The sequence below is a fragment of the Micrasema longulum genome, unplaced genomic scaffold (assembly GCF_059751315.1).
Source record: "Micrasema longulum isolate JH-2025_06_02 unplaced genomic scaffold, ASM5975131v1 h1tg000381l, whole genome shotgun sequence".
NCBI lineage: Eukaryota > Metazoa > Arthropoda > Insecta > Trichoptera > Brachycentridae > Micrasema > Micrasema longulum.
This window is the reverse complement of record NW_028277582.1, coordinates 232,203-293,150: the sequence shown is the minus strand read 5'-3', so window position 1 is coordinate 293,150 and position 60,948 is coordinate 232,203. Positions and strand designations below refer to the sequence as shown.

The 60,948-nt window shown below is 32.1% G+C and overlaps 3 protein-coding genes across 4 annotated transcripts; 2 read left to right on the top strand and 1 right to left on the bottom strand.

Moving 5' to 3' along the window:
* The first annotated feature begins 1,016 nt into the window (after positions 1-1,016).
* On the top strand, positions 1,017-7,946 carry LOC148282066 (uncharacterized). 2 transcript variants are annotated; one of them, XM_088225693.1, is made up of 3 exons: positions 1,017-1,202; positions 4,624-4,845; positions 5,550-7,946. In XM_088225693.1, exons 2-3 carry the CDS (start codon positions 4,626-4,628, stop codon positions 6,716-6,718), a joined length of 1,389 nt encoding a protein of 462 aa, XP_088081819.1. In that variant the 5' UTR covers positions 1,017-1,202; positions 4,624-4,625; the 3' UTR covers positions 6,719-7,946. The 2 variants fall into 2 exon arrangements, with proteins under 2 accessions (XP_088081819.1, XP_088081820.1); XM_088225694.1 differs by lacking the exon at positions 1,017-1,202 and adding an exon at positions 3,543-3,675.
* A 9,567-nt stretch (positions 7,947-17,513) lies between these two features.
* Positions 17,514-27,043, top strand: emb (exportin-1 emb). Its single transcript, XM_088225691.1, has 4 exons — positions 17,514-17,599; positions 18,033-21,032; positions 23,670-23,813; positions 26,469-27,043. The coding sequence occupies exons 2-4, from the start codon at positions 18,138-18,140 to the stop codon at positions 26,613-26,615; spliced, it is 3,186 nt and encodes a 1,061-aa protein (XP_088081817.1). The 5' UTR covers positions 17,514-17,599; positions 18,033-18,137; the 3' UTR covers positions 26,616-27,043.
* A 4,551-nt stretch (positions 27,044-31,594) lies between these two features.
* On the bottom strand, positions 31,595-46,543 carry LOC148282064 (acylphosphatase-2). Its single transcript, XM_088225695.1, has 3 exons — positions 46,418-46,543; positions 42,979-43,105; positions 31,595-31,794 (listed from the first exon to the last, which is right to left on the bottom strand). The coding sequence occupies exons 1-3, from the start codon at positions 46,479-46,481 to the stop codon at positions 31,680-31,682; spliced, it is 306 nt and encodes a 101-aa protein (XP_088081821.1). The 5' UTR covers positions 46,482-46,543; the 3' UTR covers positions 31,595-31,679.
* Positions 46,544-60,948: the final 14,405 nt, after the last annotated feature.

Here is a 60,948-nt window from a genome sequence, read left to right as displayed (position 1 = left end):
ATATATTCGTCCAGTGTTGCATTATTTTTTTAAAATAAAATTTTAAAAAAGCTTCACTGCAATTTGCTACCGAATAAAAAAACTATTTTTACTCTCCTCTGAACAAAAGAAAGTTTGGAGCCACGAGTTTTACTAGTTGGGCCGATGATGTGTATTTTAATTGATCCCCACCTTGATAAATTCCCTGAATTTTTAAACACTTTTATAAACATAATTTTTAAAACATTCTTTTAAATTTATCAAAGGATAACACTCGTGGAGGCGTATAAAAAAAAAAAAAAAAACGATAACACTCAAGCCATGAAACCGGGTATTGGTATATCAAGATAAATTAGTTAAAGTGTCACCCTGATAATATTAATTATTGAAAAAACACGTTGGTAAATTAAAAATATTTTTCTCCAGATCGTTTCACTAAGAACTAATGAAAATATTTTATAATATTTCAAAAAAAAGAAAAATATTTATGATTTCGATTTTCGATCAAAACTCAAAGGTTTTATTTTCATCGAGGGTTTTAAATTATAAATCGTTATTTTTTGGATTGTTTTATTTTACATGTCATTGTTATATTGATATTCAGTAATTTATTTAAATGTTTCACCTTAATACGGGTCTTCATAAATTAATTGAATTCTATGAGTCAAAATGTACACAAAAGAAACAACCATGTAAAATAAACATTTTTAATAAAAGATAATAAATTTGGTACATTAATAAACACTGAGAACATTATTTAGAAAAGGAACATAGAATTTTAGGCATTTACATTGCTTATGAGCTGTAATTGATGATCGTGTGTAGGTTTAAATTTTCATATTTACTTCTGTGTAAACATGTCTCCAAATATTTGGACGCAATGTTATTTAAGAATAATAATTACCTACATCAGTTAACAATGACGATTCTTTAATTCCATTATTTTTACTCAATTGTGAAAGTCAAATGAGAAAATGTAAATTATTATTATAGCACGCAATTTGTGGCACGTTAAATACTCGAACACACATCAACATACATAACCAATAGAGTATGGGGATACAGTGGGGATACGTGTATAATCTCTGGTATGGGGCAAGTTATCCAACTAAATAAATATAATTTTGTGATTGTAAAAATGTCAAAAAAATACAGCAAATATGTTGTGATGTATTTCAAATATCCTCATGACATCTATTTTGTGGAGGACAAAAGCTAATGAGGTAAATTATGCTATAATATATAAAACGTAAAATTAAAAAATATATAAGTTGTTTTGGCTCTTCTAGAACAATAAATTGCAGCTAGGTCTTCCATTAGCGATATAGCGATAACAATGTTCCACTGATATGACACAAAGAATGTCATTATCTTGACTTCTTCTGGATAAATCCTGTGAATTGTGCGAATTCCGTTTTCTGCAATGTTGTATGTTTTATTTGCTATTTGAGGTATATTGTCGATGCTCCCTCTCATTATCCCCACAATCATTTCGATTCAATGTACGATCACTTATTTCCTTACTAAGTCGTAGAACATTGAAAAATAAAAATGGTCACAGTAATTATTGCAGATATTGACGAAATACTGATTATTTCTTGTCAGTTATAAAATTACACCTACACCCGTTTCTAAAACATTTAGGAAACCTATTCAAATTTTGACATCTCAGATGTTAGTAAAGATGTTTTTTTTTTATTTCGAATAACAGTTTCGTCAATGTAAAAGTATTCTGAATAGCTACATGATAATGCAATGATTTTTTGTTTAAACATTCAAGTATCAAGGTTATTCTAGTAAAATTGGAATCAGAATTATGAATTACCATCGCTAAGATATTTAGTTAGTTTTTGTAACTTCTAGAAATTACCTTAATAAAAACTGTAGTATTATTTAATTAGAATGCTGTTATTACACCTGCAAATATTCTTAGTAAATATTTCAACCATGCCATAAATTTAGTTTCAATTGTCTTTTAGTTTCAATCTAGCATTTATTTAACTATGTATTTTTCTTGATTATTAAATTACTGTATGTTATGTAGAAGTCTCAATTATACCTGCGTTTATACAAAAATATATTATATATTTCAATATTTTAATTGGGTTGTAGTCCGGTGGTCAGTGTTGCGGACTCACAGATCAGAGGTTCGAGATTTGAACCCCACTCTACCCCAACTTGATTCCATATTCTAATAGTGAGTTATTTACAACTCGTTTAAAATGGCCCCAAAAATCTAAATATTTGGGTAAATAATAAGACGCAAATGTTTCCTTAAAAAAAAAACAATGATAAAACACTGTATTCACCAATCGTCCTAGGCGAGCATCTTCAGACTAGTAAGTGTATATAGGTATACATAATTTGAATTTATAGTGTAAAACTAACAAAAATGTTAGTGTTTATATAATTTAGTAAATAAAAAAATCCAAACTAATAAATATATCCACAATTTATAGTGTATTAATGAGAAAAGATAAGAAAGAAAATGATATTATTAACCCTTCCCTTACTGTGCTAAAAACATCCCCGCGTTCCGGTGCTGGGTAGTCAATACACGTGCTAAAATTAGATCAGAAAAATGGAATATTCATAGGCAATTGCTTCAATTATTTATAGAAGTCAAAAGTGATAATATTTTTAATCTAATTACTAAAAACATGAAAAAACCATTAGCTCATGCTCCCAGTGTGGGCGAAAGAACCGTCCGTGACAAAAGTCGGATAGCTACTAACTGGCGTCTGGGAGTTGTACTACAAACTTCGCCGTTCGCGCATGTCACGTGTGAAATTGTCTCTTTCCGAATATACGTGTATTATCAAGAGTGAGACGTGAGTGTGTGTGGCAATTATATTACGATTACTCTTTTACTACGTACTCCGCAACATGCGGTACATTAGTAAACTTTATATTGTATTTGTGATTTATCTCAGATTTTTCATAAAACGCTTTTTCTGTTCCCAATAATCATGAATTATTTCATAACCAAATATTTTAACTGATTCGCAAATGTATAATGGAGGAATACTGAAAATCTTAACCCACAATTTATTATATTTATGGAGATATTAAAGTTGTTAGATGCTATGTGTACTAGCTACACATCACCAGGAAGGGAGAGTCAATAATAACGTTTCTACCTCTAATAGAGTAGAAACTCTTGCTTAGAGAGGGAGCTTGTTTTACAGTCATTTTTATTATCTAAAACAGGTTCCTTAAAAATGAAATATTATACTCTAAAAGATACACCATTTTCTACTGTTTGGAGTTCAGGATAGGGTGGGGTCTCGTATGTTTTTTTAAATTTAGACTTAAATGCTATAATATTTGATATTGATTTTAAGGTTTCTGGAAGATTATTAAAGCTTTTTTTCTCAACAAATGAATAATGATTTAAAGCTGCAATTGTATTGCATCTATTTAAAATTAAATTATTTGGAAATTTAGGGTTTCGATACATAATGTGGTTACAAATAAAGAATCAGTAATTACTAAGTACTTAATTGTAAAATATTGATAAAAAAAGCATTCTGTTTATATGCAGTAATAACAGTTAGTACTTATTGAGAACATAATTAAAGGGTTGCTTCTGTTGTGTAACACTCACTATATCCGAGCGGATGAAGAATACAGTTGTGTGTGAGAAATAGATCCAGAATCCTGGAGGAGTGCTTTCGGCTCGATGGCTGCTCTCAGGTAAAAATCCTTAATAAGGAAATCAAATAGTGATAAGCCCCCTCATTGTGTTATGGTTAGCTCATTTGCCTTCCATCTTGAGGTCCCGAGGTTGATTCCTGGGAAGGTCGACACGAAATACCTTCTTTTGACCAGTCTGTTTTTTCAAAGACAGCCGAAGTACTTATTCTTTGTATTGGAAGTTTAAAAAGAAATTAATTTTAATTAAAAAGGTGGCTGTACTGGCGTCTGAAGCGTAAGGTTGATCACCTTACCTTCAAGTAACAGATGATCAATATACAGTGCATTTAGTGTACTAATGCGTGCTATATGCACCATCGGGCATGGGCAGCGGGGTATGATGATGATGATGAACATTCATATTTTATTATTTTTTAAAATTTAGTCTTAAAATAGTCCAAACATAATACATGAATGTCCTCATATTAACTTATATCTAATTATCATAAAAATATATACTAATTATTAACATTTCTAAACAATATATGTACACTTGAAAGCTATCACAAAAAATATTGCAGAGATCATAACATTTCAAACAAATTCACCATATTACAAAAAATACCTCCAAGAATAATTCTGAGAAAAAAAAATCAGATGCACAAGGGTAAAGTAAATGCTAAATTACTCAATTAAAGTAATTACTCATTGTAAACAAAGAAAACCCTTTCAATACAATGATTTTCGTTCAAAAAATCGTTTAATCATTATTTTCAAAAACCCACAAAAAAAAAACATCTTTGAAGCCAACCGGAATACGATTACATTTTAAGAGCTAATTTATTTGCTACACATATATTTTTTTAACTTAAATTTAAATGAAATAAAAAAAAAAGTTTTCTTATTTCTAATGGTATTTCCTTATAATATATAACTGTACAGCTCGGTGCATCAACGAGTTCTGTGTCTTTTTTGCCTGAGTTTTAACACTGTTTTTCTTGTCTGCAGCTATGGGTTGTGTCCAGAGTCGTAAGGACATCAACGACGTCCACCCGAACGTGTTCCGCGTCATCATGATGGACGAGTTCGGGAACGGACTGTGGTCCGGGCAACTGGAGGTCACGGAAGCCGAACTTGTGCTATATCGAACTGCCAAGGAACCAACTCGCTGGCCGCTCCGCACTCTCAGACGCTACGGTTACGATGCTGAAATGTTCAGCTTTGAATCGGGTAAGCCATTGCTATTTACTACTCTGCTTACTACTCTGCCTAAAGCTGGGTTTACACAAGGACAATGCAATAGATAGAACAATATTGTCCTATTCCAGCTCCCTAAACAGCTTTGACCGCTTAGGGCAGGACGATGAGACAATACAACAATTTGACAATAAAAATAAATGAACTAATGAAACCTGTCATTTTTATAGCAGCTACGATAAGTGCCTCCACCGCGTTTTCTCTCCACTGTTTGACCCAGTAAGTTGGGCAATCAATGAGTAATTAGCAGTAGTATTCGCTGTACGTACATATTACCTTTGTAATTTCTTCCGAGTGCTATCTGCGTGACATTTTCGGCAGATAAAGCTCTCGCTGGTTGCAATTGGCTATTGTTCTACTGTCCTGTCTTGCGTGTGGTGGGTGGGTGGTAATCCATTGTTTTGCGGAAATAGCCTGCCCGTCTTTCTCTAGGACTAAGTTTTGGTCCAATGTTTTGTCCTCCAAATTTCTGTTCACACGAGGACAATAGGTCCTATGCTGGACAATATTATCCTCTCCTCCTGTCAACCCTACTTTAAAGTAAGAAAAATAGATCAACATTTTAAAATAAATTTTATGTTTGATTTTTGTAGAGAATTATGCTACAATGCCAAAAAATTATCATTAGATGTTATGATAATTTTTTTAAAGACTTATCGTATTAAATTTGTTTTTAGGTCGACGTTGTTTAACTGGTCAGGGTATATATGCCTTTAAATGTCAAAGGGCTGAGCAACTGTTCACGACTCTCCAGCAATGTATTCAGGTGAGGAACTACAATCCTGATGGGAGTATTCTTGAAGGGCCGCGTCTCCCTGGCACTCTGCCGCGCCCCCCGCCGCCCCTCATCCCGCACCCTGATTACCTGGAGCCGGCCCCCTCGACGTCGCACTTCCCCCCATCTCTCCGCCTGGGCTCCGTAGGCAGCGGTCCCCTCAGTCCCGAGGTCCACTCTCCGGGCTCCCCTTCCAGCACCAATATTCTGGAGGTTATGCCCCTCGGGCCGCTCCCTGCGGCGGGCTCGCAGGTGACCAACATCTATCAGGTTCGAGATTTCCCCGGTCAGAGAGAGCGCAACAACAATCGGAGATTTAAGACAGAACTACCCAGTCACTCCTACTCTAACACCGGTGATATCAACGCAGATTTGGCCACTCTGAGGCACTCCTTGCTGAATAGGCAGTATGCGCATGGGGACGACGACAGCTTGATAGATTTGGAGGAACTGATAATGCAGTCGGAGCACGGGGCTGCCCTGTCCCCTACTCGCAGCACCGCCAGCGAGCATTACGCCACCCTGACTGTAGAGCGAGAGCCTGACGACCGCCACTACATGAACCTGGCTCTAGGGATGAATCATGTCAATCCGAACGAGATGGCCGCTTCCTTCCGTAGTTATGTCTCTCCTCAGACTCCCGCTTGTGCTACTCCCTCCTGCTCCTCTAGAGTGACAGACTTCCCCGACGTATTGGACGATAATTCTAAACATAACTATGCCAATTTAGAGTTGTCAGAAGTAAACTACGACCCGAGATTGCTAACTAGTCAGCGTAGTAAACCGAATCGGGGTCTTTCCCTGGAGATTCCTGTAATTCCCGAAGAAAACAACATTAAATTTAAGTACGCTATTTTAGATTTGCAAAGTTCATCAACTGACCAGGACGGGGAAAATGCAACTTCGTTACCGCCCTGTAGTCCCAAAAAACCGGCTATTGGTTACACGATGATCGATTTTAACAAGACCGTTGCATTAAAATCAGTTGCTCTAGGAACGCAAGTGGACACAGAAGGGTCTAGAAAGACCCGCCATAACTCCACTGCCTTACCTTCCACCTCTGGTACATAGCGATGGGGGAAAGGGCCCAAGCGCTAGAGGCTCTCCTAGCACTAAACAACGAATACTTCATGCTGTCCACTCCGGGCATGATGACTTCCAATTTTTGTTTTTCCAATTGATGAATTTAGTTTTGTAAGTTGAATTTATGTACTATTATGAAACCTTAATCGTAATCAGTTATACCAAATATTGGTAATGTTTATAATCATAAATTTACCTCCCGGATGATTTGTACATACGTACAATAATATTTATCTATAGTTCTGGATTGATCGATATACCATTGTATATAATATGTATGTCACAATGTATGTTTTAGTCAAATATTGCGAAGGAATTGCCAAGTCACTCATGTTCTAGAAATATTTTATATGAGTATGTATTTGTTATAAATAAAGTATAATGTCAGGATTGTTAAATGTTAATATTTTTATGAAAAGTATTGTGGATGCAAATATATACATTCTTTAGGCCAGTTTTAGTTGCACAGCGAAAGACTACCATATATACATCACATGTTCACATTATTTATTGTATAAGAATAAAAATGTAGAATTGTTTCATTTTACAGTTTGTGTATCTGTGTAATATTTCATTTAGTTGTTCAAATCCATTTGCAGCTACGTCTTGTGTCATATTTTATTTATTTCGGCAGCTGTTACGCCAAAGATCATGTACTATTATACCAAAAACTATGCATAAAAACTATTATTACATCAATGAAGATGTACTATTACACCGATGACAATATACTATTACACCAACGACAATGTACTATTGCACTAAAGACGATGTACTATTACACCAAAAACTATGTTCTGTTACACCAAAGACGATGTACTATTAGAACAAAGACAATGTACAATCACACTAAAGACGATGTACTATTACACCAAAAACGATGTTCTGTTACACCAAAGACGATGTACTATTAGAACAAAGACCATGTACCATTACACTAAAGTTGATGTACTATTACACCAAAAACGATGTTATGTTACACCAAAGACGATGTACTATTAGAACACAGACAATGTACAATTACACTAAAGACAATGTACTGTTTCACCAAAAACGATATTATGAAAGACGATGTACTATTAGAACTCAGACAATGTACAATTACACTAAAGACAATGTACTGTTTCACCAAAAACGATATTATGAAAGACGATGTACTATTAGAACTCAGACAATGTACAATTACACTAAAGACAATGTACTGTTTCACCAAAAACGATATTATGAAAGACGATGTACTATTAGAACTCAGACAATGTACAATTACACTAAAGACAATGTACTGTTACACCAAAGACGATGTACTATTAGAACAAAGACAGTGTACCATTACACTAAAGAGGATGTACTTTACACCAAAGATAATGTACTATTTTAGTAGACTAAACATTGTGTTTAAATATACATTGTATGTATGTAATATGCCATTATGTTAGTGATTAAGAATATTATAATTATTGAACTCTGGGAGTTTATTATTTATTTTCATGTTTGCATGCAATTTTATTTTTACTATTTCCTTCATAAGAGATGTGTTTTTTTAATGTAACACAAATTGACATTTTAGTTGATTTAAATGAAAAAGTACGTACAAAGAGAATATGTTAACTGTTGACATTATTTTCCATAGTGACTGTTAGTTAGAAGTTGATAATCCCGCACTAGTACATGATAAACAGTGTGTAACTGTGTGTGTTTATAAAAACAAAATATATAATATTTTCTTACAATGGAATCACTTTTCCGCACATGTGTATAGGCTGCTCGTCTGTAATTGTTTTTAAAATAGCGAAGGCCAATGATATTTTCATATTGTAAAATTGCTTACAATTGTAATTATTTTAATTAGTGTTACACATACTATAAATTAAATATACACACATAATATAAATTATATAATTGTTTGTGTCTAAGATATGAAATCTTAAATGTTTAAAGACAAAATATTTACGTACAATTAAATGACAATAGGATATGGATTAATATAGTTGGCACTTAATTTATTTCTGAATATCATTAACATACAGATGGCTAAAAACTTATATATGTGGAATTTATAAAATAGGGTATGTTAAGAAATTACAGGGTGGGTGGGTAGTATTCATAATGCCAGTAGATTTTCAATTGATTTAAATGTGAAAAGATCATTTTTTGTCAAATGATTACAATTATTGGAGAAAACAAATGCATTTATGTAATATAATAATTATTATCGTGTTCGGCTTCTTAGAGCTTTAACAGGGAGTTGTTACTGATCAAGGCCCGACCCGAGTTGATTTTGTTTAAAAAATCTCTTAAATTTTTCGTAAGATTATCATTCCTAGCACATTTTATTAAAGAGCTTGCCTTTGTATTTAACGTGTAATAGAAATTAATTGTTCAGTGTGCTGCACTCATCACTTGTTCGGAGCTAACACACTAAATCTCGGCACATATTCTTAAATGGTTCCCTGAAATCCTCAGTCGTTCGTCTTTAAAAGTATGCTCATAGTATGAACTTTTACATTTAAAGTGCGTATTTATTCTGTTTCTTGTATTTACCTTTTTATGAGTAGCATTGGGCAAGAATGCTCTTCCTATGTGTACATTAACACATTCAAAAAATGCGTATAGTAAAATCATATTGATAACATAATCGGCAGCCTCTGTGTTGCAGTGGCTAAGACGCTTGGCTCGGAAGGTTCGGGGTTCAATTCCCAGTGAGAACGCAAAAATTAAATGTGAACTTTCCCAAGCCTGAGTGTTCTGTGCTGTAATAAACCACTGCAATAGGTCTGTTGTGATGCAAAAAATACAATAATAATTATATTGTTCACAGATTGTGACAATGTATTCTTTGAAAAACTATTGAATTTGCCTAAACCAATGTGTAGTAAGACTGATTTAAGTAACTTTTTTTAAATACCAAAAATCTACATGTTTTTTTTTAAAGACTGTCATTTAATTTAATTTAATTACCTTTTTTTTTGGTTTCCTTAACCTCATAATCCTATTTTAGTTGTTATGTGAACAGAGAAGATTGCCATTGTAAATGTCACAAATTTAATTTATAAACTTGTACAAAACATAATTTATAACAGTTTTTTGGCCTGTCATGTCCCACCCAGGCGATATTTATACAAACAGCAATTTTATAAAAGAAGAGTTTCCCATTTCTCTATTTGAAATTATGCATTATTATTGTTTGATTAAATGCTGCAACCAAGATTTGCAGTGTGTAGAACACTTTTCATATTGTATCGAGTATTCACATCAAACTCAATATCACATCGAACATAGCTTTACATGAATATTTGTACGATCCATTTTTCAACCTAGAATGCAATGTTTAAGCTAGAAAATAAAACTAGTATCTGTTATTTTGTAAGGTAATTCATTATAAATGAAATCTGTATTAAAATCATAAACCATTAATTAATTTGTTGTGCCCATAACTTGGCATCACACTTGTATGTACATTAGTGGCCTCCAGTAGAGCTTTCATAATATATGTCTAATCACAGCTCAATGAATAATTTAACTTTTATATGTCAATATTTTCTAAACATCTAAAGCTAAGTTAAATGTATCTACGTAAATGGATAGTCGTAAGAAAGGCATAATGTAAACCTTTTATTTGTTGCTATAAAAGGTGATGTTGCTTTCAATGTTTACTATGTCTTAGATATGTTTATAGAATTTATCAAAATGTACATTAGGTAAATAATTTTTATATGTAAAATTACTATACACTTGTCATGTTTTGACTGCCACCGCTTGTCATTATTTTGCATTGACATTTTGTGACAATAATTTTTTATGATAGTTGAAGGATATATTTGATAAATATTTTCATAATTTTTTCCTGCACCGAATTTTGGGACAGGAGTAAAAATACCAAATGATTTTTCTCGCTAAATTTCAAAGACACACAAATATATTTGATATCCTGGTCTTCACAATTTTTTTGTGCTCATTATAATTTATTCCGAAAGTATTTAGAGCTTTAAAAAGATCTCTTTTACTTGTTATCAACGAGTTATTTATAATAATCATTTACTGCATATTCCAGTATAGAAAATTTCGATTAATAATATGTGTATAAATTTTTTAATAATGAGGAAGGTCAGTGATTTTTTTTTTAAACATGCCCAGCCAAATTTTTAAGTACTTATTGTATTATCATTGCTTTGCCGCCTGTGACGTCACGAGTTGTCATCGGTGAGTTGTACTGACATTTAAAAGTCAAACCCCATAGCTAACAAAGCACACTAAATGTTGAAAAAAATGGCTACACGGAAACCACAAATCACAACACATAACAACGCTTCAATTGAATTTGAGAAACTTCGCTGAACTACTAAATGCTCTAATTTTCATATCCAATTTTCCATAGCACTGAACTTCCTCATCGTGCAAGTGTGTTTACCAAAAACTTTATTTATTGTTATTTCAGACTAAGCTCACACATTCAATTAGTGAATGTTATTTTTTATTATAATTTATTCTAGAAATAATATGTGGGTATTACTTTTTCTCATCAATTTTCGATAACCAGTGACCTTGTTTGACTATTTCTGTGACATATTCAAGATCATAATACAAAATAGTCTAAATTAGTCGAATGTAAAAGCTTAACCCTTATTATCTAAATATATAAAATGATAAAAATAATAATTGTTGCAAAATAAAAAAAAACATCAAATGTAATGTGTTATGTATGTACGGTGTTTAAAACTATGTTGTATATTTAAATCAATATCTGAAAGCTAACCCAATATTGTGTTACAACTCAATGCAAAAATTACTGTAAAATGTATCTCCGTATTAAAATTGTTTCAAAGACATTAAAAATCAGGCTCTCTTAATTTCCTTAAAATACGGACTACTATTTATAATTATATATTGCTTTTCATAAATAACTTAGGTCTCAACATTTACAAATATAACATTAATCATATTATAACAGCGAGGAGTTAATATTATTAATAAATATTTTGGTTACCCATAGAAAGGTATAATTTGTAATATTGCTTCTCTCGTACTTCGACTATTTAATTTTTAATAATTGCTCACATTATCATGTAAAACAAAATAAGTACAATTTTTTTATGTTTATATTCTAAAGAATATTTTAAAACATTCTAAAGAATATTTTAAAACTTATTCTCAATGAGGAAGTTCATTGTTTTTAAAAAAAAAAAAATTGTTAGTAGCCTATTAAACTAAGCCAATTTTTTTTAAAGTTTTGTATTTCAGAAATAACTCCGCGTGTAACGTCAGAGGTTCTTCTCTGTCAGTTCTACCGATTGGTTCATTTACGATAAGCAAACTGGATATCCTTTAAATCTCTCATATCATTGGTTGGTTCATATGACCAATGACGTCGTTCAAAGTGGTGCGTTTAAAAAATATATATATATTTTTTGTACATATTCAAGAAACTTTGCGCTCCAATTTTTATTTATTTATTTTATTTTTAATTTATTTATTTTTTAATGCACAAAATACACAAATTTACATAGACACAATTAAATGTTTTTTATGTCCTGACTTGTTAGAAAATTCCGTGTTAAGTCGGGACTCTTATTTAATATTATTTAATTTAATGCTCTAATTTTTACCGCGCGCAAGAAAACATTTTTTGTATCCAATTTCTCCTAAGGCTGAAGTTCCTCATTATGAAGAAACAGTAAAAGATTTATTAAATTATAATTCTCCATGTGAAAATTGTTCAATTAATTGAACATTTAAAATTTAACATTTTAGTCATTCTTTCGCTATCCATTTGTCTGTTTGCTCTACATGTTCGCTCCCTTTTCATAATTTTGTCAATAATGCTTGCCGGCACATTCCGAGAGGTTGCATTTTAACCGCCTTCAGCTTACTTTACTCCACTTCCATATAAGGATATATAATATGTCATTAAAGCTAAAGGAATAACAATGTGGGACTCACCCGGTAACCAATGCCTACTGTTGCTTAACCTACTATAATCTTAAGGGCAGTGCAGAAAGTGAATCATACATTTCCACCTCGAAACATCCAAAACACTGGTTGCGTATGGATGTCAAATTGCTGACAGTCAGGGAAATAAAACATGACCTCAATTCCCCACTCAAAGAAGATAATGACGATTTCTATAATAGCCGTGAAGCCCTTACAAGTAGTTCAGTCAGTAACTGCTCCATTGCTGTTTCTGTATATATCCAGCATATAATAAATACACATCAAAGAATAATGTCATTTCATTCTGTCATCTCCAACTGGAGTAGGAACTCCCTACATCCAAGCATAAATCCTACAACAAATGTACCGCAGAGGCCTCTTCCTCTGTCCGACCAATCAAATAATTGTTTTATATTTTAGTCAATTTCTAAATGTGTTTTCACTAAATTATTAATTAAATGTTTCCATGTCCCATGAAATCATATAAAAATTTCATATTTACTTTTTTTTTAAAAATTATTTCTAAATGATTATAGTCGAAATTAATTCAAATTCATCAATATATCTGTGGGCGAAAGGAACAACGGAATGAGTAAAAAAATGCAAGTCAAGCAAGTACACTGATTTTTTTGGTCCTTGCCAAATGTTTCAAATAATGAATCATGCCACTTGTCCTTTTTCAAAAAATAATCAGTTATATTTTTGAACTCAGCTTTTCTTGCTAGTTATGTACCTAAAGAACAACTCTGCATAATAAACTCGAAACTCGGTTTTTTTTCTCATTCCGTTGTTCCTTACGCGCACAGATATATTATATTTTAAAATTAATTGAAAATAAGTCCATAATTATATTAATTACATCACCACTCACATACGGAATGTTTCCATGATGGAGCTACAAACTGATCAATAAAGTTATGGTAAAATGTATAAAGCTATATAATTTTACTGTTTTGTATGCAAAAAGATGGCAAAAAGCTCATCCGATTGAAATGTCATATCCAAGCTGTGCAAATGTCTTACTATCTTTTTATAATTGCAGCCCAGCTACCAAATAGTGATTTATTTCCATGTTTTTATAGTGTATTAATTTGTGTACAAAATATATTTAACCATGAATATAATTAGGTGAAAGCTGTTTGAGCCAAATAAATCAAATATATTACAAACATTGTTTTTCTTAATTATTTTCTCTAAAGACATAAAAAAATAAATGAATTAGGCGTTCATTTGTTTTTGGTCAAAAAAGTTTTAGATATATGCATGTAATATTTTTACATTACATACTAAAAGTTTCTACTTCTCTAATGGAGCAAGATGGTTGTGTTTAGAGGTGGAATTTGTTTTACATTTTTAGTAATACTTATAATTGAAAAAAATTCAAAAACACATTTTTAAAAAATATTTATTACATATACGGCCTAAGCCGATTACAACAGTTATAAAAAGAAACATGTATAAGAAAAAAAACATAAAACTATGTATCATAAACAAACAAGCTTATTATTATAAACATATTTTAAAACGATGAACATATAAGACTTCGAGCTAACCCATGCTATCCATATCCATTCACTAACCCATAATCCATCTTCACCCCAAACTGTTTTAGTGGCAAAGAGTTCTACGAAAAGCCGGAAGACCTATCCCAAAGAATTCCAAATTGACAATTCTACTTTTGGTTTTTGAAGATTTGATAAATAGCAGATTTTGACTTCTGGTGACACGGTTGGGAACATAAAAATAAATTGATTGCGACATAGATGGGACATCACTATAAATATGGCATTGAATATTTTGAAAATGCATATTTATGTGTAGTGTGGTGTTCACAATAGGGGAGTTTATTAAAGTAATGCCAAGATCCTCTATTGACAAAACCAACAACAACAAAAAATGTATTGTATAGGTTTTTTTGGTGCTAGAAAGATATTATTTTACTTTTGTCAATGTTAAAATGAAGAAAATTGGTTTCAAACCATTCATTAAAACAATCAATATCCTTACAATATTTTGAGTTTGTCCAAATTCTTGTAGACAAAAGACTGGATTTCATCCCCTAGGGAGTCAACAAATTACAACAGAGATCCAGAACATTTTAGAGAAGGGAATATGGAAGTCTAGGGATTTACAGGGCTTATGACTCAAAATATTGTAATAAAACCAACTGGTCCAAGAAGTTAAAAAATTGGAGAATTGTTTTCAGGCGTTGCCTAGTATGTGAAATTATTCGATCAGATGAATCTCTTCACAACAATAATGGTTTCAGCTCTTCAACATCACTAAAATCAACAGATGGAAGAGAAATATGAGTTCAAACATAGACAAAATGGTGAATGTTACATAGTGTGTTAAGTGGCCACTTAAACCAGCCAACGACAGGTCATAAGCCCTGTAAATACCTAGAATTCTATATTCCCTTCCCTAAAATGTTCTCTATCTCTGTTGTAATTTGTTGATTGTTTGTAATTAAATCCTCTTGGAAAAGAAAACAATCACTAGGAATTCGAAGAGAGTAGCGGAGTTTTTTTTATTTAACAACAAATAAATTATAGATTGGAACACTCTACAAATATTCATTTGTAAAGAACTTGTTTCTTCTTCTTCGTTTTTTCATGGCCTTTTCACTTCTCAATTCGGGTGTTCTGACCATAAAGAACTTGTTTAAAAATGTATCTATTTATTTAGGGCATTATCCCAAAACATAAAATTAAGTTAGTCAAAACATGAGTCCCAGAATGAATATAGTCTGCCGAAAAGAGTGAAAGTTGGAATTGTTACATCTAACTCATTTTTACACTGGCAACATGAAATAATTTTTATTTGGTGTTTATTTCTCGTCATCAAATCAAATGCAATCTTCCACTCTTAATTCATCCTCTACCACTCCTTATCAATTTCCTTTCCTCTATCTCCTAGTTTTGTCCATATTTATTTTACTATTTTCTTTTATTTTAATTTAAAGTATATTTTTTTTTTTTATAGTTTCAATCGTCGTCGCTTTATTTTAGTATAATTAAGTAAATACATGTTATTGGATGGCACGCCCTACAATTTGTAAATATACATACGTTATTTTATTGTTTCCATTCAAAAGCATTTAACCTGTACATCTGTTTGTATTCTAAATAAATAAATATGTCTCTTGGTTTGTGATTGGCTATAGACATTCAATTTTAGTTTTGAAATGTTGGGAGAAAATACCATATGAAAAAAGCCATAAGAACATGAGCACTAGATTATTTGTTATGTACTTAAATAATAATAAAAAATAAAAAAAATATTTTATAAAATTGGTAAATCGAATGGCAGCCCGCAGTTAATAAAAATTGGTTTATGTAGACTTTACAAAACAACCAAACACTTTTAGTACCTAATGGATGAAGAAAAATGGCAATAATGACCATGTTTTCAAAAATGAACTCACCAAATATCGACGATTTAAAAATGATGAAATAGAAAACGCATACTTACTTTTAAAAAAAAAAACGTATTTATTGATTTGGCATTAAGTTTATGGAGGCATGTAAATATTTCATAAAAGATGTTATTATTTTTTAGACCACACACGAGTTTGCATAAAACATTTACACACGAATAGTTTCAAATATACTTACTAAAGATGTTTTAAAAATCATAATATTTTGGGACAAAAATTGCTTTTTAATATTTTATACTATGGCGGAAAAGGCGGTGTTGTTATTTTGTTATTAATTCGCCTGCTTCAACTATGCTAAGTTGACCTCATCAGTTCTTCACAGCATATGAAAATAGTAAAATAATAAATAATACCATTTCGTCTGCAGTCTGACAAAAAAATATTGTAGAAAATAATAATTGAGGGCGTTGGAGTTCTATTTGCTTTCTTCTTATGGTAATACTTTCAAAACAGAAGTACAGAAATAGAACGCTTTGACCTTGGCATAACCAATCACAAAACAAGATACTTGTAAATAATTTATATTGGTGTTACCAGCTTAAATATCAGTTGAACTTGCAATTTTTCTAATTTCAACTCTTTGTTGGCACATTGTAAATTTCTAAACATGAAATCTGTAAAAACATAAAAGTTATAATCTATTGATGTAGGGTTAAAAAAAACAAATAACTTAGAAAATGTATGTCCTGATTGTAAACCTTAAACCGGTCGACGTTTAATTGAAAATAAAAAGGGTTTATACAAAATTATAAACGATAAGCGTGTTTTTTTTTCATATAAAACACAAACATATTTTGTTATTATTGGCTTGATTTCTTATTTGTGATTCAGCTCATTAGTTGATATGTTAACACCAAGATTGTTGAAAGCTTTTTGCTTGGCTTAGAAGATAAATTTATGGGTCTATCAATTTAATTTTAATCAGCATTGAATTCTCAACTTTGTCGGGATTAGAACTTAAAATTTCAATCACGTTAATCACAAGTCAGATGTAAATGAATAAACACTTTTATCAGTGAACACAAAAAACAACAAAATTTGGCTGCTATTAATATTATTTTGTCGAATACGCGCACTTCAATAATTATAAATTTCTATAATAATGTGCTTACTTTAATAATTATCGTGTTATGATTTTTCACAAAAAATACATACTTCATAATTAAATATTAATTATAAATCATTCGCGCCTCTATTTGTTTTTTTTTATAACGCAGGTTACTTGACCATAAAAAAAATCAACTGGAAGTTTTTTTTAGCCAATCAAAAATGTCTATCTTTCCTGTGATTGGTGAAATTTAGCCATCTTGGAAATCCTAGTGAAAACATGTGAAGAATAAATCGGATTTGTGTGCTTACGTCATTTTATTGTCTATGATTCAAGCGTAGGTATTTTCTTCTACCTCTTGATTATGCCTGTATTTGCTGAAGTTTAGGAAAACAACGGTTGCCTTGTATGTATGAGAGTTCGAGTGACTGCGCCGCAGATGAAAAATACCAAAGTAAGCCTTAAAATATTGTTTTGACTACTTGTTTTTATAAGCGCAATAGTCTTGAGTTTTCTAATCTTCTAATAGAGACTCAAATTATTTGTTTGAAATCAGGGGTGCTTGCAAAATGTTGTTTTATCTTGACCAGAGTACTCGGGGTGTGGATATTGCGTTTGACATGTTTTTCTATAAAATTCAAATGTTTTCTTCTTGCAATAGTGTCTAACATCATTTAGGGATGTCTGCAATCCGTAGTTACTCAAAAATAATATCTGCAACTTCGATATTTGCCGCTGATAATCTGATTGTAGGTTAGGTCGTCCATTGCGACAAACGCTTTTGTTACGACTTCAAATAGTTAACTTGTGTTTTGTCAGATATTTGATTAAATGTCAACGTGTTATTCCGGATTCCATCTTATTAACGATGTTTTCTTCTATTTCAGTGTTGCATTAGAAGAGGAATGATCGCGTTTAGAACGAAAGTGCCGTGTTGTGTATCCATAGAAAAATTGATAATCCCGTAAAAGGAATCACATCGGATCGTGAATATGGCAGCTATGCTGGATCAGGCGTCCAAGTTATTGGACTTCAATCAGAAACTCGATATAGGGTTGTTGGACAACATTGTGGATTGCCTGTATACCACGGTCGGCGAGCAACAGAGGGTGGCGCAGGATATCCTCACCACCCTCAAGGAGCACCCCGACGCCTGGACGCGCGTGGATACTATTCTGGAGTTTTCGCATAACCAGGAGACCAAGTATTACGCCTTGCAAATCCTCGAACAAGTAATTCAGACACGATGGAAGGTACTGCCCCGCAATCAGTGCGAGGGCATCAAGAAATACATCGTAGGGCTCATTATCAAAACTTCCTCCGACCCTGTAACTATGGACAGCAATAAGGTTTACCTCAAGAAGTTGAACATGATACTCGTGCAAGTGCTGAAGAGAGAGTGGCCCAAGAATTGGGAGTCCTTCATCAGCGATATCGTGGGCGCTTCCAAGACCAACGAGAGTCTCTGTCAGAACAACATGGTGATCCTGAAGCTGCTCAGCGAAGAAGTGTTCGTGTTCAGTGCGGGGCAGGTTACGCAGACCAAAGCCAAACACCTCAAGGACACCATGTGCGCGCAGTTCAGCGAGATCTACACCCTGTGCCAGTTTGTGCTGGAAAACTCGCAGAATGCTTCTTTAGTGGAGGCCACGCTGAGTACCCTGTTGCGCTTCCTCAATTGGGTGCCGCTCGGATACATCTTCGAAACCAAGTTAATAAGTACGCTAATATTTAAGTTCCTGAATGTCCCCATGTTTAGAAATGTGACTTTAAACTGCCTAATGGAGATAGCGGGAGTGGAAGTCAGCAACTACGATGATATGTTCGTAGCACTGCTGGTACAGAGCATGGAACAGCTGGAGATCATGCTGCCGCTGACCACCAACATTCGCGACGCCTACGCCGCGGGCCGAGACCAGGAGCAGCAGTTTATACAGAACCTCGCCATGTTCCTGTGCACCTACCTGAAGGCGCACGGAGACCTCATCGAGCGCAAGGGACTCACCAACACGCTCCTCAACGCCCTCAACTACCTCGTGCTCATCTCCAAGGTGGAGGAGGTGGAGGTGTTCAAGATCTGCCTCGAATATTGGAATATCCTGGCCATCAATCTGTACAAGGAGGGCTCCTACAGCGTCACCACTCCCCTACAAAACGCCAAGGGAGGCATGGCGCGCCGGCAGCTTTATTCCGATGTGCTCAGTAAGGTGCGCTACATTATGATCTCTCGCATGGCTAAACCCGAAGAGGTTCTCGTTGTGGAAAATGAAAATGGAGAGGTCGTCAGAGAGTTCATGAAAGACACAGATTCTATTAACTTATATAAAAATATGCGAGAAACTTTGGTGTACTTGACTCATCTGGATTACACCGATACTGAAAGAATTATGACGGAAAAATTACAAAACCAAGTGAACGGATCTGAATGGTCGTGGAAAAATCTCAACACATTGTGTTGGGCAATAGGATCCATATCCGGAGCTATGATGGAGGAGGATGAGAAAAGATTCCTGGTAACTGTAATCAAAGACCTTTTAGGACTCTGCGAACAGAAGAAGGGAAAAGATAACAAAGCTATTATTGCCAGTGACATTATGTATGTGGTCGGGCAGTACCCGCGCTTTCTCCGTTGTCACTGGAGGTTTCTGAAAACTGTAGTCAACAAGCTGTTTGAGTTCATGCACGAAACACACGACGGTGTACAGGATATGGCCTGCGATACATTTATTAAAATATCGCTAAAATGCAGAAGATTTTTTGTCACGTTGCAGCCCGGCGAAGTGTGTCCCTTTATTGAAGAAATCCTTTCCACCATTAGTTCGATAATCTGCGACTTGCAGACGCAGCAAGTTCACACTTTCTACGAGGCGGTTGGCTACATGATCAGCGCTCAGATGGACCAAGTGGCGCAGGAACGCCTCATAGAGAAGTACATGATGCTCCCCAATCAAGTGTGGGATGATATTATCTCGCAAGCCTCCAGGAACGTTCACATACTCATGGATCCCGATGCGGTCAAGCAGCTGGTGAGTATCTTGAAGACCAACGTTCGTGCCTGTAACGCTCTGGGGCACCCCTACGTAGTGCAACTGGGCCGTATATATCTCGACATGCTTAACGTTTACAAAGTCATGTCAGAGAACATCAGTCATGCTATTGCTCTAAATGGGGAGGTGGTCGCCAAGCAGCCACTAATAAAGAATATGCGTATCGTGAAGAAAGAAACCCTAAAGCTTATATCGGGTTGGGTTGCGCGTTCTAACGACAACACCATGGTGATGGAGAGTTTCATTCCTCCTCTTTTGGATGCCGTTTTGCTGGACTACCAGCGAACGGCTGTACCTGTGGCGCGGGAGCCCGAGGTTCTAGCGGCCATGACCACCATAGTGGACAAGCTGGAGGGAGACATCACGTCGGAGATTCCTAAGATATTTGACGCGGTGTTCGAGTGCACGCTGGAGATGATCAACAAAGACTTTGAAGAGTATCCGGAGCACCGAACTAACTTCTACCTGTTGCTGCAGGCAGTGACCACGCATTGCTTCGAGGCATTCTTAAGCATCCCACCCGCGCAGTTTAAGCTCGTGTTGGATTCCATTATTTGGGCCTTCAAGCACACCATGCGAAACGTGGCCGATACCGGTCTGGACATCTTGTATCGTCTCCTGCAGAATGTAGAAAACCACCCCATGGCCGCCCAGAGCTTCTACCAGACGTACCTGTGCGACATCTTGCAGCACATCTTCAGTGTGGTAACAGACACGTCCCACTCGGCGGGCATCACTATGCACGCCACTATCCTGGCATACCTCTTCTCTCTGGTTGAGTTAGGTCGCATAACCGTGCCACTCGGCCCACATCACCCCAACAACACCCTGTACATTCAGGTATTAATCTAAATATTATCCTTATTCCATTCATATTAATATTTCTGTTTGAGTGATGTTAATTATAACTGCATATTTGAAACAAAATAATTTGATTAAACATCATTAGATCATTGCCAAGTGGTATCTCTACTCTGTCACAGCTTAATTTCTGTTTTCTAACGCAAGTCGCTCGGATATTCTTCAAAATATTTGCAAATATCATTGGATTGCTTAGATTAATATTTCAAAAATTACTGAAGTTGTTTCGAGTAATTATGCCTTGTGATGTTTGTTTGCACTTCTCGTTGTCATTTCAAATAGCATCATTTTGGCTGATGTAAGGATACCATCAGCAACTGAAAGTCTGTGAAAATCTAAGTTTATTTAATATGTTAAAAATGCATATTTGTCTATCAACATTTTATGTAAATAATGAATTAGTAACACAATTTATCTACATTGAAAAGTAAATGAGTCACTAGAAGCTCCAACTACTATGTGTGTACATACTCCGCTAAACAGTCTGACATTTGAAAATGAGCTTTGGAAGGTTTTAATCAATGAATAGGTCTGTTTTCTTGCTTAATTTGTGCTTTTCTGTTATGTATTGGTAAATAGTCAAAAGATTATGACTAAAATATGGCATTTACAAAAGACAAAATTGCTAAAAATAACTTGGGAAAATAAGTCATTCTATACGAAGTTTTACAGTGATATATGTGATTGTTATTATTGAATTTATTTACGGACATTGTCCATTTCTTCAATTCATAGGGTGTTAATATTACAATGTAAGAATAGTTAAAAACATTTAAAAAAATGAAAAGAAGCATAGACAAACATAAGGAACATGGAGACAAGATCTGGACTATTTATTTAGTGCTTGTTTAAATCGTTGTAAACTCAAACCAAAAAAGTCCAGATCTTGTCTTGAGTTAACAATACGACAAAGACGGGTCATTGGAGAATTAAGGCCATAGTTTGTTTTATGCTGATCGATGAACAGTACTTCATTGTTCCTCAACCTACGAGTCGGAATATGGAATTTTACTTGTCCCAGTAATAATAGCAATGAATTGATTAAAACAATCTTGCAATAATGCAGTACCAATTTTTTTATTGATTTATAAAAAAATATGCATAAAATAAAAAATATGTAAATTATAAATTATATAAGATAATCTAAATTTGTTGCAACAGAGGGAAAACACTTCTGAGAAGGGAACCAGCCAACTACAGATCATAAGCCCTGTAAATGCCTAGACTTCCATTTCCCATCTAAGAAGTGTTTTCCCTCTGTTTCAACAATTTAGATCTGAATGACTCCCTAGGGAGAAAATCCAACCTGTCTGCAAACATTTAGACATACTTAAAACATTGTTGAATATAAAATAAGTTCACATATTATTTAAATCGTTACTACCTCTCTAAGTAAGCACACTGCTCGTGTTTAGAAAGGGAGTTTGTTTCACAGGACACATAACACGTTCGCGGATACATAACACGTTCATCCGCTCATATCACCAGCGACCACAGCGGTTTATTGAAAAAGATATGTAAAATGTTGTATCACTATTTAGTGATTTAAATTACAGTCTTTATTAGCTTTTTCTTTAACCCCTTCCCAACTTGGAGAATGTACTCGGGGGTTAAGGGTCATAAGGGCGAAACTACAAAAACACAGTTTTGAGATAAATGATAAAACAGTTTTCAAAAAATAATACTGTCTTCTAAGGGTAACAAATAAAGAAAATAAAAAATACAGTTAATAGAGCATAAAATGTTTTAGAGTTAAAAATATGAAACTACGCTTTCGTCTATATGACCCTAACTTGCGCTTACATTAGTAAATTAACAAAATGATGTAAAAGGTGTTTTATTCTTCTGACTTTAAACAAAACGCTTCATTTGTAGTTTCACACAAATTAATCTAGGTAACTACTTATCGGATGAGTTTCATCTTTTTGTCACTAACAGGATATTTTGTTTGGATATCAGATTAGTACTTAACACAAAACAGCATTTTTTGTAGTTTCGCCCTTATGACCCTAAGCCCCCGTACTAATAGGACAGTATCATCAGCATATGATATAAATGTTCTACTTAAATTTTATTAACATAAATAATAATGGACCTAAAATGGTTCCTTCGGGTATGCCAATCTTTACTTTCTGAATATTATAAATAACGTTTTAATTTTTCTACTACTTTTTTTTTTATCAGAGATTAATAAAAATACCAATCGTTTTTTTAACAATTTTTTTCATCTAGTGCGTGTTATTTATGATTGTTATGATTCATTTTTATGAATAATTTAAAATTAGTTTATTTAATCTATCAGTCATTTTTTCCCAACATTTTTATATTTATGAACTACGAGTATATTGAATATGAAGGCGATAGGACGGTAATTATTAATATCCTCCAGGTCACCTGTCTCATAGATTGGTGTTACAAGAGTTCGTATTTATGTATTGTTTAATTATTTTGTAGAATTAATTTATGTATTGTTATATGTGTGACAAAAAAACTCCTTTAAACTGTTGTCTAGTATTAAAATTCTCTTTTAGACAATCATTGTTTTCACTGTCGCCGATGATTGATGATTCTGATTGTGCCGCTCTCCTGATACTAATGCAATTGCAATATTTCCAGGAATATGTAGCTACCTTACTAAAGAATGCCTTCCCTCACCTCAGTGACGGGCAGATAAAGATCACAGTTCAAGGACTATTTAACCTCAACCAAGATATCACATCATTCAAAGATCACCTCAGAGACTTCCTTGTACAAATTAGAGTGAGTGTTTACTTTTATTTACTTCAACTATCTGTAACCGATAAACTGAAAGACATATTATATTGATTAGGGTAGGTAACCTAGATATTTTACAATTCTAATTATTTTCTTCTGCACCTTATTTTAGTGTTGAAACAGATCATCATCTCCCTATTCACTCCAATTGCAGTGTATCTTAAACATTTTATTTATTAACGCAAGATGATCAGTCCTGTTAAATATTACGTTCAAAATCACTGTTTTAACTTTGTATTTCATGTCGATCTTGCCGGGGAACTCATATGGGACCTCGAGCATTGTGATCAAAATCTCTAACCAATTTCCTTTTTCAGGATTTTTACCTGAAATTAGCCACTGAGTTAAAATACTTCCTGGATTCTGGTTTTATTTAGAACGCAGAACTATTTTCTTCGTTCCTTACATCGTATAACACTTTTACTCTTATTTGCATACTTCTGGTCAATTTTTACCTTGTTAAAAGTGTATTTTTACCTCATTCAAAATCCGATTACATATTTTAAGCTTTGTAAAATTTTAAAATTAAGTAGAAATGATAACAGGAATTGCATAAATAAATAAAATCAAAATAGACATCGCACCAATGTGCATATTTTATTAGTGAATTTACAATGTTTTTAAAACTTTGTTTTGTCAAATAAAAAAATTCTCGAATAAATATAAAAATAGGATTTCAGTCAATAATATAATGCTTCACACAAATTGATGTGATGTTAAAGTAATATTCAATTCAACTCATCTATTAAATCTTACTTAGAACTACATTCTTCATCCGCCCGGACATAAGATTTTCTCCGGAGATGGAGAATGATAATGTCGGGTAAAATGAAACCAAGCGAAGATAAGTGCACCTCATCCCCTACCACACTCGAGGTCAATATTGCTATGCCTACCGATCCCATCAATCCATGTGCCCAGTGGGAGCAGAAATGATGATTAACCCTTTATAGGACACATATTTTGCATTGATTTAGGTCTTGCAAACGGAATAAAATCTGTACCTTAAAGGATAAACCACGAGAGTCAAAATGAACTAAATGTTCAGGAAACAAGATTTTGTGATTGTGCGATTTCCAAAACGTAAATGTTGAACCAAATGAGATAATTTCAATCCTATAAAGAAGTTTCAATGTAAAATAATAATTATTTTGATGATAATAGTACTAATTAAAATATCGTATGTGGGACTACTGATGTTTTTGCATTAAAACAAATTGGACTTCAGATTTTTATTTCAACTTAAAAAAACATTTTTAGGTATTTTATTCACATTTAAAATAGCTTAGTGCGATAATTTCTTCATTTTAAACTTCAAAACAGCAAAAAGCAGACTCCCCCTTTGATCGTCTAAGGTTCAGATATATTTATTTATTTATTTATTTTTACATAAACGGCATAAATTGCCTTTAACATATATTGAACATAAATATGAAAAAAAAAAATACATATTTAAAAATATAACAAAAAATTATAAAATTGCATAACTATAACAATAGTAACAAGTAGGTAAATACACATAAGCAACCAAAAATATTAACGAAATAAATACATAAATATGAAAAAACAAAAAAAGCAAAAACATTTTTAAATATAAAGAAAAGTTTAAGAATAATATTGCGAGAGAAAAAAAGAAATCAGACTCGTTTTATAACTATCAAGTCCAGAAACAAATATATCAGCCTTGTCCTCATACTGATTGCCATATCTATGGAGCCTAGGGATAGGCGAGTGCATGTGATAGTTGGTTCAAGAACTTTCAGAACAAAAAGGAGATCTGTGGCGGGTATTTCGACCAGGTACACGGAAACACACCAACTCCAGCAAATCTGGACAGTCAATTAATGAATTGATCACCTTAAAAAGTAATATTAGGTCAGTTAGGATTCTTCTATCAGAAATTCTTAAAAGATTTGCTGAAGACAACAATTGATTATAATTAAATAAAGCAGCTGAAATATGAAGTTTAAAATTAATATATTTTAGAAATTTCTTCTGGACGCGCTCGAGTGAATCAGAATGTACACGATAATGGGGCGACCAGACTGGAGAAATATATTCTAAACGACTTCTAACCAGGGAGAAAAAAATGTTATTTTTAAAGATATTAAACCCATTGCAATTGAAAAACCTTAGTGAAATACTGATATATCAGTGTATGTTATTACGATACTCTTGTGGCATAAGACTTAGTGTTAATATGAATTATTAGAAATTAATTACCTCAATTCTGGTGGTATATTTATGTACCGCTTTGTTCTAGGTGTCCTATAAAGGATTAAAGCTTAAATTTGATGTCGCGTAATATGTTATGAGCCTATTGTTGGTAAAGTGAGCAAGTGACAAAAAGGTTAAACTTTTGCATCCAATGTTTTTATGAGCTATTATTTGTCTAATTTTTTTTAATAAACTGTTTTGATATTTCTAATTAACATGGATGTTTCGTACATAGGAACCGGGAAAAAAGGTTTTTGGTTTATACTGATTACAGAAACGTAATATGAGCAATGAGTTTAATTAACTTTTAAAATGTCAGTTCACTTCACCTGCAATGGGCTCGTATTATAAATTGCAATATCGCGTAGTGAAAACAAGCTCTCGTAGCAAACTGTTACATTACAATGGCTTTTCATTCCCCAGGAGTACACGGGCTCTGACGACAGTGATCTGTTCCTAGAGGAGCGAGAAGCCGCGCTACGAAAGGCGCAGGAAGAAAAGCGACGCGTCCAGCTATCGGTACCCGGAGTACTCAACCCTCACGAGCTCCCCGAGGACATGCAGGACTAAACCTCAGCTACTCCTCTCCGCCCTCCTTCCCGCCCTCCTCCCCGCCACCTCGCCCCGTAACCTCGTCTCTGCATCTAGAGTGCATACGGTACTCGCTATTTCAAACCTGACACTGACTGCAAACTATTTGTAAACTTCAACCATGTCAACAGTTCTGAGGGGTAAAGGAAAATAGAGATGACTACTAAATTTACACATCATGGGAAGTTTATTCAACTTCCATTTTTCTGTCCAATTTAAAAAATATATAATTATCTCATTATTTCATGTCGCAAATCCGGTAAATTAGTTATAACTCAAAAAAGTAGAATTTCCAGGACAATTTTTCATAGAGTTTTTTTTGCTTTTTTTCACAAGAACCGGTTAAGTGCCAAAAGTGCGTTGACACGCTCTCCGTTTCCGTGCTCGGAGGGCTGGCCATACAAAAATAGTACAAGATGCATGCCTTTGTACACACTTTGCACACCGAGATCTAGTATTCCGAAAGATTTAAGATTTCGTACACTCGGAAACATCTATTAGAAGCTTGATGAAACACTAGGACACTAGGAATTATTAAAATTATTGACAGCAGTAGCAGTTTAAATGAATTAAAAAAATTGCAGCCTGCTGGGAACTTACATAGCAAAACTTATTGTTACAGGAAAGGTTAAAGACTTGATTTGTTTTAAAAACAGTTTTTAAAGAAAATCTCAAATCGTTAAATATGTGTCGGTGTAAGTGTGTTATACAGCCATCAAGCATTATTCTGTATACTCGACTAAAAATGAGATTTTGAGTTATGACTCTGTTTTATTGAATGTGTGATATGTTAATGTATATCTGCTTTAACCCTAACCCCTATTATATTGAGCGTCCTTAAGCAACACCCTGTAATCTCTATTTTTCCTTTCCCTCGCAGAATTATACTCTTGTATTTTTACATGTTAAAATATGATTGTTGGTGTAATTTTGCAAATAGTAAATTATTAGAATATTTATTTTATGATCTACTCTCTTTTGTGAATCTTCGACAGATTAAATTAATGTACATGTACCTAATCATTAAATTAAGAGTGGTACCATTATTAAAAAGAATATTTGACCTTTATCAATATTAAAAATTATGATTATGCGACATTTTTATGAAATTAAATTAATTTTAGAAAATAAATTCTGTCTATTGATAGATATTTCAGCAGAAGTGGAGAATGTAAATGTTTGAATATCTACTAATTTTGACGAAACTCCCAACCCTTGTCTATAGGGATTTGGACATAAATGAAATAATATATAATCGAAGATTATTTCAATTTTATTTGAGTTAAATACTATAACTGCTTAATATGATGAATCAAAATAACACTGTGTGTGTGTGTTAAGGATTTAATGCATATCAACATTTTGTTAGTCATACATTCATGTTGTTTTTCATTTACCTCTTCAAACAAATCTTATAATCAACAAGTTAACTAAGCATCAAACTGTCAATACACGCATGTCATAATATACTCTGAGCTTCTTTCTGTACAAAGTTGTCCCAAATATTATTTGTAAAATATGTAAACTTTCCCTTCATTCATCGATTACTTGGACATGTGGATGTCCCACCTGTCTCCTGTTTTGTACCTGTATTAAAATCTTGTACATAATGCTAGTATCATGTTTTCTAGGAGTATTGTGAATGTCAAAAGCTTGTACACACACTGATACTTTCAACCAGTATTACAAGTTGTGCCTATTTAAAGATTCAGTTATTGGACACATTTGCAATAATTTCATTTTATACTTACAGTAATAATTTGTGATTGATGTAAACTATTTAAATGGTATAAACAATATCCGCTATTGTTGACAATTGATAAATTATTTTTATTAAATAAAATAATCGGTTAGATTCTTAAAACAATTTTACAATTTTATATGGAAACTGAGAAACATGTCTTTAGTACTGGTAATCTTCCAATTGATTTATTGTTAAGAATGAATTTTTCCTTTATACTGACTATCTGTAGCATCAGGGATTAGAATTAATAAATTCCAAGTAAAAAATGGAAAACTCTTTCAATTTGAATTGGAACTGTTATCTTCTGCGAGGAAGGGATGTGTCGGCTCGAGGAAGGTATGATGACTGAAAGTGTGAGTATGCGGAAAGTGGAATGGTTTCCAACAATCTAACTATCATGGGACCAATATAAAAACACTCTGTGGCAGATCTCTTTTTCCAGTTTTGTACTTTTATTGTAAATTTTCCTTTTCATTTCTCCCTCGTGTATATTTGTCGAGTTGTGGGTGGCGATTGAGGTTTGTTAACTTTTAACTCGTAGTTAGAAAGTATACCCATTGTACGTTTTGTTTAGGAAGGTTTCCAGTGGTTATTGAGTTCTGCGTAGTCTAGCTGATCTGCCGATCCGTCGGTGCTGAAACGTGGAAACCGAGTCGGCGACTGGAAGATAAATACCATTTTCTAATTTGCGTGGAATCTTCTTCAAGTATAATGAGTAGTTCATGTGGAAATATTGTTTGTTATTTGTACATTTTATATTAATTATAATGTCGAGTGTTGTACTTATTCGCTCGGGGCTGTAGGAGAGCTTTATTTGCGCTGATGTCCGAGCTGTATTAACATTGTCAGTTGATTATTGCGCTTATTATTTAGTATTGACCGTGGAATAATGTCGTCTCCCGCAGCAAAGCGACCTGCGCAGCGCACACTATCGGATGAAGTAATAATTGTTATTTTGTGTTACATCGAAGGTGGGCAGCTGCGCCAGTGCCGTATAAATTACAGGTATAATTGGCGAGAACAGAAGCTTTAAGCCTGAACTAAAGTTCAAGTGTGCCTCCGCACGCTCACTTCAGAGTGCGGTAGTTTCTTCTGTGTGCCGAGACTGCAGAGTAAAATTGCATTTAACAGGATGACACGAGGTAGGTTTAGGGAGGGGCAGCCAACTGCACTCCGAAGAAGGATAAACTAGGAGATGGAGAGAGGTTATTATATTAATAATATTATGAAATAGTTTAATTAGGCGATGTCCGATTGCGCGTGTATGGCTGGGTAAAGGAATGGATAGCGGTGTGTGCGACGAATGATTGTACGCACTGTGAATGATTTGTCTGGAAAAATAGAGATTTTTACGAAAAGAATATTTTTTTTTACTAGCCTCTGCAATATTATTGCGGGAGTAAATAATAATAATGGCCCTTTTTTACGCGGGAATCGGTCCCGAGTTACTTCTGTTTCCTGATGGAGTCGCGGTGGATTTTGTGTTTTTATTTACTAAACTTGTATAAAATTATTCATTATCCTTATTTGTACAATGTAGTGTTTCAATTATGTAAGTTAAACAAGTAATTCTTTCTGCGAGGGTAATGGCGCTCGAGTATCTCCGGACCGTTCCTTTACGATATTTTATGTTATATTCATTCTTCCTTTGTAATATTATCGCTATAGGGAATGGAATAGGGACAACCGAGCGCCCGATATATTCATTTCTCTTCCTAAATTATAAATTTCCACAAAACCTCTCAGTCAAAAATAATCATGGGAAGGTCCCCATAAAACTGTTTTCCTCCACACTTATTTTAGGAATAAAACTTTTTAAAACCGCCACCAAACTTTCAATTAACCCTCCCAACAATCTCATTATCGAGGGAGTTCAGTGCAACGGTAAATTGTATATAAAAAAATGTTTTCTTACCTGTGATAAAAATTAGAGAATTTCACTGTATGTCTAAGTTTCTGGAAAATGTATGAAAAAAATTATAGAAATGAACTACTTTTAACGATGTCAGTAATTTTACGAAATCAACCAATGACAGAGAGTCATGATACATTTCCGGTCACCAATTAGGACAACTCACCGTAGAAAACTTGAGATGTCTCAGGCGGGTAATTTCAAAATCATAACGTCGATACATATACATATTTTTTTTAATAAATTTGGCTTTGTTTGATAGTCAACAAATAAAATACCACTGAACTTCCTCATTCCTGAAATACCACCTTGAATATAATGTTGATTAATTGTTACTTTTTCAGTCAATAAAATTAATGGTATAATCAGCAATATGTGTCCAGATTTCCACTAGATATTACTTATGATTTGTTAAGAAAAATATAACTGCAACAAGCATTTTTTTTGTATTTATGCCGAGATAGTATTAAAGTACTTTATTATGTTCTATTTAATTAATTTAAAATTACTCCCAAAAATCAGTTACAACCTTCTAGCTGATATATTCTCTAATGCCTTATAAATATGATAGATTCCCCACCTTTCTCCCTAAACATCCAAGTACTTCCCGGTGCCACTAAATACTAATCCTACTAAAATTTCCAAAACTTCCAATCTTTAATTGGAATTCCTTAAAATTCACCTTATTTGTCTGTGGTCTCTATCTATCATATAACACGACATTGGTAAAACATCAAAATCGTGATTTGTCATTCATTTAAAAATGATTTATTAAATGATTTATTTAGAACTCTTTGAAAATGGCCACTAAAATTTAAATATTTGGGTAAATTATGAGAACGCTAATATTAATAACATCAAAATAGTGATTTGTCACTCACTTAAAAATGATTTATTAAATTAGTTATTTAGAACTCTGAAAATGGCCACCAAAATTTAAATATTTGGGTTAATTATAAGAATGCTAATATTTCTTTCAAAACTATTCTATTTACTGTTGTCATAATGTACCATTTAAAAAAAACCTAAGTTGACATTAGAAAAAAGGACATTTTGTAACCTTGGTGACATTTCTATAATCAGCATTTATGAAACAACAATTTATTACCGTAAAACAATATGAAAATATTCCAGTTTTTTTTTGTATATTTTTAGGAATTTTTAATGTCATCCCGATGTCCAAATAAATAAAATGGTTCACACTCAGATGTTCCATCTACATTTGTTCTTTTTTCGAATTTTTCTTGTATCATTCTTTTATTTGTACTTAAAACTAACAATATTTTGAATGAGAGACATACATTTTACAAATTATTTATTGTACATGATTAAAAAATTAAGTTGTATATTGTAAAAGAATGATCGCGTAAGTAACAAAGAGGTAAGTCTAAAACCTAATGCTAAAGTTTTTGTGTTCCTGTTTTGAGAGCTGTTCCCAGTTGTGCAACTCACAGCGCTCGATCTTACAACCTGGTGATCCTGTGTTAGTCAACCACCCAATCCTAGAAACAAATAAATTATTATTGGCAGACACAAAAAAGTTACTAAATTTTTTTGAGGCTTAGGGTTTGTATTTGTAAAGCTTATGCGAGATTTGAATTTCAATTAAATGATGCGTGGACTTCATATTACCGAAGCAATCTCATGCTTGATCTGAAACGAGTTTTACAGGATTCTGAGTGATGTGATTAATCGTAAGTATTACGAAAGAACCCGCATGTTCAGAGGACCACTGGTTAAACCTGAGGATGTTAGAGCACTCGCACCCTACCCGAATAATCTGATACTTGAAAAGACCTGGGCCCTGATTACAATGGGAAGTTAACAGTTATCTTCGACTGTATAATGAAAAATCGATATTTGTGTACCAAAATAAGTATATTTGCATGAACATTTCAAGTATCTTCGTCGGTAACCTATAATTGAACATGTTATGGAGAAAAAATTGTATCTATATTCTGCTTTTCATACAAAAAACTTAATTTTACTTTGAAGATAAATGTTAACTTCCCATTGTAATCGGGGCCCTAAGCCGCAATTACAAACGCTATCTTCATCGGTACATATCGAGACGGTATACTCAACATTTCTACTATCTATCTCGGTATGGCAAACTTTGATTTACCGACATGTCGATACGTGCTTTCATTATGTCATCTCAGACATCATATATATGAAACTTTGCTTTATTCAATGTTGAATTAAAATGTAAATATTCCTCTTTTTTACATCCATTTATTCAAGAAAAATAATTAAACATAACTAAAATATTATTAAGAAAGATCAGGAGTGTTTACAGGAAATACTTGATGTATATACCTTAATGTGTGATTTTTTTGACTAGTGCATAAAAGTAAAAATTGAATAAATAAACGAGAAAATGTATACATACATATTAAATTTTTAATTCTACGCACTCTTAAGTTTTTTTTAATGGTAGGTATTAAAATGAATAAGAACCATAATATCAAGTAGGTAATGATAATTATGAAGTTATAAAGTTTCAAGTTTTTTTTTACCTTTATTGAGGTCTTCTACCAAAACAAGATATGTTAAGTGAGGTTGTTTTTTATTTACCGGCTAGTAAAAATCCTTTCGCGTTTTAATTAGGTACCTACATTTATTTATAATTTACATTTTGACATGTTTTTTTTGTTTGACCTAATTTGTTTAATTTTCAACGATATTTGTAACTTAACTGTAATATGTCAACATGTGAAATTATTAATAATTTGGATAAACATGATACTTGTGAAAGAAGATTTTTTTATACACAGTGATTTTATTATATTTTTAAAATAAAAATAATATTGACGTAACTCCTTGAACACATAGTAGACTGCTCGGTCAACGTTGAAATAGTGCTATGCTGTTTGCCTAACTTTCTCCCGAGAAGAATGAGAAATAATTATTATGACATTTTTTTTAATGATTGCAAGTGTGCATAGAATTCACAATAACTTTACGTAGCGTCGTAGCAAGGTCATGAGCGTCCATGGCAAGATTTTAATTTTGCGCCCCCCGAGACTTATTTTTTAGGAATAGAAAGCTAAATGGAGGCTGTGGTTCTGCAAAATGGACTGTGGTTCTGCAAGTTGCGCCCCTGACAACCGCCCGTCTGGCCACTTGGTCAGCCCCTAGCTACGGCGCTAACTTTACACATTCGCGTTTAAAACATTATTCAATAGTTTTCTGGACTAACATTTACCGTAAGACTAATAATCTAGCGTTAATGATTTCCAACAGTTCGAAATTAATGTTTTATGCACCATTTGATGGTGTTAGTAAAATATAAGAGGAATAAAATTGTAATACAATACTGCTCTAATACATAAATAATATATATATTTTATGTTAAATTCTATTTTTGTTTTGACACATTCCACAAAAACGGATAAAAATTAGGTAGACTACTAAAAAGCGCGTTATTCAAATCTGTCTTTCAACGATATTATTAGGTTCCTTTTGGTTCATTAAGAAATATTTGGAAAATTGGCACGCAAATTATACCTTGACCATGCTACTCAAGTCAAGGTGTATTATTATAATAATTTAATATCGATGACTTTCACACGCCGCGCCGCGCTATGCTGTCATTTTTGGAAGAGTTCCAAATAAAAATAAAAGTTGCCATTTTTATTTCAATGTACGCTAACGCCACTCAAATCCAAATTGTAAACAACGACCCGTTACGTAAAATAAAATACCAAACTGAAATGTTTTCGTCTTCTAATGTAAAAATAACTTTCGATCGTTATTTTTCAGAAGAAACAAGAAACCTTAAAGTGCAGAGGTGAATTATGAAGCAGGAAAATAAAGATGCATAACCTATTTTCAGCCTGAATTATGTTCTTAAAATATAAACGAAATATGATCTCTCGAAAGTTGTGCAAAATCGTCAATTGAAAAGTCAATTTTTTTGTGTTTATAAAATCAAATTTCAATTTTTAGCATATCTACTTTCAAATGAAAGCGAACACTTTCATTCAAGAAATAAAAGACGAGTGATAGGTTACGAGATACCTACGGGTTATTTACTTTAGCAGTGGGTCAGTGCTTTCATAATTAAAATAAACAGGTACCTACCCATAATAAATCCCAAAGAATAAACTGATAAAGTGTCGGTACTATGAAATTCCCTAAAAAATAGACACAATAGTAGAATAATCGTTAACGTGTAGAAGGACGAAATAATAATCTTAGCATATTACAACAGAGATAAATAACATTTTAAGAACAAGATGAGGGTAAAGACCAGACAATGCCTAAAAATAGTTTTCAATTTTGATACTTCTTCTTGGACCAGGTGGATTTACCAACAATGTTTTATCAAATTGAAAAATATTTTCAGGCGTTGCCTTGCATATTGAATTATTTCAGTTACACATAACTGAAATAATTAATCTGATGAAGCTCACCCGCAGTTTCAGCTCTTTAACTTCACAAACATCAACAGATGGAAGAATTGAAGGAATACGGATATTCTAATATAGCAGAATGGCGATTGTTACACAGCGTGAAAAGTGACCACGCAAATCAGGCACAGGCCATGCCTATGTGGGATTTTTTGTTTTTATAAATAAAGTGAAATATTATGTAATAAATGTAACAAAAAATTGTAAATAAATAAATAATAGGTCATAAGCCATGCAGATTCTTATTATTCTTATTCTTAGAGGCAGAGGTCAGTGCTATTCAAGCTCCTGACGTCACTGCGACCTGTGAAGATCTATTTTGTGACGGGCCCCCGTGAATAGTTCTCGCCCTCCAAGCCCAAGTCTATAAAGAGCTTGGCTACTGTGTGGAAGGCGAGAGCTTACATTTTGCTAAATCTCCCCCTCCAAGCATAGGTCTGTAAAGAGCCTAGCTACTGCCTGGAAGGCGAGAGTCAGATCCGTAAAGTATCGGGCTATTAGGTAGGGGGCGAGCTCTTTAATATCCTCAGGTTTAACCAGTGGTTCCCTGAGGATAAGGCTGCTTTTATGGTGTAAAGCATCACATCACATATAATGTGTATAGGTGTTTCCTCACCTGCACTGCAGAACCTACACCCAGAAGTTTGGGAAAGGTTCATTGTAGCAAGGTGTTAGGCCATGCAGATACCTAGACTTTTATATTCTGTTCTCTAAAATGTTTTTCATCTCTGTTGTAATTGGCTAAGATAATTATTTCGTCCGTCAACACGTTAACGATTATTTTACTATTGTGCCTATTTTTTAGAAAAGTTATTAGCACCTACCTGTAGATACCTAGACTTCTATATTCCGTTTTCTAAAATGTTATTCACCTCTGTATGTATGTTAATATTAACAGCTCCCTAGAGGGTTGATTCCAGTCCTTATCTACGAAAATTTGGACAAACTCAAAACATTGTTGAAATAATAATGGTTTAAAGTGTTAGTAGTAGAGGCGAATGTTACCGGGTGTAGAATCTAAAATCGTAGAAGCCGAATAATGAGGGAAAGTAACGGAGAGATGGCGTTAATCCAATGTAAATGGAATTGGGTAAATACGATAAAATTAACGGTAAAATTTAATTGCGTAATTTCTGTCGACAGCTGTATCCCGAAATCCAAAAAAAGTGTTTGTTTGCAGATAGATTCATAATTGACGACCGTTTTCACAAAATTAAATTTCTACAAAAAAAAAACAAATGCGTTTTTTTTGTATATAAATGGGTTCTTCCGTGTGAGCTTTATCGATTGATGAAATAAAACTTTATCAAAACTATATATATGCGAAGTTGTAGCGGTTCAAATATCGTGATTTTTTTTACAAAACAAAATAACTACACTACATAGAGTTTTAACAAAGCGAAATATCCACATATTTTTTTTGGGGTGTTAAGTTTTTTAAAATTAAAAAAAAAAAAAAACAACCAAAACATGATTTCGGACAAGAAAGAAGAAGTATAATAATAATAATAAAATAATATTATTTGAAATATATTTTGTTATCACTTTATTTGTGCTATGTAAAAAATATAGGATGTAAATACCTAAATGTGTATATTTACATAGGTTCTTAGATATGTAGTAGACATAACATTTTACAAAAAATTAGTTTAAAATGATTTCATGCAAAAGTAAACTTATTTAATTCCCAACATAAATCAATTTTCCATACATTCCTATCACAAAAATATATGTAGATATTTCTTTTTTGTGAAAATTCGTGAATTTAGAGCATTTTAATAAATAACTTTACTGATTGTTGATTTTTAGTAAATGTGTAAGGATTTTATAAATTTGAAGTAAATTGAAAGTCATTTTTATTTTATTTGAAATTGTAATAGTTTTATTTTTAACACGAAAAAACCTTCAATTGAAAAATTTACATTTTGTAGATATTTTGCTTTGTTAAAACGGTCCTCAATTTAGATAAATTCATTGTATTTTGAACAACTCGTAGTTAACTATTGTGTGGCTATGTCGTCACACGAGCTACATAGACTTGATATATCTCTCTTATTTATTTAAAAGATAAAGTTGTTTTTTTTGTAATATTCAAACGGATATTTTCACAACAGATTTGGAAAGTAAAACTTGTATAAATATGCTGGATTTTAATACGAAGAATATGTATCCTTCACTATTCGAATAATACGAATGAAAGTGATGCTAAAATAAATTATTTTAGACAAATTTACAAAAAATAAAAAAAAAGCGGATTTGAGATAAATAAGTCACTCAGATACCAAAATAATACAAAAATTCCCTAATTCCACACAATTCATGAGTAAAATAGTTTTTTTTTCAAAAGAATTAAAAATTATCATAATCTCCCCAATGAACTATAAACAGTTAAAACGAATATATCACTAAATAAATTCAAAGTAAATTTAAATATTTTTTTGAACCCGGGTTAAAACTAGTACTGATTTCAATATGTATAATTACTTTCTGTTTTTCTTATTATTTCATGTATTTTTTTCTCATGTCCCAAGCAAAACAGCTATTCACTTTTTTGGAAAGATACAGTTATAACTAAATATTATATAAAGTAGATTGTAATAGAAAAAAAAACATGTATCATTTGATGTCACTACATTAATTAATAAAAAAATAATTGCACAATAAAAAGGTACAAGAAAGATCACGATAATAGAAATTATAACAAAGAAGACAGATATGTTGTTCTGTTCTTGTTCTTGTCTGAAAGAGACAAAAACAAAATAATAAATTTGTTCAATGTCCAATCGGTCGGTTATTGGCAGTAGGCGAGAGTGCGCGCTAGTTATATGACCGACGTATTTATGATTTTTAATTTGTTTGCTATAACAGGCCTAAATTACATTATAAATTTTATAAATTGTTGAAATAGAATTTTATAACGGTATGTCTCTGTGTTTTTTTTCCAATGTGTGAACTTCAGAACATTCTGTCTTTTGTTTGTGGTAACACAATGTTACATCGTCGCGTGTAAACGAATTTTGTAGCACTTATACAGTAAAACAGATTTATTGTGGCATAGGCATCACTTTCATTCGTATAATTATTCTTGGCATAATAAGGATAATTTTTTTAAATTAAAATCCTGCATATTTACACAAATTTTATTTTCCAAATCCGATGTGAAAATGTCCATTTAAAGAATATAAAAAATACAACCTTATCATTTAAATAAATAAGTAGACTCCTGTTTCATAATGGCCACACAAGAGTTAACATGGAAGGTCTTCAATTGAAAAAAAAATACTGAAAAAATATCTGCTTAATGCATAGTGACTGTAAAAAGGCAATACATACATTTATTATATACATATAATGTGTAAGTGTGTAGAAGAACCCGTCCTAAAAAATTTTCTTTACATTTAGTGGGTAATTAATTATAATAAGTTACTAAAAATACTAAATAAACGCTGTTCTGCAGAAACTGAATCAATATCTGTACCTTAGAGGATAAAACACTAGAGTCCAATTTTTGCTATTTTGAAGTTGAAAATGGAGAAATTATCGTAATAAGGTGAATATAAATGAAATAACTAAGTCCACTTTTGCCCTTTGAAGTTGAAATAAAAATTTGAAGTCCAGTTTTGAGGTATATAACTAGAGTAAACATAAGCGTTCGAAATATGTTCCCTCAACCTGCGGCCAAAATGCCTATATGCACGCTAAGATACTGCATAAATCGATCTGGAAAAGCAACCTTTCACGGCAAGTAATGTTCTTATCTTAATCAATACTTGTTTAAAATAGCCATTTTAATGTCAAAAAACGTCTCATAAGTGTGTTACGATTCGTGAGTTATCCCATATCTCCGTCCTGCTCAGTTAGTCGGGCGTAAATCGAAACGACAAACAAAAGTAGCGCGTATGCGGAAGAGAGCGACATACTGAATAGAACTTACAGTAGACCGATGTAAACAGTCCGTGCTTTTTACTACACTACTTGTTTTGCTTGTCAAAGTCGAAGTGACGATACCTGCTACCTCCGCCGATCAATCCCTGTCCTTTGGATAACTTTTTAGCTCGGATTTGTAAGGAGTGTTATCTCTGCATATTATATCTCAATGAAGTCTCAGTATTCCTCTCAGTAGTCTCAGTAGTCCTAGATATACTATTTTAATACGTACTTTTATTATCAAAATAATAATTATTTTACATTAAAGGTTTTTATAGATTGAAATTCTCTCAACTACGTTTTGAGCATGTCCAAATGTTTTCAGATAGGCTGGATTTTCTCCCTAGAGAGTTCTTACGAATCAACCAATGATAAGATAGTTGTGGAAGATTTCCGGTTTGCTTACCGGCAACGGCAGAACTCACCGAGAAGAAGTGGAAGACAACTTCGTGGCCTCCGTGGTGTAGTGGTCAAGACGCTTGACTCACACACAAAAGGTTCCGGGTTCGATTCCCGGTGAGAACACAAAAATCAAAATGTGATTTTTCTCAAGCCTGGGTGTTCTGTGATGTAATTCACCACTGTAATTGGGCCTCCTGGGCTGTTGTGGTGCAAACATAAATAAATAAACTTGAGACGTCAATAATGCGAAATAATTTCAGAAATACAAAACTTCGAAAAATCATATCGCTGATAATACGAAACATAAAAAAAAAAAAATTTTGTCTTAGTTATTTTTTTATATTTTTATTTGTTTATTTTTCCATACATATATTTACATAAATTGGAAAAAATGCCCACAAAGACTTCAGCGTCTGAACGTGGGCCATACCTTTTTAAATTAATTATAAGTTTATAGCTTATAAATATGGTATGACATGACCACGAAAAGAAATTATTTTTAAATGAAAAGACAGTCTCTTAACAAACATTAGAAAAAAATATTAACTTCCTCATCGGTATATTATCTAGTTAAACCGAAGCAACTAATAATAAAACAAATTAAAAGTATTAGAAAAGATTGTACCCAGTAGTTGAGATAGAATGTGTAAAGCAAATTAATTCCTGGATCATGCCCTTGTGCCAATTTCGCATGTGGCTAATTTAATTTCCTGTTTTCAATTCCTAGAAACAGGCAATTACTATTTGCCTACCCACGAGCATAAATCTTTAGTACTTCAATCGATCAATCGCCAAGTATCTATACATAAAACTGATACAACATACGTTGGCGTTGCTATGCAAACTGACGTTAAAAAACAAAAACTCTATGAATATTTTGAATGAATAATCACAAATAAATGTACGTATTTTATATTATTTAATGGATTTTTTTATATTATGCGGTTAATGGTTGGTGGACAGGTTTTGACTAGGATGATGTCAGTTCTTGGATAGGTTGATGCTAGGGTTTTCTCATGAAAAGGTTGATTTATATTTTGGTGGATGTCTGAATCAGGGTGTCTTTAAAACTTCAAATTATCGCGAAAGGGCTGCTCTGTATGAGGTGATACATAATGGCTGGTAGAGGGGTGGACAGTTCTGGTTTCCTGGGGTGCTATTCTGAACAGCTCCCGCGGCCTTAGAAAACACTTTATCTCGCATATTTTTAATGTAATATGATTTATTATGATTAATATGATTTTTCAACGGCCGCGAGAACGTTTGGAATACCAGCCCTGGTCTACTAACGAGCTAATTAACTAAAATGCCCCATCACCGTCACAATGAAAAAGTTCAGTGTTTAAATAAAAAAGAATTGTTCATTTGTCGAACTTACCCAAAAAGGAAAAATTAAAAAATATTCATCGCTTTGATTTTTAAAGTTTGAGATTTTTAAATTACTCCGCCAGTGACGTTACAAGTTCTCGTCGGTGAGTTCTGATGGTTGGTGAGTTGGCTTCCCGGAAACCGAAAATCTATCATTGGTTGATTCGTTAATTCAAAGTAGTTCGAAGGGAAACAATCACAAAGCTAAATTGGTCGTTTTGATATTTAAAAAAAATAAACAAAAGTTGCCATTTTTATCGGAATAAATTCGACTCAACCGGCTTTCGGTCACTATATATTTGTCTGCGTTGCGTCATTCTCACAGCAATGTAAACATAATCCTAATTGCGTCGCTTTCGCACTGACACGGAACCTAAATCTCTGAGTAACACAGAGACCGATGTAACTATTTTATCCTTTTCCCACCCGAATGTTGCGTTTTTTTAAATGCAGAAAGATGGATAATGTTCATTGAAGTCGTTTTATGATCTTAACTCATTTAAAGCTTTTTTGAATGATGTTTTCGCCCTGAAGGTGCAATATGTACATACCTATATAAGCTCAGAGGGCATTTAGAAAATTGCAAATCACATTAGTATATCTGTGCCATAAAGGATAAAACACAGGTATCCACAAGTTAACAATGCAGAAATTATAGCAATAAGGTATACGTGAATGAAACGGCGAAATCCACTTTCGTCATAAAAATGCCTTTTTAAATTGAAATAAAAATCAAAAGTCCACTTTCTTTTAATGTAAAAACATCCTTGTTTCCTGAACATTTCGTTCAATGTGATTCCCGTGGTTTATGCTTTTAGGTAGATGTATGTAATTAGTCTTTAATGAGGAGTAAATCAATAAGGTTTATAAATAAATAAAATGTGAAGCATCCAAAATTACAGTTGACGGAAATAACAAATAACTGGAAATGTAATAATGCCTGCCAACGTATACTTATGTGCGACTAGTTTGCATATAATATACACATGTATATTATACATGCTTAAACACGCACACTTCTAAAAAAAATACATATTTTTACAAAAGTATTTCCGGATGCGACCCTATTTTTTAGATCGGGGTCATGATTTCATTTATATGTTTCTAGAGAAAGTGTATTTACGTCTCTGAAAATGATGGTTCGAATTTGAAAACCGAAAAATCTGACCCGCTAAAAAATGATTTTTTTAAACCAGTAAAAATAAATACATTAAATAATTATATCTGTTAGTGCGTAGGGTAATGGCAGCATGAATGCTCGTTCCAGATAACAAACAAGCCACGCTGTTTCTCTGTAGGTAACCTTAGTAACAGAAAAGATAAAACAGCTCTATATTTATATACAGACGTCCGCTTCCTCGAAATTCATGCATCTTCTTATGCACGCATGCCGTTTACTCCAACTTTTGACGTGTCTATTTTAGATATCTTTCTCAGTCTTCATTTTCTGCATTAATCAATATTTGCACCGCAAATCATATCCGTCTTTTCACTATGCATTAGTTCTACATATACATGTCCAAACCATCTCTGCATCCTTTTCCTAATGTTGTCGATAATGCTCGTCTTAGGCTTGCCCGCTCCACAGATCTCGAAATCTGTACACATATTGGACCACTTCACACGCATCGTTTAAATCCACACGGTACGATAAAATTATGATGGATTGTTAAATTATATTGAATTTATTTAAATTTTATACAGCGGCTATTCGGGTAAAAATCCCACAAAAAAAATCGAGTGGAGATTTGTGTGCAGGTTATTATGTTTTTCTGGATTTAAATATCGTGGGTATACTGGCAAAAAACATTAGCTCGAAAATATGCAGATTTGACTTACTGATGCAGTTTTGTAAAGTTTTTAATGCTCTACAAACCGGCAAAATACATTACGTCATATTAAATTTTATATATCTTTAGTTTTAAAAATAAATTTGAGGTTAAGTCGTATACCGGGTATTTTATTTAGGCTAAAAGCTTTCAATATCTATATATTTACTTTATATAAAATTAAGTAACGGAAAAATAAAAAACAAGTAAGAACAAGAAAATAAGCACTTATCGTCGTACTAATAAGATATAAAATAGTAAAATTGGAAAAAAACTTAAATGCTTGAATTCTCAAAACAGGGGTTTGAGAGTTAAAGTTTTTTGCCAGTATACCCGCGATATATAAATATAGTAAAACATTACATTACATTACAAAAAATATTAATTAACCCTGTGTTATTCTATCGTTAACTCACCCTGTCATTTTTATCATGGCGTGAAATGGGCCATAGTAGATAGTTGTACCACGCATTTGGCAGAGAGATTGCATTCCGAGATCGTTTAGCCTACTTCATCCTCGTTTTATTTAAAAAATGCTTCTTTTACTTCACCACCATACCTCGGAGTTCTTAACAAAACTCAATTATATTTTTTTAGTAATAAAATGAAATGTGCTTACGAAAGCTAAAACGTGTAGGTTTACCCTAACAAAATATGGTGAATTTGTATTTAAATGTCGAGGTTACCACTTTTGTCCGAGATAGTTTTAATAAAGAAGTATTTACATAAGTGTAAAGAAACTTACATGACATCTATTCTGTCCTTGGGTCCCTGTATTTTTCCTAAAATAGTTCCTCTTTTGGAGTTTTTCACCCAACCTCCCACCTGAAGTTGATCAGCCAACTCCCGACAGTACTTCGTAAAGTAAAGACCTAAAACGAATAATTCACTATTTTACATTACTATCATTTATTATTTTATTCCCACTACAATCGTTTCAAGATATTGGTTGTAGATACAGCAAATCTTCTGTTCGTCTAATAAACATAAACGAGACAGTATTTTGGGTGCCCGAATGTTTGTGGACCAGGCTGGATTCCACTCTCTAAAGAGTTGTCAAGATTGAAATTTATTGGAACAGAAAGGAAAAGTATGTTTAAGAAGGGAGCATGAAAGTCTGTGCATTTCATTTACATGACAAATGACCTGTCGTTGGCTTGTTTAAGTGGCCACTTTACACACTGTGTAACATTCACCGCTCTCCCTATGTTTGAACACCCGTTATTAAATCAACCGGATAAGTAGATGTACAAAAAATGAGAAGTATTTTCAGACGTTGCCTAGTAGGTCAAAGAGGAAGCTCAGTAATAAAAAAATAGACCAAGCCAAAAAACAATTTAATTAAAAAAATATATTTATGACGTTTAGTTTTATAATTTTGAAATTAATTCGCCCGTGGCGTCACAAGTTCTAGTCGGTAAGTTCCGCTGATTGGTAAGTTGGCTTCCCAAAACTGTAAATATATCACAACACTCTATCATTGATTTATCCCAGTAAAATAAAGTAATTCACTTATATTAAAACATATTTTTTTTGTACATTTTATTTATTTATATATTTTATTTTATTTTATAAGGCAGGATTCAACAAAGACATAACAGAAAACATACAGTTTGAAAGTAATCGTCGATACAATTTCATCATCATTATTCCCTTTCCGCACCTGGTGCATAGGGCACTGCATTGGTACACCAATCGCAGCGTATCTTGTTTTTTTTTGTTATGGGTAAGATGATCAGTCTTACGCTTCTGGTACAAGTCCAGGGACTATGAAATATTCTAGAGTGAAAACACCGTTTTAAATAAATATTTCATATCAACCATGTCGGGAATCGAATCCGAGACCTCTTGCATCGTAATCATTTGCGCTGACCACTATGCCACAAGGTTAACGATTATAATTTCACATGCATGTACAAGTATATCTTCAATTATAGAATCACACAAAATAGATAGAATTAAATTTTCAAGAAACTTCGCCATTAAATTACATCGGGTTGTGCTCCTGTGGCTAGTGTCTAGGACTCACGGACCAAAGGTCCGTGGTTCGAAACCCACTCTACCCCAACTCGATTCCATTTTCTAATAGTGAGTTATTTACAACTCGTTGAAAATGGCCCTCAAAATTAAATATTTGGGTAAAGCATAAAAACGCAAATATTTCTTTTTTCTATAAAAAAAAAATAAAATCCTATTTTTGCCGCGTTTAAGAAAACATTTTTCATATCCAATTTCCCATAGCACTGAACTTCCTCTTTCAGCCAGATAAATCTTACCCACAGCAATAAAGGTTTCAACTCTTTAACCTCTCAAAGGTCAACATTGAAAGCTTCCACCACTTACCCGGATCCGGTTTAGAGGTCTTGTGGCCTCTTTTCAGACCCACACGTTATCGCAAAAACAAATTTTAAGCTTTGATGAGCGATTAATTTCATTCAAAATATTTAAAAAAAATCTTTGTAAATAAAATATTTGCGTTATTTAGAATTGATATTTTTTACTTTCATACTGTCGCCGTTAGTGCACCTTGGAATTGGGAAAAATTAAATCTAGGGTAACGGACAAATTGACTATTTATACTAAGATTAACAGATAGATGAGTTGAGGAAAATGTTAAAACATATGTTAAAACAAAAAAAATGTTAAAACATAGGCAAAATAGTGAATGTTACACAGTAATGTGGCCACTTAAACCTGCCACGAATGCCTAAACTTTCGAAAATGTTTTCCCTCTCTGTGGCAATAAATTTCACAATACAGAATTATTTTAATATCTCACCCCTGTAAGGATAAGTTCTGACAGGGATTCTCATAGATATATGAAAATTCTTTATCGTACATGTAAATAATAACGAGCAATATATTATTTATTTTATGTAATTTTTCACCTAATCCCGAAAATAATTCACCCTTACCCCCGAAAAAGAATTGCTAAAGTGCAAGACAGATTACATTTACATTCTTTAACTTCTATAAAATAATATAATGATAGTTAGGGCATTATATTGTGATAGGTGGGACATTTAATTTCAGAATTTGACCAACTTTGAGTTGAAACCACAGATATATATTATCTATTCAGTGGTTGTAATTTGTCATCAGAATTCATACAATTTTAAAATTTTGTTTTAAAACAAGATAAAAAAACTATTTTATTATACTGTTTTCAAGAAAAGACCAATTAGTCAATACGTTTTGTGTAATTATTATTTGAATGAATGTGACTGGTGGGACGCTGGAAAATCCCATCTTCTACTCTTGTACATTTGAAGTAGAATTTATGCCAAACTACGCAATGTAACTGAGAGATTATTTTATGTTACAAAGCATGTATTATTGAACGCCTGTGTTTAAAAAGAAGTCGAATAAAAGTTGTAGAAAAAAAACTAAATTGTGATTGGTAGGACAGAGCTTTGTGGCTATTGGAATTTCTGAATTGTAAACGTGTTTGAAACGTAATAATTCATAAAAAAGACATTTAGCCATGTTATTATTAAATAAGAGGTGATAAATGGAAAGAAGAAATTAACGTCATTTCCAACTTTACATAGAATGGTCTAGTTGTAACTTAACAATAAATATAGCACAATAAAACGACACTTTACACCTTATTTTCTTATATTTATATTCAATTGCTTGTGTAACAGAGGTTGGACACATGTTCTTAATATTGAAAACACACACCTTGAGTAACGAAATTAAAAGTGAACCTGCGAAAATTAACCTTTGTAAATTAATTGGTTTTATGAATAAATCGATTTAGTATAATAAAAAAATTAAACCAAATATGCTTATAACTATGTTGTAATTTTATATTATTCAATCATCTATCAATTTGATGAAAATCATCCAATTAAAAGTTGGAAGTAAAAAAGTTGCCGAAATCTCCGACTACGATTTCCATCAAATAATAACATTTTAAAACGAATATTATAAATTTTGAGAAGGTTCTTATTACATAAACGCACACACACACATTTTTCATCGCAGAATTGTCTACTTTAAACACCAACACGGTTGACCTACAAACACTTTCCACTGAAAACAATCTTCGAGTCGCGCACAATAAAACGCTTGGAAGAAAATTCACGGAAAATTCGTTTTCAATCTTTCTTTGACTCCGCCCTCGGGAGTTCCGGCGGTGGGCGGAGCGCCACACCTGAGGCTGACGGGTATTTATTTACCTTGGACGTTCCCGTACACCTCGTACTCCACGGAGACAATGCCGACGTGATCTTCCGCCCCCATCTCTGTCACTAATCACTGAATCTTCTCTACTCGCCACTCGCGCCCATCTCCAAGTATAAATAGTCCAGCACCCGGCTATTTCCATCCTTTATCCCACCAATGCGCGATGAAGCGTCTTGAGCCGTTTCGTAATGACAGCCGAGGACGCGAACTTCCGATTGATCAATTAGAGATGGCCACAGAATGTGTCAATGCAAATCACCGCGGGTTGGTCACTGATTCTAACAGAGAGGATGCTTCGAATTACAAAGATCTATCCGGATGTAATGCGAGAAGATTATTTAAATTTTTCACATTCCTCACATTTGTGCCAAATAATTATGTCGGTTTGAAGGGTTTCGACATTGATATAAACAATACAAAGTCAACACGTTTACTATTTAGCCAATCAACGAATTAAAACCCTAATATATTTGTGAGTCGTAAATTTTTGTAACACTTTTCTTTCTGAAATCGATATATGTTTCCTACTACAACTGTGTATTTACTTTTAATTTAGACGGTAATAATATTTTATTGTCACATAACCCATTACTGATACTGATACTAATTTTAAACATTTCACATCATACGTTTTTTCCGGGATATGCTTTTTTTGTCGTTTCACTGAAGCGTATATTCTTTGACTTTCTTATTCTTGTTTTAAAGAGCCATTGTCACCACTTGCAAAACGAGTCGAGGCGTATATAAAAAAAAAAAAAATGGTGACTAATGATTATAATTAAATCTAACTTACGAATACAAAAGTTTGTTGATTATATTTAACAAATTTTGTATTATTTCTTTTATAATATACTTTGTTATTACATTTATTTTGTCTTGTTTTAAAATAAACTTATCTGGGGTTGCTACGTGTACATCTGTTAGAGATAAGACTTTTTTAAACTGCAGTGTAAGGAAACTTGTTTTTTTTCATACATTTTATAAAAAATAAAAAAATTGCAAGTAAACATGCAGTAGCCCTTACATAAGTATGCATTTTATAACATTGTATTAAATAAAATGAAGAAAACTATAATTGGTCAATAGTTTTGGCTTATTTGAAAATATTGTATTTTTTTGCAATGCCCGTGGTTTTCATAAAATACATACATAAAAAAAATAATTAAATACAACACATGTAAATTTAATGACCTAGTTAAAAACTGCATTTATTATTTCCAATTCATAACTTTACACGTACCTATTATATGATTTTGGCTAGAAGGATTATAAAAACACTTCTATTTGAATTTTTAAACTGTATTAAGAGCTTTACTTAATTAAAAACACAACCCTTTGGTGATTAAAAAATATCGTTTTTATGGCTTCCTTGTACTGGATAAACACATTACTAATTGATAGTAAATATAATATTAACGTAAAGAAGTAAGAGTAATATTTCGTACAATATACGACAATTGTGCATATGTAATTTCGCGTCTAGATTACTGTACTAAAATGTACGCAAATCTCTCAAAATACCAAACTGATAAACTTCAATCTGTTTTCAATGCAGCAGCAAGGATTATTACGGGAGTAAAAAATATTTTCACATCTCACAACATAGTGGAGATTTGCGCCGATTAAAAAGTCCAGGAGAATAAAATACAAGCTTTGATGGATAGTATTTAAAAATCCCTTCGTGAAATGGCTCCAAGATACTTATTAGACTTATATATTAGGGAAAATGCATGTTAAATAATATTTATTCTTAGGTCAGCAGAGAAAAACTTGTCGAAATTCAGCGGTGCCCAAACACTAGGTTCGGAGATCGGCCCCTCTGCCTGGATTGCCAACCAATAGTCTTCACACTTGCGAATCATCGACAGTCCCAGTCAGTTCAGATCTCAACTGAAATCTAACTTCTTTCGTTTATCTTACCCTCAATTTAAAATGTAATTTTAGCTCAGTTATTATGTAAGTTTACGTATAAAATTGTAAAGCGCCCTTGAGGTATTTTTTCACAAAAATGGCGCTTTAGAAATCAGCCAAGTATTATTATTATTAAATACTTATAATGACACGAAAACGATGTTCAATTTTATGTTACATCATTTTAATTGGAACAATATTGAAGATTATTTTCCAAGAAAAAACAATAAATTATTTTGGATTGGATTTGTAAGCCACAAATTAATGTTGTTTACTAATTTATTGCTGATTCAAAATTCTCCAAAAGCTCATACCATTACTGATGTTATATAAAGTGTCGGACTTCCATTCAAGTGGATTGTTTACAAAAGATTTATAATGATTGCAAACAACACTTATTGGATCTGTGTTGCATGGGACTCTATGTGCATGACTGGAAATCGATATTATCCAATGATCTCTACTTTTGCGCGAGAATTTATTTACGTAGATAAAATAATGCAGCCATTAATATTAAACTAGTGTAGATACACCAAAAATTAAAAATGACTATTATTTCATTATTGAAAAAAGTATTTGAATGTACCAAATAGGCAAATAGGCAAATAGGCATATTACTTTAGCACGCTTAGAGTTGAAAGTTTTTTTATAATTTTCTTGCTGGTTACGAATTTAGAAACAGATAACAGAGTTTTATAAGAATCCTGAAATTACTGTATTCGATTAACAACTGTATCTGAAATGGTGAGCGAAAGGTGTTTTTGTGCTGGGATTCACCTATTTATTTTTGTATTTACATTAGTTATTTATTTAAAATTAAACTTAAAAATATATGGAGCACTTTGGCAGGCTTTAAGCTAAATGCTATATTTTATAGACAATCAAAAAAAATAATCAAAAGCTTATACTTAAAAAAATATTTGTAGGTTGATTATAGCAAATTCTTTTTGAATACTAATATAGCTGTTTAGTGGGCAGATAGAGCTTATGCATTGATAAAAATATTTTTATTGCACATAATATATGATAAGGAATGTGAGATCAGGAAATGAGTTTGGAAAAAGACAGGAAGAGGTTTTAGGAAAGAAAAGGAATAAAAATATATAACTAAAAATGAAGACAAGTTTGAAGGGTATGTAAAAATTTTATAACCGAAATTTACAAAAAAATCATCGGAAAATATATGAACAATATGGACAAGATTACAAGGTGGGCATTCAAAAAAAACTAATTAAATAAATTAATTAAATATAAAAATAAGACGAAATTTGCGTTTCCACACTGAATACCATAAAAATAATTAAATCCAGTTTTCACTACGCCTTGCATAGAATTCTTGGGCTGCCTAGATGTGTAAAAGTAGATATGTATAGAATTTAAAAAAAACATGTACCTTTATGAAATTTATTAATAATTAAAAAAAAGGTTAATGTCTATTATTTTCTATAATTTTATGTATACTATAGTCCTTAATAACAACTGGGCGAATATATAAACAATGAAATATATGTACATAATATATCAAAGCCTTGATTGACAAAAATATAGAAATAATTGTGTGTTAAATAGTTTTTTTATTAAATCACCTGTTATAAATGTTTGTTTTTGATTAACTCCCTGTGGCGGATACAATGATCGATGTATTATTTAAAATGAAATACTTTATTGAAATTATGATATTATGTTAAAATAAATATATTATTGGATTGCTCGCCATCGTGTGGTTTTTTCTCATTGCTTAATGGATTGTTCCGAAGCGCATTTAACTAATTGCATTAACGGTCATCAATTTAAAGTAGTAAAACAGGAAGATTCGCAAGCCGATTGGATTCAATTGTGGCTTGTATTATTCCTCAGCGGGGACTCACTTGCCTGGAATTAGGAAGTTGCGCAATTAGTTTATTAGTGCAGGAAGGGCGACTGTCTAATGAGATAAATTGCGGTCAGCGGGGATTCCTCCTTCCTGCAACAGATTGGCTATGCCAGCGGCCGTACTCCTGACTCTACGCAGGATACCTGGGCCCTGAGACCGCAGACACGAACACAGCGAAAGAAATTGCATTGTATAACTCACTCTGGTCTTCGGCATTAGAAATATTTAATTTCTTTAGGTAAAACAGCAGATGTTCGAGACCAGGGGTCAATGAGAATACAACTGTTTTTTTTTTAGTTTGGTTTAGATTTTTTTTAAAGATTAAATGAGTACCTGTGCACCGATTTAGTCTGTGGTACCTCTGAATCTAATCTTTCGAGAGATTTTATTTCTTTTTCTTCTTTTCGTTTATTGGCTTTTTCACATTCGTACTAGAGTGTTCAAGCCAGTCTCGAGTTTCTATAATGTTTTTTAGTTTACTTATATATTTATAAATGTTTGTAATACATGAGATTAGTTCTAGGACCTTTACTGTTTAATACAAAATATTGATTGAATTTATTGAAAAGGTGTTACGTTAAATTTTGCTACGATGCAGAATATTTTGTAGCATTATTTTCAGTACGTACCTACGTGTTATATAAATGTTTATTTATTATATATTACGGGTTTTTAGCAAATAGGGAACGCGATAATGAATTTGCTGTCATTAGCGACATTCAGGAATACTTTCATTATTTATTTATTTATTTATTTTATTTTATTTGGGATTTTTACAGCTATTACATAAACAAAATAATTAGAAAAATGTTAACAATACTAAAGCCAATTAAAAAAATCCACTGTAAATATAATGACACATAATATATAAGAAAAGAAGTTTAGTAATTGTATTTGTATGACGTTTGTATTCATGTGTATGTGAATGTGTGTATGCGTGAATGAATGAGGGAGAGGATACACGAGCGTGTGGGAATGAATGAGGAGAGGGTGCGTGTGTATGGGTGCCGAAGTATGAAAATAATATATTTGCTTAAAACTTGTAAATTGTATTAAAAATGGTACAATAAAGAGCTTAGTAAAAAGTTAGAAACCTTTTTGTTAAAATTCAAATGACGAAATGATTTAAATTGTTTTTTTTTTTTTTTTAAGTATGTTAAATTTCAAAACCGTATTCTGAAGAAGAAAAAAAAAGCATTTTATTTTTTAAATTTAACTGATACACATCGAATGAATAATGTGCGACGAGTCCAATACAGTACAGTAGGTAACCACAAAATGCAGTAAATACGAAATAATGACAACAATAAAATAAGGTTTGACAATACGCGAACGTTGATTCAGAACGAACACACAAATGCATATTATATGCACCTACATAATATATAAATAAGAATAACATATAAGTTTAATAGAAATGATTCGGATTATAAAAAATCAGGTGTCACAAACAGAAATGCCAAATCTATACTCTTTGCTGATGATAGTAAAGTATTTATCATCATAAAATAAATTCAATTGAGGACTGCAACCTCCTACGATCTGATTTGAACCGCCTCTCAGATTATTGCCGCATATACCATCTTACCCTTAACAATTAATAAATGCACATATATATCTCGCGTAAACATAATACGTACTTTAAATTTCCAGTATGCTCTAATAAATGGTTCCAAGGAAGAAAGTTATTAGAGACATAGGAATATTTTTAGATTCCAAGATTGTATTCCCAAATGCAATTCAAACTCTGGAGTATAGAAGAGTGATCGCAGCTCAATTATTCATATTGAAACAAGTTAAAAATATCATAGACCGCCTTTACTAACAAGTTCTTTAGAATGTCTTGTATCCAACATGAAAAGACTCTAAACAACATTAAATTTGCCGATACTAACTAACTTAAGGAAATGATTTTTTCTTTAGATCATGCCATTATTATAATATCATTCTCTCTGGTCACGCACACATTTTTTATCTCTCCTATATGAAATACAGAAGATTCTTTATAGACAAAACGCCTGTTTAGTCATACGATGTCAGTAATTATGTATTTATTTATTTATTTGTTAGACGGCACAAGTGCCTTTTACAATATAATGAGTTATTATTATTAAACAATATTAAAACATGTGCTTGTTCATTATTATGTTTTGTACCTTCTACAATATGTTTATAAAACTGTATTTTTTTCTTACCTTATTTAATTTTTTATTTGCAACTTCCAAATTCTTAACTTTTCTCAATTTTTAAATTGCTTTTATTTTGATACCTATAATGTACTTAATCAACAGCTTACATCACTGTGGAAATTTTTTATTGATTGTTCCTACAATTTTAGTTTTTATGTGTTCTTATTTTCTATAGGCAATATATGTAAAAACTGTTGTTTTGATCCCAAATAAATAAGTAAATATACAAGTTAGTGTAACATATTTACAGTTGAACACGATTCATTACCAGATATTTACATAAAAATTCAGTTAATATAAATCATTATAAATATAATTCCTCTGTACGAGTGATGTCACTGAACTCCTCCTAAACGGCTTAACCGATTTACGTGCGGTTTTCAGAGAAATTTAGGTATTTGCGCTGTGCGTGTTCGTAGATATTAAAATAATTCAATCAAATATGTAAAAAAGAAGTAGAAGAGCATAAACATTTTATTCATCTATATACCGGGGTTGCATTCGAGGAGAATGCATTTACAAAAAAATGGAAAGATGTTGTTTTTTGTGTACAAAAATAGTTTGTTTTTGAATTTTTACAAACAGCATTTGTTTTTTGTGGATCTCATTCAGATTCTTTCTTCAAATTCCTTATAATTTCCACCTATTTATTTCTTTTTACTGGATTTTTGGTTATACTAAAATAATATTAATTTCAATACATTCTTAAAAATCGTATTCGTACACAAGTACACCCCTCTGTTGGTGAGAAGACCGGAGTTTGACATTTGCAAAAAATATTTATTTTATGTTTTGGAATTCAACCATAAACAAGTACCTACTTAAATGCAATATTTGAATATTAACCCTTTTTAGTTTTGGAATTTAATCACAAGCAAGTACCTAGGTACCTACTTATCAATAAAAAGTATTTTATCAAGGCCAACCAACGTTCGGGCAGGACAAAGTTTGTCGGGTCAGCTAGTATAATTTAAAAATTAAATAATTAAGTTTATTGGATAGGGACAAGAGACTGAGAATATGAATAGGGGGTGGAATGTTAATATCGGAGAAGTTTGATAGGAATTCAGGACAACAATAATATAATCAGCCAACCAAAAAAAGCGTATTTTTTTTATTGTCCTTCTAAACCGACATTCAAGAGAGATTTTATTTAAATTGTAAACAATTCATTCAAATTGCGGGTAAACCCGCAATTTAAAATGAACCAATAAGCATGTTCAATTCCGCATATTCAAATACAATTCTTCTACGATTGACCATTAACCATGTTCGAATAGAATTCCAAAATTAACCATTAACCATGTGTAAAAATGATTCCAAAATTAAACATTAAGCATGTTCCAACTGCGCGGGACCTTAATAAGTTGATTTATTAAAAGACGAAAAAAATATCTGAAAAGGTATTATAGAAATCTAGGTAATGATTGATAGATAAAATCCTCCCAGGGTTAAATTTAGTACTTATCTATAAAACAATGGATACACTTACTGAAAATGTTGAACATATTCCGATGATTAGGTACATCACCAAAAGTTTGAGCTCCTAATAATAATTTTAAAATTATGTTTGTTGAAAATAGAATAAAAAAGTTTCACAGTATGTATATCTGTTTTGAAAATAATCTGTAAGTTCAATTCATGTTAGAAAAACTATTTTTACACTTTTTCGAAAATCACAGGTAAAATTTCTTTATACTTGCACAACTTTTCCCTTGGAGCCATTTTCAAATGTAAATAACTGTGCCAGAAAATAGGAATCAAGCACAAGGCTTGTAAAAAATATATGTTTTAATATAAATAAATAAAGAACATAATTATTATAAATATTTCAATTTTCTTTTGAATAACTTGAAAATGAAAAAATTCGGTACCATGTATCTAACGAAAAATATATTTTGTGTACTTAATATTCAGCTAAAATACAGGAAATGTAAACAGAAGGTCAAGTTCTACTCAAGTTAATTATTGGGCTTAGATTTTTATGAAAAATGCAACGAAAAATCTATATTTTTTGTAAAATATTTTTAAATATTGTATTATCAGCATTACGATTTTTAAAAATTTAGAAACTACTCCTCCAGTGGCTACCCGAAAAACAGAAATCTGTCACAAGACTCTATAATTGGTTGATTCGGAAGAAATAGTTGTGATGAAGTTCAAAGAAGTTCTTTTTTTTTTCATACATGTTCGAGATTTTACACAATTAAATGCTCTAATTTTTATCGCGTTTAAGAAAACATTTTTTGTAACCAATTTCTGGTAGCACTGAACTTCGCCGTTACAGGTTGCTGGAAAAAATATGCAAAAATATTCATACAACAAATATAAACAATGTACGGAAAATTCGATTTTACATTATGGACAATTTGTAGATAACGCTGTTACCTTCCCATAGTAATTGTGGCCTAGGGGTGCTATTCTGAACCACTCTCGCGGCACGAGAGAACCGTTTTCCTTGTCTATTTTGTAAGTAAATACACGAGATAATACGGCCACAAGACCGTTTGGAATACCAGCCCAGCCCGTAAAACTGGTATGTCATATTGAAATAATCTATTCTATACAATACAAAGTCTATGACGTCACACAAAAAGGCGTCGTATTGGAAATATAACACCACCTGTCCTGTTTATTATGTACCACTCATCAGGTAATCTGCCAAAACTTTTTAACATTGTTTGTCATTTTTTGTTAAACGTGGCAAAATTATACTTTTGTATCTTTGAGAACGTTTTTAGGGCGGAGTGACTAATCTCGGTAGAAGTTTACCAAGGATTTTTAAAAAACGTTTTGCATCGGCAATTATTGAAAATATTGAAGAAATCTTTAATTTAAACTTGCTTACCAAAGCTTCTAAAATACCGAGTAGGATTTGCTTACCACACAATTTCAAAAACAAATAGAAACGTTATTCTATTTAAATCTGAAAACTTAAAACCTATGTATGAAAAGACTAGGGGTTATGCAGGCATTATATAGGCGGCATTTGGTTTTCAGTATAAATCCGATCTCCAGACAGCCTTCATACTGTTGAATAGGCGCCTGCTACTCCTAACCGCACTTCCAGTTCTTTTTGAAAGCTGCCATTTCTGTAACATATACTCCCAGGGCTGGTATTCCGAACGCGTTTACAGCGCGCTATAATGTGTATTTAGTACGTAAAAACGCGCTATACCGCGCTATAATTTAGTTTGGAATACCAGCCCTGGTATTTGAAACTCTTGACTTTTTTGATGATTTGGTTTGATATGGTTGATTATACTGATATTGATTTAGTTTATTTGGTTCTGAGCATCAAGGCCTGAAGTATTACACAGTACATGGGTTTTAGCAATATTGATTTTTAAACCCATGCATGCGGATTACCTATTAAGCTTATATACGGTGACCTGAAGACCCCCGACAGAATCGTCAATTATAACCGCATCATAGGTCGCAGAGTTTTTGGAAGGGGGAGATGGATATTTCTCGATCTAGTGGAATCGACTTTCTTAGGATGAAGTAAAGTAGAAAATATTTTTCATAAAAATATTATTACATCAACTCATTAGTTATCTCGAAACACTTTGTTAACGACCTTTAAGAAAAATAATTTAATTTAATTTAGTTTCGTATAATTTTGAATCCTCCATCCTTACCTCTGTTTTATATAAATACATCGAATTCTTTAATAAAGATACCAGTCTCGAAGACGTCGCGAAAACGATGAAACCGATCACTGGATATTCCAAATTTGCGGATTAAAGTATTACTCGCTTTTATTTATATAATTAATTACATGAACTCCCAAACTCAAAAATTTTACCTATGGTAAAAACCCTGAAAAAAAACCGAGTTGAGATAAGTCTGTTTCATGGCAGGGGGTGCAAAATATTGGTTTTAAAGATGGTAATATTTCAACAAGGCTGATTACCTTACCCTTTTATGTAATAAAATGGATCCAGATACGCTGTAATTGGAATACCACTGGGCGTAGATAAGGAAACTATGATAGAATTGTATAAAAAAATAATTGGCACCATTGTGTCTTTATTATTATGAATATTGGATTGGTTTGGGGAGAAGTCGTTCTGACTTCAACATTTGTAATTGAACATCGAAATAAGCATTTTGTATTACCAATATCTACATCTCATGGCGGTCTCCGTCGTGTAGTGGTCAAGATGCTTGACTCACACACGGAAGGTTCCGGGTTCGATTCCCGGTAAGAACACAAAAATCAAATGTAATTTTTCTCAAGCCTGGGTATTCTGTGATGTAATTCACCACTGAATTTGGGCCTCCAGGCCTGTTGTGGTGAAAAAAAATACATTTAAATAAATACATGTTACTAAGCATATGGTCATATAATTGTGTTTCTCGATCCTTTGTTACTTGAAGGCCAGATTATCAGTTTAATAAATCCACCATTGCAGTAAAAATAAAAAGTTGCAGCCAAACTGGCCAGGAAATGAACCCGGAACCAAAAGACCACGAGGGAAACACTTTTCACCGAAAGAATTTAGTAAGAATGGTAAGGTATTGTTAAATAACTCATTAAACATGAAATAAATATGAATCATGATTTTTTTATTAAACATTTAATAATTAATAATTACAATTCACACGATAATTACAAATAATTCATTTTAACTTATGTTTTAAGAACTATATACATATTTTTTCTAACAGGTAAAAGCTTTATTTAAAAAAATAAATACGAATGCAATATAATTAACTACACATAAAATATATTATAATTTACTACATATTTTTAAAATATTAACAGGAAAAATACTATACATAAATTAAATATGTTCCAATTAAAATTTTCTAGTTTTGTTATTTTTTTAAAAGAATATCTGAAACTATATTTAAATAATAACTTATAAGCATGAACGATAAAAGACAAATGAAAATAGGCTAACACAAACAATAAATTCATTTAATGAATATATCAATTACTTAACCCTTTCTCACGTGAACTAATTTTAAACAAATATATGTATATATATATAAAGATTTTGGGTAGTACAATTGTTTAAGTAGTTTTTTTTCCAAAATAGTTTTTAATTTTTAATAATATTTTTTTAAAGTTTGAACTTTTCTTTAAAAAAATACTGAGACAAAACAAACACAATTAAAATGGTATTTACCAAAAATAATAGATTTAACTGTAAACTTGAAGATAATGCTTATTATAAAGATTATTTTCACAAATCCATAATGGGGCGTCTTCAATATTTACTCCACCAATCAAAAATATAAAAATACAGCAAAATATAAATTTAACAGTAAAAGTAAATAATTTGAAAATAATATTTAAATTTGTAAATGATATTCAGTGAGAAAGAATTTTTTAATCACAATTTATATATTTACGATGACTTTTTATTTGGTAATATTTTTTTAAAGCATTTTTAAAACTAAAATCATATAGAAAACAATGAGATTTATTCAAATTTGCTAAAAGAGTGTATTTAATTATTAAGAATCACGATTTCGGATTAAGGTGTCGAAATCAAAAATACTTTATGTTAATTAAAATTACTAATTGACTCAATTCATAATACATATATAATAATGGAAAAAAATGTGGTTAGATCCTTATTTCGGGAAAAATATACAATTTCATTTTATTAACTTAATTAAATTCAATACAATAACATACATTTTATGGTAATGCTCGCATAATCCTGTTACCTATCTGACAATCCAGATGTTTTTATTAACTGTGCTTTTATTTTTATATTATTCCTAATGGAGATGAAAAGTTAATATCTATTTATACCATTTAAATAAATAAAATTAACTAACTAAATAAAAAAATATATATTAAATAGAAACATGCACATACCTGCGTTTTTTTCCATTTTTCTTGTTCAGTAGAAATATAAGAATAAATATTAATAATAAACTAACAGATTGTCAAAAATAATATTATTCGATTTACATATTGATTTGTTAATTATTTGTTAGTATATTTATACGCTATAATAAATAGTTTTATCTTTTTGGATTCTTCGGCGCAAGGTTGTAACTCATAAAGGGGAAAAAAATATTTACATTAAATAAATACCGCCAAAAAAACATTAATTTTTAGTTAATAATAAATATGATAATTTTGATCCAAAATATGATCAAGGTTTTTTCATGTCAATAATATAAAAACTTTACTGTAATAGGAAAATACCACTTACCACGAATATCGATAAAAATATATGAAATGGATTAAGAATAATTAATTGCATTTTCAAAATCAAGATGCATATTGTGGAGAAATGTAAATATAAAAAAGTTTTAAAAAAAATGTATCTTGAAAAACGCGACATGTTTGGCCTCGATAGTTGTAACGTCAAGATTCGTAACAATGTTCTGAATAAATTTAAATGGTCAGGAACAAATAAACATAAAACGTGACGTATTAGGGGCGTGGCCAATGGAAATACCGTTTTGGCGGGAATTTAAAATTAGTTTTTTTTTTTTTTTTACTGGACAGTATTTCATAAGCCTTTATTACTTTTAAAATGTAAAAAAACGTGAGATTTCCCTATTCTGGTTTAAACCGTGGCCCCTCTGTAAACTTAATTTTCTCATTTTGGAATGATTTTATAATAATAATTAAGGAGACTACTATGTAATATTATTAACTATTTATTTATGATTTTTGGTAATGCTTACCTGTTTCTGGATATGTAAATTGTAAAATTTTACTGAAAAATATGACGATCAAATCGATAATGACATTATTGTTTCGCGGCTTTGTGGTATTGTCGTGGACTCCGAATCAATAGATCGAAGGAAACTTTTTTTCATTTTTTTTACACGATAAAAATGCGTAAATATTATTTTATAAATAACTAGCGGACCTGACAGACGTCGTCCTGCCTGAACGTTGGCTTGACTGCTAAAAATGATAATTATTCAAATATTAAATTTAAGTCTGGGATTATTTTTTGATTGAATTTCAAAAGTTTAAATAATTAATTTACAAATATAGAATTCTTTTCGTAAATGTCAAACTCTGCTCTTCTCACAAACATGGGTGCGCTTTATGTAGGAATACAATTTTCAAAAATGTATTGAATGTCAGTTGATATTATTTTAGTATTAGCAAAAACCCAATAAAAAGAGATAAACTGGTATAATCTATAAGGAATTTAAGGAAATAATCGGATTGGGATCCACAAAAAGCGAATGTTGTTTGTAAACATTCAAATACAATTTTTTTCTTATGCTCAAAAAACAACATCTTTCCATTTTTTGTATATGAATTTTCGTCGAATGCAACCCTGGTAGGTTGATGAATATAACATTTATGCGACTAACTTTTACAGATTAGATTGAATATTTTAATATCCCTGAACACGCGCAGCGCAAGGATCAACATTTCGCTGAAAACCGCACGTAAATTGGTTAATCCGTTTAGGAGGAGTTCAGTGACATCAGACGTACAGAAGTATTATATTTATATACAAAGATTAATACTGGAAATTTATATCCGTTTTTTCAGCCAACGAATTACAGAAGTTTGTCGAGAGTTTTATAAAATAAAATTTTATTTATTTAACATTTACAGAAAATACTCATAAAGGAAGGTTTTTGATAAATCCATGTCCATACTCGTATAAAAACGTGACAAAATTTTATTTTTGCATTCCATAAAATCCAGAGAAAATAAATAAATGGGTATAAATTATAGAGAATTCAAGAAAATAACCTGATTGGGATCCTCCGAAAACGAATGTTGATTGTTAACGTTAAAATACAAACTTTTTTCTATACCTAAAATGAGATCCTCAAATTTTTGGTAGTATATGCATGATATTTGAATGTAGCCCCGGCATAAAAATAAACCATCTTAGTAACTATGGGTACGTTTATGTGTTACTACTTTTTAAAAATATTTTAGTCTATGTATTATTTATATGAAAACAGGCATAGACTGGACCCAGACTTGCATAAGATTAATTGACATTTCTACAAAGCATACAAAGTCTAAATAAAATATAAAGATGCTCTTTCTCTATGGAATGACTAAAACGTGGACCACCGAAAAATGAAAACCAAGATTGTTTTTTTTCGTTTGTTTAACAAAACCGCCCAATTTTACTGGAAAAGGACATTTTTGCATTGATATATGTGTACAATAGATGTGGCCTAAGCGCCATTTAACATAAGTTCCGGAGCTTATCTTGCATTTGGTGGAAAATACTGTTTTTCCTTGTATCCGCTAAGCAAATGTGAAGCAGTGCGAAAGGGCGCGACGCACAGCTTTAAGTTCAGAGTAAGCGGCATAAATAGTTAGTCCTTCTTACTCTACTACGCGTTTTGCACGACAATGTTCTTAGATAATTTTCAGAACACGATTTCAAATTCGCGTAATATGAAGCGTCATCTCTATTTAATTACATCTCAGAGACTTTTGAGAAATCTTTTTTTATGTCTATATCGAAAAAGTTCGTTTCGAAAGTCACTCAAAGTATGCGCGTTTTGGAAAATATTGAATATGTACATCGACATGTTTTGCGTCTTCAAATCTAAATTATGTTATATAAAACTCGATTTC

Coding starts and splice junctions, on each gene's coding strand:
- LOC148282064 (XM_088225695.1), bottom strand. CDS start 46,481: ATGGGGGCGGAAGATCACGTCGGCATTGTCTCCGTGGAGTACGAGGTG. Junction 43,106..46,417: donor GGTGTACGGGAACGTCCAAG/GTAAATAAATAC, acceptor TATTCGTTTTAG/GTCTTTACTTTACGAAGTAC. Junction 31,795..42,978: donor AAGGACAGAATAGATGTCAT/GTAAGTTTCTTT, acceptor ATTTGTTTCTAG/GATTGGGTGGTTGACTAACA.
- LOC148282066 (XM_088225693.1), top strand. CDS start 4,626: ATGGGTTGTGTCCAGAGTCGTAAGGACATCAACGACGTCCACCCGAAC. Junction 4,846..5,549: donor AATGTTCAGCTTTGAATCGG/GTAAGCCATTGC, acceptor ATTTGTTTTTAG/GTCGACGTTGTTTAACTGGT.
- emb (XM_088225691.1), top strand. CDS start 18,138: ATGGCAGCTATGCTGGATCAGGCGTCCAAGTTATTGGACTTCAATCAG. Junction 21,033..23,669: donor ACAACACCCTGTACATTCAG/GTATTAATCTAA, acceptor CAATATTTCCAG/GAATATGTAGCTACCTTACT. Junction 23,814..26,468: donor ACTTCCTTGTACAAATTAGA/GTGAGTGTTTAC, acceptor TTCATTCCCCAG/GAGTACACGGGCTCTGACGA.